General features: G+C 48.0%; 1 protein-coding gene across 1 annotated transcript; it reads right to left on the reverse strand.

Annotated features, from left to right (window-relative positions):
- Positions 1-5,560: 5,560 nt before the first annotated feature.
- Positions 5,561-9,422, reverse strand: Vax1 (ventral anterior homeobox 1). The gene is made up of 3 exons (XM_026389212.1): positions 9,182-9,422; positions 7,911-8,098; positions 5,561-6,145 (listed from the first exon to the last, which is right to left on the reverse strand). The coding sequence occupies exons 1-3, from the start codon at positions 9,420-9,422 to the stop codon at positions 5,561-5,563; spliced, it is 1,014 nt and encodes a 337-aa protein (XP_026244997.1).
- Positions 9,423-50,477: the final 41,055 nt, after the last annotated feature.

The raw sequence follows: 50,477 nt of genomic DNA on the forward strand, positions 1-50,477 counted from the left end.
TCGTGACAATTCTATGCAGAAGGAGCCATGCTCATTTTCATTTGACATACATAGGAGTAGGCTTAGAGCAGCCAGATAAGTCATTTATTTCAGACTATACTCAGTGGATTTGGGATTTGAGCCCAGGTTACTGTGACTCCAGAGCCCCCAACTAGTAATCCTAGATAAAATTGCTTTTCCTCTATGCACCAAACCAGCATCCTTAGCCTCGTGAGATACAGAGGAATGTGTATATGTGTGTATAAATGCATATGTTGTTGTTATATACATACTTACCTACCTAGAAAACTTTTTGTATGAAAAAGTTCATGTGAAGTTTTGTATGAGACTTTTACATGAAAAATTATATATATATATATATATATATATATATATTACATATATACGATGTGATTTATTTCTAAGAATTGACACAGCACTACCACATAGAGCACAATATTTATTTTCTGTTTGGGGGTGGGAGAGGTTAAGCTAATATGCATCTAAATGAGAAATACATTTCATATTGAATATAAATCAGAGATTACCCAAATGATTTTCTGCTTCTATTCCCACTCCATGTCAGTTTCCAACCTAGAGAGGGGTGCGTCTGAGTGCCTTTCAGCAAACCTGTAGACTCACCCCCTTTCCAAACCACCAGCTCTGGAGGGAAGCAGCCTACCCAGCAAAGTGGTCAAAGTTAGATTTATAAAAGACCCCTGAAACCTGAGAAACCACCAAAGTTGATCCCTCTTTCCTCTCCTGCTCCATCAAGATGAAAAATATTCCAGTTTAAAAAAAAAAAAAAAACTCCCAAATGTAAGAATTTCCCAATGTAAAAAGTGGTGTTAAATTACAATAGTATGATGTGGTCCAAGAAACTCAAACCATGTCAGAAAAGTGAATTAATTTGTTCAACAAGCATTTGTTGTACTGCTACCAAATGCCAGGCCCTGGGCTAGAGGCTGGAGGCTGCAGGCTGCTGTTTGGGGACTTGTCATTTATACACTGGTTCTCAATTGTTAGTGCAATGACAATCACTTTGAAACTTGTTTAAAATGCACATTTCTGAGTTCAATCCAGAGCTTGTGATTCCTCAAGTGGAGTTGAAGCTTAGGAATCTGCCTTTTAACCTGTTTTCAGATGATTCTGAAGCAGTTGGTCTTCAGGTTAAATCTTCAGAAAGCTTCTAGCAATTTTTAACCTCTGATCAGCTATTTAAGTTAAGTTACTTAAATTCAATATATCAGGGGATTGGAAGAGACATGATTTTTAAACTTTTGGAAAGGTTTTCTATGGAACAACAGCCTACCAGTAAGATGCCACCTCTTTCAAAACCGGAAAAAGACACTGTGTCATCATGTAGAAGAAGCTTAAAGGAATTCATTGAACAAGTGTGTATGTGTGTGAAGATTCATCAGCTTGTATGCTTATGTTTCATGTACTTTATCACAGGGAGCTTACAGCAAGGATGTTGTACCTCAACTTTTTTAAAAAAGGTTTTTGTTTGTTTGTTTATTTTAAAGGAAGTATAAGATCAAAGAGGTTAAGAGGTTTAAAGAAGCTGTTCCTGAGGGGAGTGAAGAAGCAAGGTGGGAGACTGGCCGGGAGAAATTCACATGCCTTGATAAAGGCACCAGGTGAAACTCAGCAGCTGTCACAGAAGAAAGAGACTGGGAAATGGGAGTTAGCAGATATGGATGCAGATAAGTTAAAGGTGGGATGAATGAGACAGCATGGACAGGGAGGGAAGGAAGGAGGAGGGAGGGAGGGACAGACGGAGGGAGGGAATAGGGGAAGAGAAGGAGAGAGGGAGAAAGAATCCAAAAGAGGAAGAACCTGGAGCTATAGAGAGCTCATGATCTTGTGCCTGGGAATTGCCATGTGATTTTGAGCAAACCATTTGCTCCAATCCTGTATGTGAATTTTCAAAATGGGGTTGGACTTCCAAAAGCCACCATTAGGAATAAAAGAATGGTCTACGTGAAATGCGATTTGTAAACCACAGACAGCTGCTAAATGTTATTTAATAGGAATACATTCTGACCCAAGGTTAGGACAACTGCAAGCATGGATATGAGCAAGTGCCCCAGCTTAGCTCCTCAAGTGATTCCCACATCTTTCCCACCTGATCACCAACACACAGGGGTTAGTGAGAGGATTTCCTTCCTTCTCTGCTCTGAAACAACTTGGATGTTGCTTTGTGTGAGCCTGAGTAGAGATTCCTTTTAGCTCCACCCCCCCCCACCTCCCAGGCAGAGCCTTTGGAAGCCTTTGCCTCTTCCTTGCCCTGTGAGTGTCCAGTTAGAGGCCAGCGACCTCACCAAGGCAGCTTTCTGGGCGCCTTTAGGGGAGGAGGCAAAACAAGTCAGGTACTAAAATTAAATGAATTGTCTACAAATGTTTTTTAATTAAAATTGTGATTATTTTTCTGAACATAAGAGGCTCTTTAAGAACAATTGCTCTTTCTGAATGGCAGATGAAGAGCTCAGCAGTTCTGCCCAAAGCCAGCTAGGGAAGGGAGGTGTGCACAGAGAGGTGACAGGTGATGGGCACTCCCCTTTTAGGGATAAGAAAGACAAGGCGAAATGGGAGAGGTGGAAAGACAGATCTGCTTAGAAAGGTCTCAGACCCAGGCTCCTAAGAGAGAAGGCTGAGCTGGTTGGGGACCCAAAGCTTGATTTTGTTTTTCTTTTGTTCCATAAAATTATACCATCTTCTCCCTCCTTTCTCACCACTGGGGGACCCCAGTCACCAACCTTGAAAATGCAGCCAGAGCCACCCACTGCCTTGGCCTTGTGGCAACCAGGGGAGGAGAAGGAAGAATCCAAAAGGGTGTGTGTGTGTGTGTGTGTGTGTGTGTGTGAGAGAGAGAGAGAGGGAGAGAGAGAGAGAGAGAGAGAGAGAGAGAGAGAGCACTCAGAGACACTGGAGAGAAGCAAGGAGGAGGGGGGGAGACAGACCACTAGAGAGGAAGGAAAGGAGTCTACAGGAGAGGAGTAGAAAGAGTAGAAATGAGAAGCATCTTCAAGAGAGAAAAGAGGAAAGAGAGGAAGATCCAAGAGCAGCAAACAAAAGTGAACACTCCGGAAATGGCTGCTCTGAATTCAGCAAAATTGCCAGCTCAAAGCCAAAACCCAAACCAGCAGCATCCCAGTCCCATTAAAGGATTTCACTGGCCACACTGTGCCACAACCTCCTTTTGGATGCTCCAAAGTGGGGGTGCTGGCAGATGCACCCAGATGTGCAGATGCCACAAGCTAGGTCCAGAGCTGGGTTGCTGTATTGGGTTCCTGGCGCTGCACCGGGGCGGTCCACACTAGCTTCCCCAGATTTCTGTCTACATCCAGCATCAGCGCTTATGTCCTAGGACCAAATGGAGGGAGAGGTCTTCTTGCAGGAATTAATATCTATTTCAGTATCCTTATTTCTCAAAGTTTCTCTTTGATGGCAGACAGTCTTTTTCTAAGTCAGAAGAAAAGAACATTTAGCCTGTTCCCCCCATAACTGCACAAAAGTCCAAATGCACATGCAATTGGAAAACTCTAGAAACTGACAGTGTTAGGAGGCAGGAACTTTTGATTGCCCCAAGACAAGTTCCTAAATAAACCAAGAAACTTGTGGGGGATTGAGGGGATAGAATCCAAGGGACCCACGCCATAGAAACAAATAGAAGCCAAGAGCAAGACGATCAAATAAGTGGACCAGGGCCTCGTAGTCAGGCGTCTCTGACTCCCTGGGAACCCAAATGCTCCCCAGACCTCATGCCAGGAGTTCAGGGTACCAGTCGCAGGGCCCCTGTTCTGCAGGGGCTGCCACCCTAGGCCTTTGGAGTCCCTACACAGAGACTCATAATTTGCTGGGTCTTCTTTTTCATCTTCTTTCTTTTTTTTTTTTTGTTTTTATCCTTCAAATATAAGACAAAAAATACACCTTATTTATCGTCATAGATATATATATTTCACTCTCACCACATAAATACAAAACATCCAAATATCCAAAACATTCAGAACAAAGTTAGTAGCCAGGATTCAGTGACACCTACCCGCGTTTGAAACGTTCATTATTTTCTCCACTATTTGCCTAAGGGGGGGGGGAAAGAAAAGGAAGAAAGAAAGAAAGAAAGAAAGAAAAAGGGTGGTGGTGGTGGGGAGCTTCCGACGTAAATAATTTACAATAAAGTTACTATTTTTAAAATGTTTTGCGTTCGCTTCGGATCGATGAATACATTCTAGACACTGCGGCAACTCGCGGTCTGGGTCTGTGATTTTGGTTAAAATGCGGGTGGCTGTGACTGTGGGGACTGTCGCTGCTGCGAGGGGTGAGGCCGAGCCAGCGCCTGGCGGTCGCGGTGCTGACTTGGGACCACTGAAGCCCTGGGGTTAGGGTGCGGGAGGGGATGCCTTTCCTCTCGGCCACGCCAGGGAGCCTTCTGGACAAGGAGACAAGCGACAGAGGCCAGACCGCCCGGCGATCCTGGCTGCGTCCCTACCTCCTCTTCTGCAAAATCTGCTCTGAGATCCAGGCGTTTCCTGGATTGAAAGGTTTTGTGAACCCGAGAATCTGGGAGAGGAGGCAAACCCAGCAATTCTGCCCTGAGCCACGCGTCTGGGGGACGGTGGGGCGAAGCGCTGGCGACCCGGCTACTGCTCTCTCCCAGAGGAGCGGGAAGCTATCGGCCACCGCCCCGAACAGCCTGGGAGAAAAGATTCGAAATTTTCTTTCATTAAGCGGCGTTTACTTTTCTTTTGCTTCCCCCGCCCCAAAATTTTTGTTTAAAATCACAACACTGGGAACTTTAATTTTGCATTGCCCCATGGCGCATTTCCTGTCCTGAATTTCCTTACCCCTTCCAAACGCCATTATTATCAGTATTTAAAAACTGGTTCCACTTCATCTGGTTTTACGTAGTAATTACTCTTTATTGCTGATTAGATTAAATTTGTTACCACCATGCCTACCATGATGCTCTATTTATTGTTTCCTGGGGTTAAGGGAGACCGTGATTGGAGTTTTCCTAAAGGGGAGAAAACTCAGCGGGATGTGTCTCGCCAGGAAGCTGAGTGTGCACCGACTATCCAAAGAGGTCTGCAAAGTGGGGCCCAGGACTTCCAAAAGCCCTAATTTCTCTGGCAAGAGGAAGGAGTTGTCCTCCTTTTTGGTCTTAAGAAACCTGCAAGCTTCTTCATTTGCGTGCAGAATTCCTCTTTCAAATATTCATAGGAATAATTCGCTCGGAGGCCCGATCTAGACCAGGTGTCCTGTGCCATGGACTGAAAACCAGTCTCTTCCCTCCAGGGCGGGGCATTGGTTGGCTAATTCGGGCATTTCCCCCAATTCTTTGGATCACTCCTGGATTCAGAAAGAAGTTTGAGGGGCGGGAACAGGAAGGAAAGGTAGAGGGGGAAAATAGCCTAAGTGAGATGAAATTGGTCGCAGAGCCCGTGGGATAGATGAGCTGTCAGAGGCCTGGTGGGAGCCAGGAGGCCTGCGCAGGAGCCCTGGGCGCCTAACGCGCTAGAGTCCATAAATAATCACCACAATAGATACTATAAATATAAATACAGGGAAACACTTAAAATCAGTCCAGCGCTTTTTTCTCGGCCCCTTCTTTATTGTTGGTCCGGGAGTAAGGCTCGAAGGCCGAGGAGCTCAGATATCGGGCGGAGAGTTCTTGCAAATTTCCGGCTAGCGAACCAGCCATTGTCAATGGGGCGGAGGACAGGCGGCTGGCGACGGAGCCTAGCAGCGAGGGCACCGGCAGACTGAAGAGGCCGTGGCCGGCGGCCGGCGCTCCCGCGTGCAGTCCCCCGGGCCCGGCGGGCCCCGGCCCGGGAGCGCCGCCCACAGCCGGGGGGTGCTGAGATGTGGCGCTCGCGGGGCCCGGGGCGGCGGCGGCGGCGGCGGCGGCGGCGGCGGCCGAGCTGGCCGCGGCGCCCGCGCCCAGGGCGGGTAAGCTAGGCCCGCGCAGCGCAGATCCGAGAGCGCCCGTGGCACACGGTGGCAGCAGCGCGGGGAGACCAGGCGGCGACAGCAGGCGGCCCTGCTCCAGCAGCCGCAGTACGCTGCACGTGGCCGCGGTCTCCGATACCACCGAGCGCAGCTCCGAGTCCTTGCCCTGGTCCTTCTTCTGCTTGGTGCGCCGGTTCTGGAACCAGACCTTCACCTGCGCGCGGGGACGCAGAGAGGGTGGGAGAGAGGAGTAAGGAAGACGAGCGTCAAAGGGAGCGGGTTCCTGGGGCGCGAGGGCTCCTGGGGCCCTCCCCCTGCCCCAGCCCTAGCCACAGCCCCACCCCGAAGCCCCAGAGGTCCGGGCACCCGAGCTGCGGGGGAAGCTGGCGCCACCACGAGGGGGACAGAGCTCTACTGGGCTGCGCTTCCGGGTCACGGAAGCAGGCCCGGGCCGGGGCCGTTTTAAAAAACCAAAGTGATAAAAATGTTCACAACCAGAAGGGATTTCACTGGGCTGCCGCCCTACCCCCAGCAGGATTGGGGGCTCACAGACAAGTGAATCAGCTCAGCCTGAGAGCCCGAATTTCAGGTAAATGCTGTGAGGCCTTAGGCATGCAGTGCTAGTGGGAAGCAAGGAGGATGGGGAGGAGTGTTTTGGGCCTTCCTGGACCAGGCCCCTGGCCCAAGGCTCAAATTTAGCTCCAGAACTGCTACTCTTGTTGAAGGCTGTGAAGCCTGCTTTTGGGTTAAGAACTGACCAAGAACTAACAGCAAGCAGGAAAGGGGGCTCTAGGAGAAATAATTTGGGCGAAGAAGTATTTCACAGGCCAAACTTTCTCCACTTCCTATCACTGCCAGCTAAGTTGGAAGGTCTGCATGTTACTTTTAATCTATCATTCCTGTTGCTCTCCATCATGAACTTTGGAATCATGGGAAGAAGACCAGAGACTGAGATAGACTACTACCCTACTCCAACCTCCCAGCTCACTTCCTCTTCTTCTGCCCTTCTTCTGGCCTAGTGATTACCTAGAATAGAATGTGGCAGCTATATGGAAAGGCTACCCTGTCTAGATTAATAAGTTATCATGCCAATTAAACCTCTAAAAGAACATCCCATCTATTCTATCCTCAGTCCTCAAGAGTTCCTCCAAAACTCCAGGCCTAAAATGCTCCCACCTACTTCAGAGGTGAGCACAGGGAAAGGACTTGTCATCAGAAAGAAGACTGCCTTAGTAGGTCAAACTGGTAACATGGCCTGGTCAGCCCCAAAACGGCCTTTGAAGGACAAAGCTCTCAACTCTACAGTGACTCTAGGCCCAGAATTCACAAGGCCAGCGTCAGGGACAACATATGGATTCAATGTAAAGAAGACCTAAAGACAGTCAGCAGTGCTAGCTCCCTGGACTGACCCTAGATCTATCTGCTACCCTTCCCATACCTCACCCCACTGGCACAGCAGGCAGAGCCTCCTAGCAGTTCAGAGAGGTTTTCATCACTGTGTCCAGAACAAACACAGGACCAGGGCAGACATATTTGCACAGGCAGGTCTCTGGGAGTTGCACACAATTTCTGCAAAATGGGTTTGAGAGTTGTGTAAAGCCCCTGACACAAAGTGGTCAGTGACTGGAAATCGGGCCAATAATGGAGTGCCCAAATAGGCAAAAAGTCCATCTTTATAGAGTAGAAGTAAGAAACAAATTCTTAACACTGGGATCCGGGAACCAATAAGAATTCCTAAAGGACAAGATTTGGTGCTGCCTGGGCCAGTCTAAGGTATGCAAGATTTGGGGATGCAGAGGGAAAAGGCGACTTGTAGAAGGAGAGGAAGCCTCTGCCCTTTCTCCTCCATTGGCCCATCTCCTCCACTTCCCCTGGGAGGTTCTGTCCAAAGTCAAATTGGGTAGTGGGAAAGAACAAGCTGGGAGGTGGATGGGGAGGGAGCCTGCTGCAGAACAGTGCGCAGCCTGGCTGCCTAGTACCTGGGTTTCAGAGAGGTTGAGCTGCCGGGCGAGCTCTGTCCTCTCGCGGCCCACCACATACTGGCAGCGCTGGAACTCCATCTCCAGCCGGTAGAGCTGCTCCGCCGTGAAGGACGTGCGTGTCCTCTTGGGCCGGTCCAGGTCCAAGCCTTTCGGCAGGATGATCTCTCGGATGGACCCCTTGGCATCTGGGGAAGGGGAGATGTCAGGCATCAAGAACCCTCCCCTCTCCTTCCGCCTTCTTAGCCCGAGCTGGCTAGAGGACACAGTACCCAGTAGTCTGCAGGGGGGTGAGGGTGCGGCCACAGCCGGGAATCAAAGGCACCGTGTGTTTATGCGGGGCAAAGGAGCTAACTCCACACCACTGACAAGAGGAGGGACCAGACTTCGTCTATGTAGAGCCCTCCAGACAAGGGAGGGGAAAAAAATCAATTCCAAATAGACTGATGTTCCTTCTGGCCTAGGGGACCTCGGCTGCGCGACCCGGGTTCCCTGTAGCCTGAGGGTGCCTTCACTGACCAGCCCGGGTCCTGCGGGCATCAGGCTGTGGAGCAGCCTGCGCTCCAGAGCTCCAGAGGTCCCCACCCCCACCCGGGTCTCTGGCCCTCCCGAGTTCGGGCGGCGGAAGGAGGAGGGAGGGAATCCCGGCCCGCGGGGCCTGGCTATCTGCTGGCGGGGGCGGCGCCGGCCCGAGGCCGGGCTTCGCCGCCGCCACTGCCGGGGCTGAGCGCACGCTGCGCCCCAAGTGAGGCCGAACCAAGCCCTAAGTCGACAACCGCAGCCCTGCAACCCAGCTCGGCCGATTTTCCTGGCAGCGGCGGCCAGGCCCGGAGCGCAGCGCCTAGGCCCTCGGCCCAGCGCGCCAACTGGCCGGCCGAAGCCCGCGCTCCCTGGGGTGTGCTCAGCCTGCCAGGGCGCAGGAGCCTGCAGGCCAGCTCTCTGCAGGTCCTCCAGCTCTTAGGGCGCGCTCACATCCTCCCGGAGTTCCCAGGTCGGAGGCCGCAGCCTGGTGGCCGGCCTCGTCCGCTCAGCCCCTCGGCTCTCTCGGCAACCTGGCCGGCGGGGCCCTTCCGAGTCCCCTGGAGAGAGCGCTGGTGAGCCCCAAGCTCAAGTCCCAAGCGGCCGGCCGCACCCTGGCAGGGAGGGCCAGCAACTTTCTACGAAGTCCCAGCCAGCAACCCCTCCCCGCCGGCCGTGGTCGGTGGCGGCGCGCTGCTCGGGGCCTGGAGTCGCCCCCAAAGAACGCGCCCAGCAGTCCTGCCCATCCCTACCTCGGACCAGGATCCGGCGGCAGTAATCCGGGTCCGCTGCGGAATTGGATTTACTTTTGTTACAATCTTCCGCAGCGCCCGACGCGGAAAAGGCGCCCTGCGGCTCCTTGAGAAAGGCGGCCGGGAGGTTCCCCTCGGCGCCCTTGATCTCGCGGCTCTCCTTATGCGTGTTCTTCGAGACCCGGGCGGCCTCGGTGTCCGAGTGGCACCGGACGTCCATTTTGTCTGGTTTCCCGAACATAGGCAAAACACACAGAGAGAGGGGAAAAAAAAGAATGATAAAAAAAAAAAAACGAAGAAAGAAAGAAAAAAAGGAGAAAGGGAAAAAAAAAGCGGAAGGGGACAAAACCCCTACAACGCAGCCTCTAAGCTCAGCCTGGAGAGAGGCAAGCGGCAAGAATGAATGTCCCCGCGGGGCGGCTTCGGCGGCCGCCGGCGGGTCAGCGGCGACGGAAGAGTGGCGCGCTCCCAGAGAGGCGGCGGGTCTGGTCCAGGATCCCGGTGCAGCCGCGGCGAGGCCGCTTCGTCAGCGCCCGCGTCTTCTGAGCACGTCCAATGTCCCCAGCCTGGCGATCAGGTAGCGAACAGCGCAACTCCGAAATGCTGCGGCTCCCGCCTGTTACTGAGACGGCGAGTTGTAGTTGTCCGACACCCGGGGGGACGCACACTCGCTGTTGCAATTGATTACGGGTAATTTCGCAGCCCCCACGTTTCGGTTACCTCATGAATACACTAAATTGTTTGGATAATATATCAGATCGTAATGGATGGTTTCTGTCCTTGTCCCCAATCAAGTAGGGGTTTAGCCAGTGAATAAACGGAAATGATTGGTCTTGCTTTCAGGAAACACACAATCAAAGACCTACACTTCCAGAAAAACTTTTGACAAGATTCATCCTGAATTGTTAGTACCATTAGCAGGCATTATTAACTTTCCCTTTGCCTTTGACCCTCCTGTTCACATACTGGCTAGAGGGGGTTTCTCCACACTCGCCAGATAGCGCTGAATGAGGGTGGAGGGGGGAGGGAAAATACCCCTCACACACCCTGCAGCAGCAGAAGAAAGCAGTTGCCTCTGGGTGGGGAGAGCGGGGGAGGAGAGAAAGTTTTCCCCAAAAAGTATCTCCCCCACACTCAAAAAAAGCCAAGCTGTCTCCCCAAGCAACTCCTTAACACACCTCGACGCTGACAGCCATCTTAAACTGCCACCTCTCTTCATTTAGTTCCAGTTGGATTTTTTCATGCCTGCACCTCCAGCAGCCCTGAGACAGCCCATTCAAAGGGCAGCTTTGTGCTCAGAGAGTCCAGCAGGAGAGAGAGGGGGAGAGGGAGAGAGAGCAGGGAAAATCTCAACTGTGAGATCTGCTTCAAAAAAAAAAAAAAAAAAAAAAAAAAAGTTTTCCCCTAGCTATTTCATTGTCTCTGCTACAATATCTTTGAGAAAAGCAACAGCCAGTAATCCAATAAGAGCATTGATTAGGCTACAATGATTCAATTCAAGCGCATGGCCTTGTGCAAGGAGCATGCTCCAGCCCTTCTCGTCACCTTGCCGGGGCAGAAGCCCTCTCCACGCCGCTCTCCCCATTCATTCCTTTATGGGAAATGCGGAGCAAAAGGAGTGAAAGATGGCAATTATCTAATTGGACTATTAACAAACAGTCCTCTGAGTGCGGCGGTCTGGCGTGGCTCCTGGGCGGGGGAAGGGCCGTGTTCCCTGCCCTCATTCACAAAGAGTGCAGGGGCCGCGGAGGAAAGGGGGCTTTTAAAAGGGGGTGGGGGGAGAGGAGAGGTGGGAGGTTTGGCTGAGAATTTTTCCACACAATTCCAAGAATGGGGCGGAGGCGGGCGGGGGAGGGGCGGGGGCTGGGGGCGGGGGTCGCGGCGAGCGGGTGGGAGGCAGCGAGGGAGCGGGGAGGGCTGGCCGTGTGTGTGGCGGGCCCCGAGGGGCTCCGGCGCTCACCGCCCGCCCCACCGTCCGGCCACCGTCTCCCCTCCCTCCGCCGCCACCGCTCAGGACCCCATCAAACCCCGGGCCGGGAGGGGTCGGCCAGAGCGGGGTTTGCGCCCCCCTCCCCCAGCCCGCAGTCCCTTAGGAGAACCGCGCTCAGCCCGGTTCTGGAGGGCGTCTGTGGCCCTGCAGGCAGACCTGGGGCTTTTACTTCATATTACTGGGGGCAGCGGGAGGAGTATCCGGAGCTGGTCTCCACTGGGCGGCGGGTTTCCTAGGTCTCCAGGGATTGATGACCCGTCGGTCTGCTTCGCCGCCAGCGCTGCGCTCCAGGCCCGACGCCTGCCCCGCGGCCCGAGGGAAAGTGCCTTTGGTGGCTGGCTCTCCCCCGGCAGGCCAGTGGGAGCCGAGAGGAAGGGTCATCGCGGCAGCCGCGTTCCGAAGACGGGTTTTGACAAATGCAGCCAACTTTCCGGTTCCTTCCTGTAACGCTCGAACCCCCGGGTTGGCGCCTGGAGGCCCCCAGGGCTTCACTCCCCAGAGGACTGAGCAGTTGCCAAGTGCGGCCGCGGGGTTTGGGCTCCCATTATCGCGTCTCCAGTGAGGGTACTGGATGCTCGGATGGGGGTCCTGGTTCCCTGCAGCTCCTGAAGGCGGGGCTGGGAATCCGGAATCCCCGCCCGCGGGCCCTTCCCTGCCACTGGGTCTGGGTGGGAGTGCAAGTGGGACCCACCAGACGCCAGGAGGATGCAGGAGGATGTAGGATTCCCCTCCCCCACTTAGGAGCCCTGCGGACTGCGTAGGACCCAGCTACAGCCTGGATCAAAATGGGCCACCTCCGGGTGGCTCCGGGTCCCTAGCTGGACGGCTCTGCGGCCTCCTGGTTTCCCTTCCTGGGAGGCCTCTGCTGCCTGAAAATCCCACGAGGACACCTGTGGCGCCCGTTTTTTTTTTTTTTTTAAATAAAAATAGCCCAACTTGCCACTTCTTTTAGGTCTGTGGGGAGGAGGCAACTGGGGAGCTAACAGTGACCTACAGAAAGGACTCCGCGCTACTCAAGCATGGTGGGCAGTGGTGACCGAACTGTGGCCAGACCCCAAACCCAAGTTTCAGGTTGGGTTTTGGAAATCCCTGCCCTCCTTGTAAGGGACAATAGTGGCATACTTTGTTATAAGTTGGAATTCCTTATTGAGCACTCACTTGGGGTGCATAGTCCCTTCCTCCCCGGGAAATAGCACATCCCAGTTTTTTTTTTTTTTATTGGTTGTTCAAAACCTTACAAAGCTCTTGACATATCATATTTCAAACATTAGTTTCAAGTGAGTTATGAACTCCCATTTTTACCCCAAATACAAAAACTACATATCCCAGTTTTATAGATAAAAAAAATGGACACTCAGAGATCAATAAGTTATCCAAATCACAGGGTTAGTAAGTGCAAAATTTGAATTCTGCTTTGTCTGATCTCAAAACTACTCATGCTCTTCTTTGCCAGCTCCTCAGGGCTTTTTATTTTTAAAATTTTTATTTATTTAGTTTTAAGTCCAAGCCTGTCCCCTGCTTTGAGTTTTCCAAATTTCCAGCTGTTCATGGTTTGTACCAAAGATGCACAGAGCAATGACTTTAATGTTAATGCCAGGAATTATGAGTATTAGACTGCAAATTTCATCGGTTGTGACCAGACAACGTGAAATAGAAGTGGAAACATGAAATTCTTGTTTCTGATAATGCTGTTTACTTTTAGCCACATTCTTAGGAGTCTATCACCCTTCTGCATCAAGCTGATATGGAATGAGTAAAATTCAGTTTCCTGGATCTCCTACTTGCTGGTTAAATGCCTGAGAGCAGCATTAAAGAATTTGCTTTACTAACTGGTTCCTGAGGTGATTTTCCTGTAAGTTAAAGTTGGAGAACTGTACCTTTTAAAGTTGGGGGACAAGGGCACCCTCCATACATGTTGGAAATGCAAATGCTTATTGGGGAAGGGGAAAAAATGGGAACCTCTAGAAAAACATCCAGTTTGATTAAGCAGAATTTACCAAGAGTCTGGAGATGTTAGGACCGGGGTCAGGACTCAGGGAGACCCCTAAAGCATACAGGCTTCCCTCTACATCTTCTAGGAAAACCCTGTCAACTAATAGAAGACATGGTTCCAGGTTGGCAGCACAGCAGTACTGGTCAGCAGTACCACTGCACTGCCAAACTGTGCCGCCAACCTGTTCCCCTTTAGGTTCCAAGCCCATGAAGTAACCAAACTAAATAAGAACTGCTCATGCCATAACCTGGTTTCACCTTTTGTTATGCATAGTACTTTTTATTCTCTCTTTCAATTGTCCCTTTTTTTCTTTCTTTCCTCCTCTCTTTTGTGTGTGTGTGTATGTGTGTGTTCACATGCACGTGCTTGTGTGTGTGTGTGTGTGTGTGTGTGTGTGTGTGTGACTGGATTAAAATTCTGTGGGCATCCATCCAGAAAAACCATGACAGGTTTCTGAGAGGACACAGTGGAGGACGGAAGCCCTGGGATGGAAATTTCAGAAAAGCAGCTGCTGCTCCCAGAAAAACTAAAGCTGTGTGTCCACTGGCAAAGAAAGGAGGGAACTCAGTCAATTATTTGGATAATCTGAGGGTCTGTACCGCACAGTGCACATGAGCACACAGGGCTGCTCCAGGTGAAAGTATTTTATTCTCTTGATGAAATTGCCTCCCTCCCCAGTGCCCTTCCTACCCCCACATCACTGACTGCAGGTGCAGACAGACCCAGAATAGAACTGTAGAGCTGGAAGGATTTTCAGAGATCATCTATTCCATAACCTTCATCTGACTTGACAGATGAGGAAAATGAGACTGGAAAGACAAAGCAACTTGTTAAGGATTAGACAACTAGTTAGTGGGGGGCTCTGTGCTACACTCCTGATCTCCTGACTTAAAGCTACACTCCAGCCTCCATCCAGCTTCCAAGAGCCCAAACAGGAGGAATTTGCTCTTTGAGATTGGGCAAAATGATGCCCATATCAATGAATTAAATTACAGCCTGAGCCTTGGTCTGCTTTGTACATTTCCTGCCTCTGCCCACTTGCTTCCTGTCATGGCCCCAGAAGGCAGGATTCAAGATGGTACAGAGTGCTTTCCTTTTCCATCTTTCCTTTTTTATCTCTGAAAGAAGTAGGAGGTGAAACATGCTAGCAGAAAATTCAAGATCCTCAGACTGAGAGTGGTTTGGGGACAGCATACTTAATGTCTGAGACATCATTTGAAAAAGAACTGCATCAGAGGAGATGATACAACCAGAAATTAAGTCTCTCTAACAGTGACTCAGGGTACCTGATGTTGAAAAGCAGGAGTGCCTGGCATCAATACAGGCGTTTATCTTCCATCAAAGATGCCAATGGTGGTGAATTATCTAATTGTTATTCTTTCTAATTTGCAGAAAATAGTTGGGGTACTGGAGAAGTTATTGAAATAACCAATGTTGAATACCCAAATTAAAAACATAGCCTCACATCCAAATAGTTCTTCCCCATTTTAGCTAAAGAGATTAATAGCTAGTGTAATAGAGATATAAATTCTGAATGATTCTAAGCAATCCCATTGGACTCCATTTATCAACTTTGCCATTTGTACCAAGAAGCTAAGTTCTATCAATTATGTATGTATCAATTTGCATATGAAGCATCATACCATTTTAAAGGGCCTTCAAGTGATACAACTCGCTAATTCTATAGGCTTACTTATTCAAGAAGCTAAACAAATGTGGGTTCTTGAGTCAGCCACACTGCCCGATTTATACATTCGTATCCCAGCTCAGTTACTTGCTAGGTTCACACCTCTAGCCTCAGTGACCTATCTGCAAAATAGGCTTAACTCTAGTATCTATGAGGCTGCCATGCCAACGTAAGTAAAGTGCTTAGAACAGTGCCTGGCACATAGTGAACACTGTCAATAAATATTGCTATGAATGTTTTTATCTGGATATTTCCCAAGGGGCCAGTCCTGTATAGCTAGGACCAGAGATACCAACAAGGAACCAAGAGCCAGGTAGGATACTGACTGGTCCAAGTTGTAGGAGGCAAGGCTTACTGGCTTCCTGCTGATTCAATATTGTATAACAGTAATAAGAAACCTAGTAATGATTAAGTATTGATTGCTATTATTCATTTAACTCTAATAACAATTCTTGGAGAAAAAGAACAGTTATGTATGCCTACTGTTTGGGATTAAGAATGGCTAATAATTCTTTTCCATTTCTCAAGAACTACAAGCCATTTACCCCTTTGTTGAATTTGGAAGAGGGTAAATAGCTTGTAGTTCTTCATGGGAGGAATGGAAAAGTTTTGTAACACGCTTTGATCAATGAAATGAGTTGGAAGTGACCTCATGCTAATTCTGGGTCTAGGCTTAAAGAGGTCAGGGAGATTCTGTTCTTCATAGAGTCCAGCTTTTCTGCTGTAAGGTAGGCAGCCTAGACTACTAAAGGAAAAGAGTCTACATGGAAAATTGAAGGGCTGTGCCTAATGATACCAACTTCCAGCCATGCAAGTGAGGCCATCTTGATGTTCCAGCCCTAGCTTAACTTTTCTCTCCATGGCCTTAAGAGGGCTCCCAACAATAGCAGGTCAATCTAGGATGAACCATCCATGCTGAGCCCTGTCCAAACTGCAGAACTTAAAAAAAAAAAAAATGTGGTGGTTGTTGTTTCAAGCCACTAAGGTTTGGATAGGTTTGTTATGTAGCAATAGGTAACTGAAAGCCATACTATGGATGAGAAATTAGGCTCAGAAATGCTAAGCATTGTCACATGGTGTCCCAGCTAGGAAACAGTCAGTACTGCATGGATGTAAACCCAAGACCATCTGGTGCTAAAATCCATGAGCATAAGCAATGAATTCTCTAGCACCCACTACAGATTACCAAATACCAAAGAATAATTTGTAAATTTATTTTGGTTCTTTCCCTATTTTAGATATTACTCAGCACAGGATGAACTAATAAAAGATTTAAAATGCCAGTCTTACGATTTAAGAGAAAAAAAAGTGTTAGAGCTAGACATGAAGCAAAGGTGGTCTTGTCAAGACCTTTCTCTTCCTGAAAATCAAAAGGGGGCATCTCACTGTGAAATGGGTACATAGCTCTGGATCTTTCTTTCTTTCCTGAAAAAACTAAAATGCAAATGAACATGTTTTTCTCTCACTTTTAAGAAATTGGAGATACGTTAACACTTAGGCTGGTGAATGGAAAATGACAACAGGTGGTTATTTAGCTCTTTGAAATTCTCCAAGTGAAATTTTCTGGGAGAAGGAGAAGAAAGGGTGATTTTATTACAACATTTTCTGGGTCACAAAGAACTTTGTGGTTTTCCTGGAAAGCTGGCTTACAAGTGTGTATCTTTCTAACAGGAGTACATTTGTGTTTCAAAGTGTCTTTAAACCCATCATTTTCTAAAATTTCTCCCTGCCCCAAAAGCTGCTGGAACCATTTATTTTCAAGCAGCTAGGGACACCTACTCGGTGTGCATGTCTCTAAGAACTCCCTGCATCAAACCGTGAGGTGCTTTTATTCAAGGTGCAGGATTGCGTGTCCAAAAGTCACTTTTTCTACACAAGTCACCTCATCTAGAAGAGAACCACAATGCCAAAGGAAAAAGATGGGGCCCCTGAGTGGTAAAAGTCTGTGTATCACAATCTGTAAACTTCTACTCGGGTGGTCCCCTCACATGGGATCTTCTCAGTCCCTCATTCAAAGTCTGCTTATGCTTATTTTTTTTAACCTAGTGCTAATGAGTTTAATTCTCCTACTTCCTAGCTGGCAGGAGATGAGAGGCAGCAAGTGGGAAGGGAAAGAATGGGTTGAAGCAGGAACACTGAAGACAGTGGAAATGTCTACCAACAGCAGGTCTAGAGAGGAATAGAAAACAAACCAAGTAACTCCAAAAGCATTGCTCTCTAGGGTCACTTTGGATGCAAGTAATGACAACCTCAAGAGCTCTTGAGGGCATGAGCGCATTAGAATGCAGCGTGATGACTGATATGCAGGAAGATGACCCTCAAGATTAAATTACGTTTCATTTGAGAAGGCACATAAAACACTGGAGACATATTTTAATATAAAACAAACACAGAGAACATTACAATTGTCTCATACCTTATTCCTCTATAGTAAGGGAGAAGTCACCATGACCATGAAAGGCAAAACTGCACTATGTGGAAGGCAGTGCAGGCAACTTCCTTCGCAACTTAAAGCGGGCCAAGGTGAGGTGTGTCACCAGGAATATAGAACTGAACATGAGTGTGTTTTTATCCCCAGAGATTTTATGGGAGCTCCCTAGCAACAAAGGCAAAGGGATGGCGAAAGCAGAGAGATGAAATGATTCATTCCAGGGTGCTCAGCAACACTATTAGCTCAGACAAGAGCCCAGAAAAAGACAATGCCTGGTGCATGATGGGTACTCACAAATATTTGCATAGGGAAAAAAGAAAGTTGGAAGACTTTCAGCTGTAAGAGAGGTGGAGACCTGTGGTCACAGGACTGCCACAGGCAGATGTAAGTGGCCCTGGAACCCAAAGGGATCCAAAAGGAGGCAGAAATACTCTCAGTGGAATGAAGCAATGATTGGAGCTGGCCCACACATGCAATGAGATAGGAGGATGGCATTTGTGGACTAGAAATGCTTTAATACAGTGTGTTGAGTAACTCCTAACCCTACCCCTTGGTACTTCTGTGGCACTTTCCCTCTTCAAAAGGGCTTTACAAACATTAACTAATTATATCAGCATGACTTCTCCAAGGGAAAATTGAGCCTCTTTAATCTGTTTGAATTCTCTGGAAAAGCTAATAAAATTAAGGTATAATGTTCATGAAGAGGAGTACATAGAACCATAAACAGCTTTTGTGAGAGATTAAATATTGAAGTGTGGCAGTAGCATTTGATGTCCTCAGAAGCTGTTGATGGAGACGTTGTGCCTCCGTTACAACATGGATCATTGCACACTGAGTTGCAATCACCATGGAGATTCTCTCTGGGGACAGCCTGGATATCTGTGGCAGGCTGGGGTCCCCTGTCCTGAAGGTTTCTTCTGGGTAAGGTTTGTCTGAGTTCTGGGAAGATGGAAGCAGGAACGAGGAGGAAGCTGCCTCACGAGCAAACCAAATTCTCTCCACCATCTTTACAAGGGGCCTTCTAAAGAGTCGTTGGGAGCAGATGCCCCACACCAGTGCTCTGCAGTAACCAGAGGTCAAATACGATGTACAAAGCACATTCAGCCCCATTCAGGTGATTGGTTGCTGCTGCCCGACATATGATGTTTGAAAATATCAAACATAGTTTTGAGACCTTTACAGTGCCTTCTCCCATTGCATTATTTTTAAAAATATTTATTTATTTTTTTAGTTGTAGATGGATTTATTCATTCATTCATTCATTCATTCATTTTTATGTGGTGCTGAGGATCGAACCCAGGGCCTCGCATGTGCTCTACTGCTGAGCCACCACCCCAGCCCCCCCCCCAATGGATTCTTATTCTGGACAAGTTACTTCACTTGTTTTTACATTTCACCATATTTTTCTAGAAGTAAAAAGGAGAAGTTGCTACTCTAGTTTAGAAAACAGGAGGTGATCAGTTGAAGAATACACAGAGTGGCGAGTTTGTATAAGAATTCCTGAGATACTGTGTTCTGCTGGTTCTGATCTTGACTTTAGCCACAAAGCAGGCCACCGTCCTGGCCACTCATCCATTCTTCCTTCCTTTCTTCCATGCCTTGGACTCCCAGTAGCTCAGAGGAATGCTGCTTCTCAGGAGCTTGTGTTTGGGGCTGAAGCAAAGACAATTTACGGTATAGCTGAAAATGGAAGCCCTTGGAAAAGAGGAAGAGAATAGAACCAGCGATTGGGAGATAACACTATTGCTTCAACCGAATCACAAAAAGGCTGAGACCCAACCCCACATGGCCTTCACTTTCCTTCTTGCTGAAGCGGGTCAGGGTGACCCCCAGAAGCCTCTGAGCTCCCATGTGCTCACATTCCATGAGCACACATTCTGAGCCTAAGGAGTTTGGAGATTACTTGCTTTGTGGTAGAAACATCAGGCTGTCTGAACTGTACGACTGCTGCGGGGTATTTAGGCAAGTCTGGCCTGAAGGTGGGAAGGGAGACATCCCATGTGCTGTGACCACAAACATCTTCCCCTCAGTCACCCACAATGTCTGTCACCAGTGCTATGACAAGGCACCAAGTCCCCTGTAAAGATACACGTAAGTCACAGGGAAGAGCAACGTTGAACATCTGTCGTACGACAGTGTGGATTAATTTAAGCAGAGGCTTACTTAAAACTTGAGCCAAATCTAGCCTAGGGTTTCGGATTTGGATTTGTCCACATTGAACTTTGTTAATTCAATTTCCAATAGTTTAATGAGGAGATTTCACCTGAAAACTCCAATGTCCAGTTTCTCTGGAAGAATTAGGTGACCTGTTTGCACAGGGCTGTTTTGTCTTTTTTTTTTTTTTCCCTTCACATCAGCAATCAGCTGGAGGTGAGAAGTGAGTGGAACCACTGGAGGGAGGGGCTGTGTCCCCTGAGTCCCCACAAGGCTGGCCCTCAGGCTCTGCTGTCACTGGGTCCTCGATGTGGCAGTATGAAAGGGAGTGGAACCTCAGAGGCAGGTCCTAGTGGAAGATAATTAGGTCTCTGGGGTCGAGTGTTTGACTTCTTCCACGTCTGAGTTGTTATAAAAGAGCAAGACAGGCCCCTTCCTGCCCTCTGGCTTCCTGTCTGACCAGGTGATCTCTTTCAGACGCACTTCTACCATCCGAAGTGAGGCCCTCACCAGAACTGAGTAGATGTTGGTGCCATGCTCTTGAGTCTCAGAACTGGGAGCTAAATAAGCTACTTTTCTTTATGAAGTAGCCAGACTCATGCTTTCTGTTACAGCAACAGAAAACAGATGAATACAGGCCTGGAGGCCTCGGATCTAAGAGAACACTGTGAAGAACAGTCATTCTGGATTATGTCTGTCAAGCCGGCAAGCACACGAAGCTGGGGGTGTGAGCTCCTTTGCCTGAGGAGCTAACAAAGCGAGAGCCCCAGCATCAGGCTTGGGTCTGCTTGTCATAACTGAGAAGCATGTCACCAAACTGCACACTGGGTTTGTGCCATCCATGGGGTCACTAAGGAAAGGGGCCTGGATCCAAGGGAGGCCCATCCGTTCTTCCTCTCTAGAAGGAGGATCCAGCCCTGTGGCCGGAGAGTGTAAGAGGACAAATGACCGACTGTGGTGGAAGCCATGGCAACAACCACATCCCCCTGGGATATTACGAGCTGCCAAGACCTTTCATGTTGATCCTCCCACAACTTGTGCCACTTTACAGTTGGGGAAGCTGAGGTTCCCGTATCCCAGATGACCGAGCTGTAGGAAGCAGAAACACTGAGGAGGCCAGCCCATGTCTTCTGTCCCAGGGTCCTCTCCTGCCCCCAGAGAGTTTGTGGCAGCTCCTGTGGGCTGGAGTTTATCATGCCTGCATGGGGGGCAGTCCATGGGTGCACAGGAGACTTCTTCAGCTCCAGAAAGAGAGGGAAAAAAAAAAAAAGGTAAAGGCCATAACTGACCTGGACAGTCAGACCCAAGCCTGCTTCAGGCTGGAAGGGAGAATTAAAAGCACCAATACCGATCAGTGACTCTAGCCTAGCCTTTTAGTTAAAATTCTCTCTAAAGGGCAAATCTTTGCATGGCAAAAGTTAGGGAAAGAAACAGAAAAAATGGAGCCAGGTCTGTAGGGCACAGCCGCTGGAAAATGAAGTGAGCATCTCCTCACCATCTTTGCGACTGGGAAAAACAAGAGGAGCACAAAGGTCTAGATATGGTTTGGTTGTTCCCCCAATGTCCCCAGGGTGGTGATAAAGGGAGGTGATGGGACTTTTAAGAGATGGGGCCTAGTGGGACATCCTTAACCTGCTGGGAGTGCTGCCCTCCAAAGGGTTTAAGGTAGACCCCAAGAGGTCTCAAGAGAAGGTTGTGTAAAAGCCCCGCCCCTGTCGTTGCCCTGGCTTCTTGTTTGAGATCTGATCCTGCCGCACGTCCTCTGCCTTCTGCTATGGGGCCCTCACCAGAGCTGCACTATGTTGTTTGGACTTTCCCCTTCCAAAACTGAGCTAAATAAACCTCTTCTCTTTTTAAAGTTAGTTCCTTCAGGCATTTTGTTGTGGTAATGAAAAACTGACAAATACAGATGCAGAGTGCCCTGACAGGCAGAGAAGCGACATGGTGCCAAGAAGGGAGAGGAGTGACAGTTAACACTGGACAGACAGAGTTAGCCTGTTGACAAAGCCAAGACGGCTAGTTAAGGGCATGGAATCACTGCCAATGCAAAACATGTTCAGAACTTTGTTCTTTTTTTTTTTCTCTCCTGTGCTTCCCGACACTGATGTTTTATACAAGTAAGAACGAGAGGCAGACACGCTGCTCAAGCCAGTCTTCCTTGATGCCTGCCCCCGAACACATCACATAGCTGCCTCTCCTCTGAACCTGCCTCCCCAGAACATCGCCTCCTCCTCCTCTGCCCACTAGTTTAGGACGTCTCCAACCTCCTTCCCAGGAGATGTTTTCTCCCAGATGTCCAGTTCAGGAGAGCATCACCAATAATGCTGCATGACTGTCCTTCACTAAACTTGACGGAGCCTGCTCTCCTAGTACTAGTACAAATAGCTAAGGCTACTATTGTATTCTGGGGCCTGGCACGTATCAGCTTAATCTTTGACCATGCCATGATGAGGAAAGGACTTTTTTTTTTTCCTCTCCTTTAGCTCCATTTTATGGATGAGGAAACTCGGGCACAACAGAAGCTGGGACTCATCAAGCTGGTCAGCTGGTTAGTGATGGCACATGTCTTAATCCGCTAGCACTGCCGCAGCGAAACACCACCGGCTTGCACCTTAAACAACAGGGATTTATTTCCTCACTGAATGGAGGCTGGAAGTTCAAGATCAAGGTGCCATCAGGCTGGTCTCTGGTGAAGACTCTCTTCTTGGCTTTAGATGGACACCTTCTGGCTGTGTTCTCACGTGGCTTCTCCTCTGCTCATATGGATAGAGAAAGGCTTCTGGGGGCTCTCCCTTTTCTTATAAGGATCCCCATCGCATGGCATCAGGATCCCCCTTGATGACTGCATGCAACCTCCATTACATTACTGCATACTCTCTTTCCAAACACAATCACCTTGGGGGCTAGGGTTTCAACACATGAATTTGGAGGAAGGACCCAATTCAGTCCTTAAGAATGTGACATAATTTTTTCATTTGTTCATTTACTGAATGTCTACTAATTGCTGGACACTCCTAAGTGGATAAAGACACAGCAGTGAAGAAGGTAAATACAAGGCACACACTTGTCAATCAAGTAGACCAACTCAGCCAAAGGCAGTGCTGTGAAGAGATATGAATTGAAGACATGACTGTCACTCTTTTGGCCAAGCATCTACTAAACCAGAGAAAGAGCTTTCCAGGCAGAGGAAAGACAAGTGCCAAGGTCCTGAGGCAGTCCTCAGAAATGGAGGGAGGCTGGTCTGGCTGAGGCAAGGGAGCAGGGGGAGAGGTGTTGGGAAAGGAGAAAGGGCACGAGGTTGTAGAGGGCTTTGTGGGTAGTGGGGGGAGTTGTGCATTTACTCTAAGAGCAATGGGCAGCCACATGAGGGTTCATGATCTAATTTATGCTTTTCAAAGACTTTCTTTAGTAGCATGAAGAATGAGTCATGGGGAGGTAAAAGTGTAATCAGGGTCCTCGGCAAGAAGACTCTTCATTTATTTACCAACAGATATTTACTGAGCACCTACCTGCCAGATGATGTGCTGGTACCTGCTTTCAGGGAGCACAGAGCCTCTGGTTTATAGGAGGAACCCCTGAGACATGGTGGCACAGCTCAGGACACTTCCAATCTCACATTAAAAGATCAGCAGTTTGCTAGGAGTGGTGGCTAGTGGCATAGGCACAGCTATGATCTCTGTGATTTGAGAGGCTGAGGCAGGAGGATCACAAGTTGGAGCCTTGTCTTGGCCACTTAGCAAGACCCTGTCTCATAAAAAGGAGGGACTGGGATGTAACTTGGTGGTAGAGCACCCCTGGGTTCAATCTCCAGGATGGATAGATGGTTGGATGGTTGGATGGATGGATGGATAAATAGACAGACAGACAGATAGATCAAAACATCCCTGAAGGCTGAACTTTGTGGTTCAGGCTGAAATTGGGGAAAGAGTTCAGAAGAAAGGAAGGACTGGCTAGAGGGGGAGCCGTGGCATGGAGAGTGGCTTCATTGAAGATGTGGGGCTTCACCTGGGCTTGGAGAGTCTTGGGTATCTTCCATCTGAGGCGGGAGGAAAGGCTCAAAGGTGGAATGGAAACAAGGGCCACACTGTCAGGCCTCCTTTGTACATTGGATCACTGGGCCCCTAGTCAGCAGAGCAAGACTCTTTCCTGGCAGGGCCCCAGGCTCTGCAGGGGACATGCAGATGACTCAGTGTCAGCCCCTAGCATCCAGGGATTCCCATCCAGCAAGGAGGTGATGTTCTCACACCACAAAGAGGGAGACATTTCATTAGAGATTCAGAGAAAATACCAAGGGACATGAGAGGAGTGTATGTGTCTCTCATGTGTAGCAACAGCTGCAGGAAGGTGCATGTCCCCCTTCCTGTGCATGTACACACGGGCACAGCGAACACTTGATACCCTGGGGGAGCTTTACATGAGTGCCTTGTGAAATATAAATGGGAGATGTTGTGGTTTCCATGTGAATAAATAGAACACTCACTCAGCTAAGACCCCACCTGGGGTCTGGACCGCAGCCCTGCCCAGCCCCACACTTGCCCTCCCACCAAGCTCAAGTGCACCCACACAGGGGCAAAGGCAGTGAGAGAAGGGGATGGACTAGGGACAGTGAAAAGATGACAGAGAAAATCCATGCGGAGGGGGACAGGAGACAATGGTGTGTTGATGGGAAATAAGAACAGTTTTCACGGAAATAAGAAAACAGCTTATTCTCAGACAAATATGAGTGTCCATGCTCCAGGAATGAAACTCAGGTTAACAGAGGCTCCCAAAGGACACGGTTCCCCAAGGACTCGTCCCTCTGCGAAAGAAGTTACATGGGCTTTTATAGTCACAAAAGAAAGAAGCCAGGGTCATCAAGTAGCAGACTCCAGAGAGGCCAGGAAGTCTACAAGATTCGGATTTTTTTTTTTCAACAAGAGGGGGACATTCCTACAGGATTCAGGTGCCCGCTCATTCCCAGCCTTAGGTCGGGAGAGGACAGATGTCTGTCAAACAGCACATATTTATCAAGCAGTCACAGAAATGCCGGTTCAGACACAGAGCCTGAAAAGAAACAAAAGATAGTCTGATACCTCTTTGGCTTCCTAATCTCCTCCATCTCCCCACAAGGTCTGGATGCTTCAATCTGCAAAATTCAAACAAGCTTAAAGTGCCCAAATGCAAATGCAGCCTCTGGAAAACTTTGATTCCCAAAAGAGATTACCACTAACCAAGGACGGTGGTGCATGCCTGCCATCCCAGACACGTGGGAGGCTGATGTAGGAGGACTGCAAGTTTGAGGCCAGCCTCAGCAACTCAAAGAGGTTCTAAGCAACTTAGTGAGACCTTGCCTCAAGATAAAATATATATATATATATATATATATATATATATATATATATATATATAAAGGGCTGTGGATGTGGCTCAGTGGGTAAGCACCCCTGGGTACAATTCCCAGTACCAAAAACAAACAAACAAACCCCTCCTTGGTTTAGCTAGTAAAAGGCTGTTTGATTCTAGGCAATCATTTTCTTCTTTCTTTAGATCTCAGTTTTCTTTCTTTCTTTTTGTACTGAAGATTAAATCACTTTACCACTGAGCTACATCCCCAACCCTTTTTTTTTTCTTATTTTTTGTTTTCTATTTTGAGACAAGTTCTCACTAATTTGCTAAGGCAGGCCTTGAACTTGTGATCCTCCTGCCTCTGCCTCCTGAGTTGCTGTAATTGCAGGTATGTGTCACTGCACCCAGCTTAGACCTCAGTTTTCTTATCAGTAAAATGTAATTATTTAGACTCAGTTACTCAAGTCACACATATATGCATATATTATCATATTTGCTGCATAATATACCAAAGACTATAAAATGAGATGATGAGCATTTGTATAACTGTCACTAAGCCCAAGATGCAGAGGAAACCTATATATATATTTTTATTTTATTTATTTTATTTTTTTATTGGTTGTTCAAAACATTATATAGCTCTTGACATATCATATTTCATACTTTAGATTCAAGTGGGTGGAAACCTATATTTTAACAACAGAAGGACCTTTGTGCACCTGCTCCCATGAACCCCTCTTCCCTCTATCCCTCAAAGAATCATACCACCATGCTCCTGAACCTACCATTTATCATCTTTAATACCCTTTCAAGTTTTATAACAATCCTGTTTTTCTCCTGCATTTTATGAATTAACAAGGTCTCCTATATATTTTTAAATTTTTTAGTTGTAGATGGACACGATATTTTTATTTTTTCATTTTTTTGTGGTGTTGAGGAGCGAACCCAGCGCCTCACATGTGCAAGGCCAGTGCCCTACCACTGAGCCACAACCCCAGCGCCATATATATACTTTATTTGTAGTTGACAAAAAAACTTCTACAGACCATCTCATCTGATTTCCACCAGGTTGTGGGGTGTTCAAGGGGTGCTGGCTACGGAGGGAGCCCCCAGCTTTACAGTTGACCCAAGTGAGGTCAGAGCGGGGTCTGCTGTCACACTTCTCTTCTTGACCCCATTTCCATCACATCTCATGCCTTGCTTTCTACCTCTAGGTATCCTCTTGTGCACATTTGTGCCCATAACTAGGTCATAAGTTCTTAAGAGCAAGGACCTTTCCTGTTGCCAGTGTGGTGAGGTTACCAGGCTTGGGCTTCAGTCCAAGAAATAGCAAAGAAGGGACGCAGCCCACGTGACGGGGAGGCTTCTATATTCTGGGCTATAAGGAAATAAAGAATGTAGGAACTGGATGGAAAAAGAGATTCCTCTTTTTCCATCAGGACAACTGATGCCCAGAGAGGAACCAGGAAAGAGCTTCATGGGGGCTGGGCTGTGGTTCAGAGGCAGAGCGCTTGCCTAGCATGTGTGAGGCACCGGGTCCATCCTCAGCACCACATATATATATATATATATATATATATATATATATATATATATATAAACAAAATAAAGTTCTATTGACAACCAAAACATTAAAAAATAAATAAATAAAAATACAAAAGAAAGAGCTTCATGGGTCAGAACTCAGGGCAGAACATACTGGGCACAGTTTCTCTCCTAGAAGCAAAGCCCCTGATGTTTGAAAACATACAATGAGAAAGTTTTTAGAATAATTAAAGAAATATAGGGGTTACTTAATTCATTTGTTAGCTTGTCTACAAATGTAACACACATCCAGTGATGATGATAGCATCATTTTATAGCTCAACCCATGTAGTTCTGTCAAAAGCACGACCCTTTCACTACTGTCTAACACTTCAGAATTAGTAAATTCAGGACTACGAAACTCTAGAGCAAGAGGACTAAAGACAGCCCATAACCATATATATATATATATATATTTCACAAAAACTAGAGGGTATCTCTTTGGTTCTTAGGCTTCTCTGAATCTCAGCCCAGCAGTGGGGAAATACAAACTTCTTACAAGCTGCCAATCAACTCACATGGTTGCGGTTTACTTGAGAAGTAGGTCTCTCCAATTTTAGGCATCTCTTGTGACACATGTCTCATATTCTTAAAGAAAAATAAAATATGATGTCCTCAACCCTTAGACTTACATGGAACAATTGAATGCTCCTGTTTATTCCTGCTTCTAAAAGCAAGATTTAGGGGATGGAGGTGTAGTTCCGTGGTGGTGTGCTTGTCTAGCAGGCATGAGGCCCTGGTTTCATCTCCAGCACCATTTAAAAAAAAAAAAAAGTCAGAAAGATATCTGGGAGTTCTGTAAAGAAAGAATCATCAGGACTGTGAAGACCATTGGGATTTGTAGATGGTATCATGAATATGTGATCCAAACATACCAACTGAAAAAAGTTCTCCTCAAACCTGACCCTAAGTCTTCTGGGAACTAAGAGTAAGATGTGTAATCGTAGCAGCCACTGAGTGAGATTCCAGTGAGAAGGACACACAGGGGACAACTATAAGGCTGGCATCTTGGATGGATGGTTCTGTTCTTTGTATGCAAAAATCACAATGATGGTCAATAATACCGAGTATTGAATGCTTTATGTGCACCTTGTCATTGAGGCTTTCTAACACATAATGGAGTCCTGTGACTTTTATTTCTCCTGTTCTTAGAGATCAGGCAACAGAAATTGAGGGCCAAGTCTCTTGCTCAGGAGAAAGCCTTGGGGAGCCAGGATTCAAACAAATTTGTTTGCTTCCTGACCCCCCCCAACTCCTTAACCCTGTGCCATCTTTTCCCTCCAGTGGCTCTCATGCGCTCCAATAGGACCTGAGCTCTAGCTGTCTCTCTGCCAGTCATGTGGGGGATAGGTTTGACCCATCAGGCTATGGGGCTGCTGGAGACAGGTCTATTCATCACCCTTTCAGAGCAAAGCCAGTCAGGGTAAGACCTTGGTCTTATTAGCATGGGATTCAATCTCCCCAGGTACCTAGTCATGGCCAATTATACTTTCATTATATGCAGCTGTTACATTTGGACTTCTCAAGTTACTTATAGCCAAACAAGAGTAATAAAGTGATAGCAACAACTGGAGCCAAGCTGACAACGGATTTGCCTCAAGTTCAAGGGCAAAACAAAGTTGTAAGTGTCCTACTGACTCCTCAGCCCCAGGACAAACAAGGCTTTCCACCACTAGTTCTATGAAACATTTTTCAGGTGAAAACATTTAGGGCTGGAGGCCCGTGTGGGTGCAAGTGAGGCAGGAGGGTCTGAGGGTTGATCATCTGTGGGTTTATTTTACTTTTTATGGATGATCTCAAGTATGATGCAATTGCTCCAAAGAGTCATTGCCCATCGACATTGGTCATGAATGCTAGAAATTTCATATCCCCCTGTGTCTATAGATCCTCCTCTCTAATGTACTTATGCATTTAAAAAGAAGCAGAAAGGAAACACCATGGGCTAATGGGAAATATCTGAGATCTTCTGGTTTCTAACCTTTTGAGGTCTGGTATTCAGCAATAAAATGTTACAAAACCCCTCTTAGGGCTTGCTATTCAATAACACAAAACAAACAAACAAAAACCAAGAGAACCATAAATAAATCCTATCCGACTGATTGAAATGATGGAGTTCCCACGCTTGAGCAGATCCTCTCCTCTCGGCCAAAGTGTGACTTCTCTTGATTGAGAATCGAGTTTCTGTGCTATTTCTCAGAGAATGAAATTACAAAACACAAGATAGCAGATTTAAAAAAAAAAATTTGTCACCAGGTATCCCTGCTGGATATCAAGTGACTGGGGCAGAAACTCAGTCGGAAACTCTGCTTAAGCAAGAGCAGAACAAATCCCTTTCGCCTGGGAGGCCAAACAGAGCATTGTTTTAGTTCTGTAGGAGATAATGACAATGGAATAGAACATTGTCCCCGGTAATGGTCCCCCGCTGGTAGGGAAATGCTGAGGCAAAAACAAACAAGGGGTTGAACCACTACCTTCTTTTTAAAGCAGAAACTGTGGATTCTGGAGCCCCTCGGAGCAGCTTCCATTCGGTTGTAAAAGTCTCGCATTTGGAGGTGCTCAGAACTGGGGTGTCGCTGGGTAGGGAGAGGGTAGGTAAGGTACCTGGGATAAATGAAATACTGGCTCTATAGTTTTTTGAACTATAGAGAGAGAACCTTAGGTGGTTTGAATTTCATCAACCACTGGACAAACAGGCTTTCCATAAAAGCATCCTCGCAGCCCACTTTGCTACTAGCTAGGATCCTCTTGCTGCCATATCGCGCCCTGGTCCCCTCTCTCCACTTGACAATTGATGATCAGACTGACATACTTTGTATCCATATAGTTCTGCATTTGTTGGAGAGAAAATCTTTATAATTTTTTTAAAGTACCAATTAAGGATGCCTAAAGAAAGAAACCAATAATCCATTTGACTCAAAAACTCAGTACCTCCCTATTTCCCCCCACCCTCTCTCTCTCTTTGCCTAGTAAACATAATATAAAACGCAGAGACTATCTAAAGTGTACCTCAAAACAAAATTTAAATCAGATACAAAGTAAGAAATGATTTAAAATTTAAAAATCTGGGAAAAATAACAAATACCCTTTCATTTTTGAAACAAAAATACATGAAAATCAGGGCCAAAGTCGTCCTTCAGCCAACTGAAGTTTTTGTAGAACACCCAGTTTAAACTCTACCACACAGATGGAAAATAGTCCAAATGCAAGCTGGCATTATTCTTTCATTCCATGAACTTCCACAGTCTCCATTAAACCCGCATAGCATTCAAAAGTTGAGGTCCAATTCATCTTTGCTGTTAATGAGACATTTTTACAAGTACGCCCCTCCCTTGGGAAAATTTTTTTGAATTGAGTAAAACAAACGAGAAGGTGGATATTAAACACACACACACACACACACACACACACCAAAAAAACAAAAAACAGCTCCTGCTTGGACTAATAATTGACTTGCTTAGAATTCTCTGAGCAAACATTTTATTTCCTGAAAATGGCAAATGGCCCTTTCCCCTCCCATTCCAAATTCTCTTCCCTTGGGGCTGACAGAGACGTGGAAATAGTAATTTGTTCTTCTCAAATTCCTTTCAAATATTTCGATAATAATTACTTCATCTCAGGTATCCCTCCAAGTTTTCCACATCCTCTAAGGTCAGATCTCTCTCTAAAAAAGGACACAGAACAGCTTGTTTGTAATGGGAACTGAGCATCTGGGGTTAGACATAGAACTTTTTGATAGTTCATATGTGTTTTATGGTGGACCAATGGATATAGGCCTGAATACCCACTGGAAGGTGGCAATTTATATTTTATTATAGTAATTAATTGAGCTTTCTAATTTAAAAACATTCATTTGAAAAAAAATATCCAAAGGTGAGACAAAAGCAATGTTTTTGCCCTCAATTACCTGTATGTGATTATCTCCTTTTTCTCCCTCACTTTTCTGGGTTGGCTAGGACTCCCTGAGAAAAAACTGTTTCCAGTAGGTGATGTTACTTTTGGAGGTGTGTTGGGAATTTGCTCAGTAAATGAACAAACATTTTATTATTCTTAAGTGGTCGTGAGAATAAATGAGGAGAATAATAGGCTGAGCTGGTACACGGATAAAGTTAAAGGGGACAACTTAAAAAAAAAGATGTAGACGCAGAAAAAAATCTTTGATTCAAAAATCTATTTGCTAAAGAACAAAATCAAAGTATATGAATTTGGATTAGGCAGACTCAGTTCAGTTTCTTACAAAAAAAAAAAAAATATGGCAAGAAACCAAAGCAAATTGTTCTTTGGTGACCATTCAGGTACTCAGAGCTGACCAAACGAAACGAGAACTGGAAAAAGGATGATAATTTGTAATAAATAGGAAAGCGTATAGATACTTTGGATAATTCCAAACATAATGCCTCCTCTTCCTCAGTATCAGAGTGCTTCTGCAGACACAAGGGACTATTTTGAATGCTGTCTTCAGTCTCCATGAATCCGGTCAGGAGTTTTTGTATTTCTTCTCAGCATGCCCAAAATATTTGCTGGGATCCCACACCCCAAATCCTGACCACCCAGATAGGCATGGGATGACTAAGCCTGTATCATTTCAGGATTTGCCATGGGCAGAGATCTGCAGGAATGCAAATGTTTCTGCCTGAAAATGTTGGAATCCACAAGAGTAAGAGCTGGGCATACAGGGAAATGTCTGAATCAAAGACTGGCAGGAAAATGGATGGTTGGGTTCCAACTCCTCCTCTTCCTCCTCCTCCTTTCCCCTTTTATTTTATTTTTAAAATAACGAATCCCAGAAACATTATATTTAATGTGAAATTTCTTCAAGAAAAAGTTCCTAGGAAAGTTTCAGGAAAGTCTATCTGGTAAGGGCAGCAGAAGTATACAGCTTCAGAGCCTTTTTTTTTTTTTTGAAGAAACAAATTTCAATCACTTTAATACACACTTTAAAGGCAATTTATGATAACTGTAGCCCTCCGATGACTCAGGTTATACTGAACTTTCCAAGTTGAAACATTCAGCCATTGTATTCAGGGAAAGTCCTCTCAACAATTTTGAAAAATATTAAAAATATGGAAGCAATTGTAAAATCACTTTCACCTGTGCAATATCCTTTTTCATGAATGTGTCCAATTACATAGCTAGGGTTACAGATTTTCACAAACACAGTTTCATTTTTGATAGTTATGTGGCTGTAATTCCAGGCTGCTATTTCACTCTATTGAAAGGCATGGGGTTATCTTTGCCCTCTCTTCCTGTTGCTTAAACCATCCAAGAAAACATCAAGAAACTAAATTAGAAGGGAAAACAAGAGGCAGAGATTGTAGTCACCAGACTGACATCCATCACATGAGAAGAATGAAGTTTATAATAGTTGGGGTTACCTCCCTGCTCCATGTCTTCCACCTGGGCAATGGGCTAACGTCCCTGGGCTGGGGGTGTCTGAGGAGAATGAAGTCCTCAACCGCTGAAGAGGTGCTAAGAAAACTGCCAGCTGTCTCCTGACAGAGTTTTTGAAAGCTTTCGGGTCTCTACCGGGAAGCCGATCCAAATGCACCCCTTGTCAATTTGCCTCCTAGAAGCGACTGGAGACGCACACGGGTTTGAGTGGTGCTGACATTTTTGGTTTATTGGCTTTATGGGAGTTGTTGGGGGGCTCTATCGGCGACAAGTAGAATAGTGGGGGCGGGGGACAAGTGGAGAGGAAAGAGGTCGGCCAAGGAGCTGGGGGTGGGGGAGAGAAGCAGAAGGGTGGAAACCCCCAGGAGAGAGAGGAACGACTAAGGCACAGGACTGAGCCAGGCGTGGGACCGCGAGCAGGGAGAGGCAGGGTAGGGCCGGAGCTGCGTCCGGCGGGGCAGGGACTGCGCGGTCCTGGGTCCCTTGGCTCGACCTGGGAACTCGGCCGCTGCCTCTGTCCCCGTCTGGGTTCCCTTCGGGGACTCTGATCTCCACCGGCTTCCCTCTGCGGGCGATCCCGGAGACCCGCGCCCCGGGGACTGAGCCTCGGCAGTCGCAGTCGGGAACCTCGCCAGGCAGGTTGGGGTGCGCGCGTTTCCCTGGAGGTGGCGTCTGCAGAAGGAGAGGAGACAGCGCCACCCGGAGCCTCCCTGGGCACTGCGGCCCAGGCTGGGCCGCGCCGGGCAGGAGCAGGAGCGCGGGGGCTAGTCGGGCTCTGCTTTCTGCTCCTGGCGGGTGGCCCTCGGACCCCGCGTCCTTCCTTTGTGCGCGGGAGACCACCCCCTCCTACCCCTAGTCGCTCGCCCTCGCGGTCCCCGGGCGGACCCGCACGGAGGGCTCCAGAGCACAGTGGGGAGCTGGTGGCTCGAGTGCCTCGAGGCGTGCGTCTCCCCGCGCGCCGACGGGTCCTTCTGGCAGCTGATGTCCCCGCTGGCCGCGGACCTCACCTCGGCCTCTGGCCCAGCCTGGGGCCTGGAGGCGCGGACCCGTCAGCGGCCGTACCCGCGCCGCGCTCAGAAGCGCCTTCTCGCTCGGTCCTCCCCGGCAGAGCCCTAAACTCGTGCAACCCGCTCAGGAGGGGCGGGAAGGCAAAACCACCAAGGAGAATCTCGGTGGCCCTCCAAGCCCGGGGTGTCGCCTCCATTAGCACCTGGCGGGGCTGGGTGTCAGGCTGGGCCACTCGACGGGATCCCACCTCTTAAAATTCCTCCTTCGCTCTGCCCCTCCCTTAAGAGAAAAAGGCCGCTCCTGCACTCAAAGGTAACCCTCGGGTGACCCCGGGAGCGGGGCTCTAGGGCCTTGGTGGGGACCCGGCTGGGAGTTAGAGGTTTCCGTTGCATCAGGGAAAAGGCGGAGGCGGGGATCGGCCTAAACCTAGTTGATTTTAAAGGGAAAAAGTCTCATATTGTCCAGTTTGTCATTTTGTTTCTATTTTAAAGAATTAATAACTATTTTCCAGGGGCACAGAAAAGATGAACGGCAACCCATGACGGTGGTTAGTCTTGCCTCATTTGCGTCGTTTCTTCCGCAGTTGTCCCAACAGTATCCACCTAAAATATTTTCTTGTGTATACCACTCGTAATAAAATGGAATATGTCTATTTGGACGGTTCTGTGTCAAAGAGGGCAGCAGCGCCAAGCTTTGCAAATGATTAATGAGAGGACATTTCCTACAATAAGGTAGAGTCAATGCAGTGCCCGCTTGCCCATTGATTTTCATCTCTGTGTGGTCACCTTGTTGTTCACTTTCTCCCAAGATTATGACAATAATAGCCATAATAATAACAACCAGGACACAAACAGCTCTTGAGAAATCATTTGTAAATACCTCTTCTGGGAGGTGAGAAACACACACACACACACACACACACACACACACACACACCCCTGTGGACCTACGTTTTATTTCTGACTGAGGAGCTCAGAATTGTTTTTTTTTTTCTTTAAAAAATGATCTATTTACAGACTTGCTAATGTGTGGGGAGAAATCTTGTTTATCAGCCCAATAGTTGTGACAGGGTTAGAAAACCAGTTTAAACTGTTAATCGGCCACAAAAAAGGTCTCCAGATTGACGTCTTTCACTTACCTTTGAAAGGCTATAAAAGCGACACTGTACATTGGGATGAAATTAGACAGCGACAAAATCATTACCTTGACTTCCCACAATAAAGACAACCTTAAAGAGGGGCTATTGATGGTTTCAAATTACATAACGGTGGTTTATAAGTTCTTCCTCGGCGCTCACAGAAAGCAATTTTGAAGTGTGAATTCTCCAAAGAACAGTTAGCAGCGTTCACACACCAACAAGCAATGCCGTTTTATTTTGTTTATTGCAAAGCGCCTACCAGAAAAACAAAAACAAAAAGCCCAGCAAAGGAGGCCGAACCCCAAGAGAATCAATCATGTCTGGTTTCTATTTCCTCAAGCTCCCTGGGCTCACTCCTGGCCCTGGAGCCAGAGGGCTCGGCATCTTGCTCCTGGGCGGGACAGGGTGTGGAAGCCTCTCGGATGGGGAAGCCCCTCGGATGGGGAAGCCTCGTGCGCGTCACCGGTCCAGTCTGCCCATTGCTTCTCAGGATCTGAAGCTGGACACAGACTTCTCTAGGCTAGACAGAAAGGCGCCTCCCAAACCACACGGACTCCAGGGCTGGGGTGGGCCTGCGATGTGTCCTGGAGCGAAAGGCCGTCACCCAACTCCACCTGTCCTTCTGGGATGGATCCCATTTGGCCGAGAAGGAGCCTCCGCCTTCTGTAAGACCTTTTCTAGGACAGACTTCTACATGCATCCGGAAAACGATCGCAAGACGGGGCCCACCTCGCGCACTTTCTCTTGCTCTCAAAGGCGGTATTTGCATTTTCGGGGACTTCAGCCCAGGTGGAAAAGGTCTCGTCCTTCCTGTAACTCTACCCGTGCGCTCGCGGCCTGCAAAAACCGGAGCCGGGACCCCGCCCGCTTCCCGGCTGACGCTTTTCTAGGGCCAAGTCAGTGGTGGGAAATCAACTAGTGGCCTCTGCCTTTATCAGGTGAGGACAGCCAGGACGTCCGCACTGAACGCTGCGCGCGCAGGGAGAGGACCGTGACCCTTTAGCAAGTAGTAGGGCAACCCCGCCGTGGGGTCAGTAGCTCCCGGGAGGAACTTTGCTGCGTATTTGAGAGACCCAGGGGAGCTGGAACGACCGGCCCTGGGCGGCCGGCAGGAGCTGGGTCGCATTCTCTGCGCAGTACTGCCCCCTGGTAGCCGGCCTGGGAACTGCCCCGCTCGGCGGCAGATCTGTCTACGCCGCTGTCGGGGTCAATCCTTCTCTCCTTTCCTGGCCACATCCCTGACAGCTAGGGGTCTCGTGAAGGCCTCGTGAAGGCCTCGTGAAGGCCCCCACGCCGTGCTGCCTCCCCGCTTCTTAAGGCTTCTCCTCCCCCAAAGAGGACCAGCCTCCAGCGTGGTTTGCAGCGCTTCACTTCTTGACTTTGGTGGATGTTTACCAGCAAAGGGGTCGGAGATGTGGCGGCTGCGGGGAGATCTCCGACTGCACACCAGGGGAACGGAGGAGGCTTGTGTACAGAGGAGACCATTTGGAGCTGGGAATGTTCATTCTTTAGTGAACACCAGCTCTCAGTCATCTTGCGTGGTCACTTGGTCCCTTTCCAGAGAGGAAGAATGGAAGCCGGTAAAGGGCCGGATCCTTCTGGTGCCCAGGGGTGGAGAGGTGCTCGAGGTCCCTGAAGACCCGCCCAAGGGCACCTGAGACATGGGGTAAACTTGGCTGGAGCCCTGAGCGCCTTAGTACAATCTGGTGGGGTGCTAAGGTCAACCTCCTTTCCACCCGTTAGGTCTGTCTGGCACTGAAGGTACCTGCAGGAAGAGTTTTTCACCCTGCTTTGGCCGTTAGATGCTGTCCTGGTCAGAGGGGCCAGGGCCTCAATACATGTCCAGCCCTTCCCAGCCCAACCGGATGGCTTGTCCCAGGTTTGGGGGCTAAGCTTGATAGAGAGGTAGGTGTTCAGACCATCCTGGGAAGGGGAGGATCCTCCGATCAGTAGACAGATCCCGTTGGGTTTCCAGCTTGGCCACCTGGCTTTGTGACTTTGAGTTACTTTGCCCTTCTGTACACCAGTTTCCTTTGCTTTTTCCGGGATGTGAGAATTGAGATAATGTCCTTAACGTGCTGTCAGGTGCTCAGTCAAGGCCACGCTTGATGGTTGTCCTTGGCTGCTGAAAATTCCCCCAGGAATCATGCTATAGGGTGTGCACCTGCAGTACCACCCAGGAGTGTCTCAGCCGCCAGTCTTCAGGAGGGGCATGCACAGCAGTGTCATCAGCTCTGAAGTGCCAGAGGCCCAGACTCTGGAAGGGGGAGTCTCTCCCGCAAGGGTCCAGACTTACGCTATGTGGAGGGCTTCACACACTGTCTCTGCTCCGCCTGGGCTTGCATCTCGACAGGACTGTCAGAGAACACGGGGTCTGCCAGCTGCCACCTGCCCAACCTCTGCCAAGCACGCAAGCACAAGGCTCCTCGCCATGCACTCACCATCCCATTTCATCCCACTTATCCCGAGAGAAGCCACTGTTCATGTGTTTAAATTTCCATTTTACAAAGCAGGAAGCAGGTTTGGGGAAGTTAAACAACTTCCCCATGATCACACAGCTGCTAAATGGCAGAGCGTGGACTCAGGGGCCCACCTCTGAGCTGTGTAACATTAGAAAGCACAAGTTTTTGTTCTTCGGTTTCAATCTACTTTCTTTGCTTTGCCCCGCGCTGTCACTAGCAGAAGCTGAAAACGGGCTCCCCGGGATCCCCCAGCTGTGGCATTCATTCCCGTTCAACCAGCTGGTTCCAGGGGTGTCTGGAGACCCACTTGTTGAGGCTCCTTCTTTGACTCACCCAAGCACCACGCTTGCCCTAGGAAATCCCCAAAGGAACCCCCCGTGCCCCAGGCGAGGCCCTGCGGCCACTGAGAAACCCACTGAAGAAGTTGCGGTGGAGCCATGCCTGCGGGGTCCCAGGGAGGCGACAGGAGGCGACAAGGGTCGCCTCTGGACCCCACGGTCCCCAGGCCTCCCCATTCGCCTACCTACACCGAAGCTCCAGTGACCCGGGCACCGAGATTAGAATAAGTGGACTTGGCCTTGTGGCCTCTTAGCCGGCTGCTCCCTGGGCTCTTCAGCCAATACTTAGTGAACACCTTCTGAGAGTCAGGCCCTGCCCCCAGCCCTTACCCCGTCACAGTCAATGCCCAAGTCAACCTCTCTGTCCTCACCCGCGACTCTCCATGGCGGAGCAGAGTGCCCACCACTGATCTGAGAGTGCTTTCCGGTGGGGCAGGGAACTCTCCAGGCCTAGTCGGTGGCATCCCGCGCACCCTCCGCCGCACCCTCCACCTGCTCCCAGACTCGCGGGGGCTGACGGGGCTCGGCGCCCCCTGGCGGCAGGACGCCGAGGGCACACCCCGACCTCGGGCTCACGGCTCCGCCCGCGCGCGCCCCCGCCTCTCGCGCGCTCCCGGCTCTCCCAGCCGCGGCCAGCTTGTCCCCAGAGACTGTTTAAGGGTGGTTCGGGGCTTTTCCTGGCGGGCCAGGCGCGAGGCTACCCGGAGTCCTGCCACGTCTAGCAGCAGGCTGATTAGAGACCCGTGACAAGCTGGACAGCTGGGCAGCTCGGGCAAGCACCAAGGTTATGACACGGGGGGACAAACACACAAAGCCCCGCCCCCCACACAAACCCCACCTACGTTCGAGGTGAAGAACCCGATGCCCCTGGGTGTTCAGAGATTGCCCCACCCCCACTACAAATGCACCCCCCAGCCCATCTGCACCCTCACGCGGGGTCTTAGGAACGCCACCGTGCCGCCACCCTCCCCCGGGCTGTCACCCGTGTGTCCCTAATGCCCGTGTCTGCGTGCTAGGCAGGTTCCCCCCAAGCCCCGCTGCGATGGAGAGAGAGGCTCCTCTGAACCAGAAATGAGAAAAATGATTCTGCGATCATTTCCCAACCCGCAGGCGACGGGGAAGGGGAAGGCGGCCTCGCACAGGTGCCCAGTTCTGGCCGCGCCACCTCGCAGGGGCGATCCTCTCCGCGGTCCTTGGGCCATGGCATTTCCACGCCCTTCTCTCCTCTCAGTTTTACAGGTCAGAGCCCGGGAGGACCCAGAGAAGTTAATTCACCAGCTACAGTTTGTCAATGGGGTTGGGATGGGGATTTTGCTTGGGAGTCTAGTGAGATCTTAACTGGAAGATTGTTCTGAGCCTATGTTCTGATCACACTTGGGAGTCTTGGGGTTTGGTGCAGAGGCTCAACGCTGGTAGGATTTTCTTTTCTTTTCTTTTTTTTTTTTAAGGGCTTCTTGGTTATCCTTGGGTTTCATCTCTAGGGTCAGAACCACATGGATTTTGATTTTTTTTTCACTTACCTGAAGGATTTTGGCAAGTTACTTACCCTCTCTCTGAGCCATGTGAGGTACTGGTACCTCTCATGGTTGGTATAACAAATAATCTGGACAAAGAATTTTTTGGAGGGAGGTACTGGGGCTGAATCCAGGAACACTCAACTCTGAAGCCACATCCCCAGCCCCATTTAAACATAGACCAGGGAATGATATCTTGATTATTGATCTTAAAGCCAGAATTCAGTGAGATTTTAACTGAGGAGGGTTTTTATTTATTTATTTATTTTTTAGTTCTCGGGGGACACAACATCTTTGTTGGTATGTGGTGCTGAGGATCGAACCCGGGCCGCACGCATGCCAGGCGAGCGCGCTACCGCTTGAGCCACATCCCCAGCCCAACTGAGGAGGGTTTGAAAGTTGAATTTGAGGCTGGAGTTGGGGACATTATTACAAGACTAACTTTTTGTGTGTATATTGAGAATCGAACCCAGGGCCCAAGGCTACAGCCCCAGCCTGGGGTCAGTGCTTAATCTAGAGAAGAAGGATGAACTTCCAAATGAGCTTAGGTGTGGTGGAAGCCTGTACCAGCAAGAATAACAAAGGGCTCTGGTTAGGACCCCAGGGGTTGTCCAGGGTCCTCCCAGGTCTAGCCTTCTGCAGGGCCAGTGCCTCTGCTGGTTGGTGAGCCCTTCACTCAGCCACCAGCAAGGCCTGGGGCACTCATGCCTCATCCTTCCCTTAATTAATCCTTCCCTTTCTGAAAGGGTCAAATTCCCCCATCCCGTGCTCTCAGAGGACCACACACCTTCTCTTGACAAGACTTAGCCTTGTTAAAACTTCACATTGATTTGCCTGATTATCAGCTTATCTCATCTTGGGCTGTCCGCCACATGAGGGTGGAGGTCAGGGCTGTTTTCTCATCCTGTATCCTCAGCCCACAATGGAGAACTGTTGAATGACTTTTTAAAAAAATTGGTAGCTGGATTTAGAAACCCGTTTAACCCTAGCCCTCACCCTAATTATCAGTCAGAGTAGACTATTCACAAAACACTATTTCAATATATTGTAAGGGAAGTTAGCCTCCAAATGCACGACCAGGCAACCTGTTCTAGAGGTGACAGAATAGAAAGGCTTGCAGAGCAAGCTTGGATGCTTGAGTCCACAGAGAAGTGAATACATTTAAAATAGTGAGAAGCAAGAGAAAAGAGATGGCATGAGTTGAGGCATAGGTGGAAGCAGGTGCAGAGATCTATCACGAATCTTGGGTTATGCTTTATGCCATGTTCATATTTCTCTCTCTCTCTCTCTCTCTCTCTCTCTCTCTCTCTCTCTCTCTCTCTCTCTCTCCACCCCCTGTCATTAACTTTCCCCCTTAATACTGTCATTACGAGGACCATAAGTAGGGTAAGTGAAGGGACCAAACGTGGCCAGGCAATGACACACACTTCACTGTTGGAAAGCTATAGGGAGGAGTTCCCCTGGCCACAGCAGGAGCACATCCATTCGCCTGCTAAACAGCTATGTGTTTATCTGTGTTTCTTGGGCAGAACACAATTGGGACCATAATGGTGTCACCAATGGGTGTCTGATTTAGGGGAAACAGCTGTCAGTCCCGAGGTAGCATGGCTGGACCTTGCAGCTGGTCCTTTACCTCCAACCGCACATTGCACTCTGGTTGGTTCTATCACATATGCCATTTACTCTAGTCACCTCTACACCTCTAACACGTCACACAGGCTGCTGACTTACCATCTGTGAGTTCTGCCTAAGTCTCCTGAGGGATTTGTTAATCCTCACTCTATAAGAAACTCCTACGAATTTTACTTGTGATTGCTGACTTGCTTGCCATCATTACATCACACCACGGAGGGACTGAATGCATCTTCTTTTGTTTTTTCTTACCTTCTGTAGCATGATTCACCCTTTGCAAATACCACGGCACACACGTGTTACACAGAACACTTGTTACATGCCTACTGTGTGCTGAGCATCACAATGAACCCCATGTGACTCCTCTGCAGCCTTTTGTCCAGTGGAAAGATGTGGTCAAATAACCCCCTGGAGTCCTGTGAAAGGACCCACCGTACAAGTGCTAGGGAGGCAGGGAGAGCTGTTGTGCCCAGATCAGTGTGGGCAGGGAGGGCTTCTCTGAGGAAGTGGCCTTTGAGCTGGGTTCTGAAAGAAGCACACTAAAGTCCAGGAGTTTGAAAAATTCCTAAAAAAAAACCCAACCCAGGTGAAGTGGAATCCTGCCCCCTACCTATTCCAGTTTTGAGTCATATTTAGCTCCATCCAACAGGCTGGGACCACTCACCTGTGCTAGCCCTCCAAATGCACAAATGTTATGTTTTACACAACAATGAGAAGGAAACACACCTATTGGCAAAAGACGCTGCAGAACAGCATTTAGGCTTATAAATGGTTCTAACGGAGATCAACAGCCTATAATTAGAATTTAACAATCCAAGAGAGGAGTAATATGCACCCCGCGGGACAGATTGGAGTCTTTTTCTTTAGTTCGGCAGGTTTGGTGGGTAGATTGGCTCCCACTTGCCTTCTATAATCACTGTCCCACTGAGGTAAACATGTCACAAACAAGAACAATGAGATCACCAATAATATAACACTAATACTATAAACAAAAGAAACGCCACCTTTGGCTCTGGTGGAATGAAAAACACAATGTGGACCAACTAACGGAGCTATTTGAAAAACAAATTACTCACAGCCAATCTCCATAGCTCTCCAAATGCAATTTCCCGGGAACCTCGGTACAAGTCGGGATTCTTCCTGGAGCACGCTTGCCTTTGCTGGTTCCGATGGTGCCGACGGATGGGAGGCACGGGGCAAAGTAGGAAGTGCCCTCTTCAAGCCACCTCGACACCTTTCCCCCTGATTCCTCCTTATTTTCTTGCAAACCAAGACATTTCTAGGGCCATGGGTTACTGTAGGTGGGTGTGTGCATGCAGATCCCACCAAAGCCATTTTCCTCATACGGCAGGCTTTCCCAGATGAAGCCCTCTGGTCACAGCCCACTCTTCCCTGGGGAGGCTGTAGTTTTAAAATTTTTCTTGGAGAATGGGTAATTGGATAACAGATGTCAGAGCTACAGTGGCATTTTAGAATGATTTGGTCCATCCCCTTCACTTTGTGGATGAGGAACAGGCTCCCAGGTGCAGGCAGAACTGAGACAGCTCACTGCCTCGGGGAAGCCTAGCGCGTCCTTACACAAAGGCAGAAAGAAGGCAGATCGGGGTCCAGACCAGAGCTGGATGCCTGGCTGTTTCCTCCTGGGCATTGTAACTGGCCCTCATTCCATAAATCGACTTGCCTGACCAAAGGATGAGCAACCAGAATCCTCAATCAGCTTCCATGTTGCTAGACCAGAGAGATGGGGACAAAGAGCAAGCCCAATGCCAAGAAATGGGATGATATCTTGTCACAGTCTGACTCGCATTCGTGGGAGAACAGATGCTATGCTGGATAAGACCTTCCAGCCAACTCAAACTGGGTCATGAGGAAAAAAAGGTGTTCCTAGATCACAGACTGATATCAAGCACAGCGGTATCCAGAGACCAATGATGTCATCATCCAACCACTGTCTGTCTCTCAGAATCCTCATAGTGACAAAATTGCTGCCAGATGCTCCAGGCTTGCATCATCGCAGGTTTTAAGTGCTGAAAGAGAGTGCCTATCTCTGTACAATCACAGCAGGCACCCGGAAGCTTCTGACTGGGTTGTGTGATTATGCCTCCACCAGTCAATGTGACCAAGGACAGTGACACTCTGAACCTCCAAGTCTGAGTCATGCACTGCTGAGACGGCATCACAAGCATCCTGAAAGTGAGTGAGAGGGCCTCTCTGGGGAAAGACTAAGGGGAAAAGCAGGCCAAGTGCTGAGTGGCAAATACAAGGGCATCTGTCAGAGTGACACAGGACATTCCTGGGGCATCAGCCTTCCAGAGGCAGAATCGAGCCATACTGTCCCTGAGTCCCGGTGGCTCTTCTGAGATCCCCAGATCTCAGCCTCCCTCCCACACTGGATCAGCAGGAAGCACCTCTGCTTTGGGTCATCTCCTTGGAGGCCTTAGCGAACAAAGTCATTATCATCTTGGGGACTGTCCCTTAAGCAGCCTGGAACTCTCTCTGCTTGCAGTTTGTCAGAGACTTGGGGATGCTGGCCTGCCTCAGTTTCCTCACCTGTGCAATGGGAATAAACTAACAAATTATAAAACACCCGACAGGGGACAGGAGGGTAGCTAGGGGAAGCTGGGAGGGGAAGGTCAGTGGCCAGTGGCATGGAGGCCCTGGGCCATTTCAGACGAGGTACCAGCTGGTGTGTGGTTGAGAACCACAGGTGAAGGGCCTGGTCATCCCTGAACAGGACCCTGTGTGTGCACCACCTCCGATGAGGAGTCCAAGGTTTTGACCTGAACAAGAAGCAAGGGAGGGGCTGGGGATGTGGCTCAAGTGGTAGTGCGCTCGCCTGGCTCGGCCCGGGTTCAATGCTCAGCACCACATACAAAGAAAGATGTTGTGTCTGCCGAAAACTGAAAAATAAATATTGAAATATTCTCTCTCTCTCTCTCTCTCTCTCTCTCTCTCTCTCTCTCTCTCTCTCTTTCTCTCTTTCTTAAAAAAAAAAAAAAAAGAAGCAAGGGAGCCAAACTCCCTGTGAACCCAGAAACCCGGAGGCCATCGTCCACCCACCTCAGAGAGTCATGATTCACAAGAGGCCTGGGACAGTGGCAGTTTCTTGTTGGTCCTGATGTCAGCTTGGTGAGTCGAAGTGCCCCCCGGGGAGTACCTGACGGTGCAGACCAGGGAAACGGAGGTGCCCCCCAGAGCCTTGGGGGCAGTGATCTCTCAGCCCTCCAGGGGAGCCAGGGGACACTGTCCTCTGAAGCCAGACCTCACCAGCCATGGCTGCCACCTGCACTCTCATGCTCCTCTGCTGCATGGTTCTCCTGATGCCCGTCTCCGCCATCCTGTGTGCAGGCGGGGGCACCTGGTCATGTCGGCAAGTCCACTTCCCTGGCTTCCTCCAACTCTGGAGCCCACTAGAGCAACCCGTGCTGAACCCCAAAACCTGCAGTCAGGGCCAGTCCCTCGGTTTCCCCCACTAGGTCAGGCCTTTGTGCTGCGTGAAAACCAAAGGCCACGGGCTCAAGGGAACACCTTTTGTTGCCAGTTGTCTCTAAACACCTAGAAAAGGAAATAGCTGCAGGAACAAAGTAATCCTTAGAAGGGGGGGGAAAATTAAAAAGTGGTTGTGACATTCTTGCAGGATAACAAGAAAGAAAACCTTCTGAAGTCCAGCCGTTCTTCAGCACAAGTCACCTAAGGTGGAACCTGTCACACTTCTGGCTGTGTCTCCTGCTGGGAGAATCTCCTCACCTCGTCCTGGCAGCAGACACCCCAGGGCCTGCATCCCCTTCCCAAACCCAGACGAGGGTCTGCAGGGAAAAGGGACACATGGAATCTAGTGGCCAGAGGTCATTTCTTCTTGGATGACAAAGAGTCTGTCGCATTTGTGTTGCTACCTTTCCATGGGGCAGCTTGGGGAAGAGGGAGGCTGAGGGGCAAAGCTGAACTCCCTCATGCTGGGAGGGGACAGAGCCTGGGCTCTCTTCAGGTGCAAGGGCAGTTCAAGGCTGGAGGAGAGGGAGACTGAAGCACAGAAAGTCAGGACTCTGCTTTGGGGACCATCTGAGTGACTACTCACATCTGGAACCAGGGAGGACAGCTGTTCTGTAAGTCTGCAGCTCCAGCATCATCCCACCACGTGCTTCACGAATTGGGGGTGCAGGTGAAATGCTGGGCTTTTTAGGCTGAGTTTTGGACCAGCTGGAACAGAGAGCACCCTGGTCCCTTCCTTTATAAACCCACGGGGAGCAAAATCCAGGTTTATTCCTGGAGTTCCCTCTGGTGGTGGTTTCCCAAAATGATCCAGCTCTGGTTTTTCTAGAAGTTTAGGTCACGGAGGCTTCCTGGGCTTTCAGCAGGAAACAGGAGGAAAGATCTTCTCTTCTTTTGGTGGTGGGGCAAAGAGTCAGCTGCCTGCTCTACAAAGTGACTTCCTGTTCAGGTTATTATTATTATCATTTTTGTGGGGGTACTGGGGATTGAACTCAGGGGCACTCAACCACTGAACCACATCCCCAGCCTTATTTTGTATTTTATTTAGAGACAGGGTCTCACTGAGTTGCTTAACAACTCAGTTTTGCTAAGGCTGGCTTTGAACTTGCCATCCTCCTGCCTTAGCCTTCTGAGCTACTGGGATTACAGGCATATGCCACCGCGCCCAGCTATTATTATTATTATTATTATTATTATTATTATTATTTGCGATATTGAGGATTGAACTCAGGAGCATTCCACCTCTGAGCTACATTCCCAGCCCTTTCCAACCTGGTTCTCACTCTCACCCAGGTTGGCCTTGAACTTGTGATTCTCCAACCTCAGCCTCTGGAGGAGTGAGGATTAAAGGAGTGAGCCATCACCTCTGGCTTGCCTGGTCATATTCCAAGGAATATGGATGTCCAGCCCTGCTAATGTGCCCACGTGTTGTGGGGAGGCACTGGTTTGTGCAGATGACCTGAAGTCTGTGCTGTGCGTCTTTGGCACTTGCACGGCGGCTGCCCTTTCCTAGACTGGCCTCAGGCCTGCGACAGACGGGCAGTTCCTTTTGGGCTGGGCTGTTTCTTAGCCTGCTTTGCAGGAATCCCCCTCCCTACTTCTCTCCAGCCTCTGGCTGGGGCTTGCTGACTGGAGGACTTCCTGAAGGGGCTCTAGACCTGAGGCAGGTCACAGGTCAAGGGCAGCACGCCTAAAGGCCGATGCAGGCTTACCCCTGGACTGCATCAGCCGCTTCGCCTGCCCTGCTGTGTGTGTCCTCACAGGTCCTGGCAGATGGCCGCAGCTCTGAGAGCTCCTCTGCCCAGAGTGGACACTTGTGCTCTGTGACTGCTCTCGGGCCACCAGCTCTGATTCAGAGATTCAGACTTAGAAGAGCTAATGCTTTTGGCCTGGGAGAAGATGGCCAAGGATGGGTGCTGAGAGCCATTGCCAAGTAGGAATGACGCATCGAAATTTTCTTGTCAGCCTACCCCATGTTGCTTAGAGGAAGGACTAGTGGAAATGGACTTGCCTTGGATTTGCAGTGACATTGCATGTATGCTTGAGTAAGGTGACCCTGCTCAAGGACCAGGGTGGATCCAGGTTTAGGGTGGATCAGGTTTTAGGGAGTATTCCGCTCCTTGGGTTTAGGGCGGTTCCAGGTTTAAGGTGTACCCTGCGGGAATAGGGCATATCCTGCTGATTAGAGCCTGGTGGAGTACGTGGATTTGGCCCAGAACGTGATTTCCCCAGAACGTGTTTGTAGAGGGCCGGTGTGAGTTCGGGAATAAAGAGTTGCTATTTGAATCTACAAGGTGTGTGGTGGCTCGTGATTTTGTGCCCAGCCAGACTGCGGCGGCAGATGGGGGATGTTGGCGGCAGCGGTGAAGGGAGGTGAGCTGTGGGCACAACAGCCTGACGTGCTGTGTGGACACATGGGCACAACCTCTCTGAATGCACCAGAAAAGCTCCAGGGGGCAGGAGGCTGTGACTCCAAGAGCACCACAGAGGCCACTGGACCTGAATTCCAGGCCTGGCTCTGTGGCTCTGGGCCAGTGACTGACCTCTCGGAACCAATATCTAAATCTGTAAAATAACCTGGCTGGACCTGATGCTTTCTGAAGATCCTTTTCCAGATCCAGTATTCTCCTTAACACACAGACTCTCACACACACACACACACACACACACACACACACACACACACACACACGCGTATTTAAATGGCTGATGGTTTAAGTGCTGCTTTTCAATGATACTCAGAATCTGCACCTGGAGATTTCCTTACTAATTTGTTGCTCTACCGGGAGGCCATTTTCTGGACACCACCGCCCCCTTGTGGCAGCTAGTGTAGATGGTTGATGATAAATTTACTTTAAGGCCAAGGTTTATCAACAGGGATTTAGGAGGAAGTTGGATGATGTCTCCAAAGCCTTACCCTTCCTGGGAAGGAACACGTGCCTGCAACTAGATCAGTTGACTTAGCTTCTTTCCCTCTTAATGCCTTGCTCCTACTCTCAAGAGTTATTTAAAGGCAATCTTAATCTTAAAATGGGTTTACAGATGGATTACCTAAATCCACTTGCAAATTAACTCACAGATTACAATTGGCAAGCTCCTGAGATCCAGTGTCTCCTATTTCAGAGTGGATTAATTAAATCCTGAGCATATTAAACATCCCATTTGAACAGAATCTTCTCTTTTTATGGAGTTAAACTTTACATGACTTAAAATCAACTGTTTTTATGTGAACAATTCAGCAGCATTTAGTACATTCACAATGTCATGTAAACCGTTACTTCTATATAGTTCCAAAATATTTTCATCTTCTTCAAAGAAAGCTCTGTACCCAGTATGCAGTCACAATTTTTCCCCAGTCCTTGGCAACCACTGATTTTGCCTTCTGCCTCAATGGATTTACTTATTCTGGATATTAATTAAAAATGGAACCATAACAATATTTCTTATTTTGTGCCGGGCTTGTTGAATTTCACATAAGGTTTTTAAGGTTCCTACAATTTGTAGCATGTATCAGTACTTCATTCCTTTCTTGGCTGAATAATATTCCACTGTTTAGTCAGCTTAATGCCTGAGGCACTTAACTTTTAAAGAGGAAAAAGTTTCTTAAGCTCATAGTTCTGGCGGTTCCAGCCCAAGGCTGGGTGGTCCCACAACTTTAGGCCTCTGGGGAGGGTGCAGGATGTCCATTGTGGGGAATGTATAACAGAGCCAGCTGCTCAGGTCCTCACCAGGAAGTAGAAAGTGAGCATCTAGGGTCCCACAATCCCCTTGATCCAAAGACTTCTCCTAAGGTCCCACCTCTTAAAAATTCATGGCACCTCCTGGGAACCAAGCCTTTAACACACGGACTTTTGGGGAGCATTTGTCCAAACCACAGCGTATCCACTGTATGTACATAGCAATATTGCTTATCCACTCAGCCCTTGATGGATGTTGGGGTTGTTTCTACCCATTGGCTGTTGTGAATAAATGCTGCTATGAACATTCTTGGGCAAGTATTTATTTGAGTCCTTGTTTTAATTTCCTTTTAGCTCTAGGTTTTACTTTTCATGGAAGCATCTTTCAAAGGAAGCATCATCAGGAAGAAAAGACAACATCCTCCGCCATCTAACAACTCATGTCACTTCCTTGGTCATTCTCTGATCTGGCACAGGTTTGGGGGCTTGTGTCAACTTTGCTTCAGGCAGAAGAGTTCTGGTGGGCTCCTCGTGTCTGGGGCCAACAGCCCCCAGAGAATGCTCTTCATATGGTGCCTAGCAAGCCGGGGAGGCCAAACCAATATGCAAACACATGGAAAACCTGTTCTGGTATCATATCTGCTACCATTTCATTGGCTAAAGAAAGTCACATGACCAAGCCCAATTTTAAGAGAAAGGAGATGTTAATCTTTTTTTTTTTACATTTTTTATTGGTGCATGATAGTTATATTACATTATATTGGTGCATTACACTTTTTTATTGGTACATAATGATGGGATTTGTTGTTATGTATCCATACACACACAATATAACAATATAACATATGTGGAAGCTAGAGAGGAGATAAGAAGAGAAAGGGAAGGGGGATCTCATGAAAATCAAAGGGAGATCATAGAGGAAAGGGACCAAGGGATGAGAGGTGAGGACATGGTGTGGGGGGGAGTGCTGGGAGTCCTGGGAAGGACATTGGCCAAATTATATTGTTATATATTCCACATACCTTTACCCCTTTTGAGTTTGACCTATTTTGCTTAGCGTGATGGTCTCTAGTTATATCCCTTTTCCTGCAAATGATATAATTTCATTTTTCTTTATGGCTGAATAAAACTCCATTGTGTATATAGACCCCATTTTTTTTTTAATCGATTCATCCATTGTTGGACACCCAGGCTGGTTCCATAGTTTGGTTCTTGTGAACTGTGCTTCTGTGAACATGGGTATGCATGTACTACTGTAGTAACATGACTTTAATTCTTCAGGATAAATACCAAGCAGTGGTATAGCTGGGTTCTATGATGGTCCCATGCCTAGTCTTTTAAGGAGTCTCCACACTGATTTCCGTAGGGGTCGTACTAATTTACAATCCCACCGACAGTGTGAAAGTGCTCCTTTTCCTCCATGTCCTCTCCAGGAGTTATTATTATTTGTATTCTTGGTGGCTATCATTCTGACTGTGTGAGATGAAATCTCAGTATAGTTTTGACTTGCATTTCCCTGATTGCTAATGATGTTGAACATTTTTTTCTTTTTTTTTAAATTTTTAATATTTATTTTTTAGTTTTCGGCGGACACAACATCTTTGTTGGTATGTGGTGCTGAGGATCAAACCCGGGCCGCACGCATGCCAGGCGAGCGCGCTACCGCTTGAGCCACATCCCCAGCCCCATGGACATTTTTTTCATACATTTGTCAACTATTTCTATTTCTTCTTCTGAGAAGTGTCTATTTAATTTGTCCATTTATCAGTTGGGTTTTTAAAATTTTCTGGTGTAAAGCTTTTGAGTTCTTCATATGCTCTGGATATGAATCCTCTGTTAGAGGAGTAGCTAGCAAAGATTCTCTCCCGTTCTGTAGGTTCTATTTTCACATTTCTAATTGTTTTCTTTGTTGTGCAGAAGCTTTTTAATTTGATGCCATCTCATTTAATTTGATGCATTATTTCCTGAGACCAAGGGTCCTGTTGAGAGTTGTTGCCTAGGTTTATATGCTGGAGTGTTGGTCCTATAATTTCTTCTAGGAGTTGCATAGTTTCTAATTCCTAGGTCTTTGATCCATTTTGAGTTCATTTTTGTATAGAATGAGAGACAAAGGCCCAATTTCATTCTTCTACATATGGATGACTTTTTCCCTAGCACTATTGGTTTAAAAGGCTGTCTTTTTTTCCAATATATGGTTTTGGCGTCTTTGTCAAAGACCAGATGACTTTATCTGGGTGGTTTTGTCTCTGTGTCTTTTATTGTGTATCGTGGTCTGTGTGTCTGTTTTTACGCTGTTTTTCCTACTATAGCCAACTATGGACTGCAGTTACATGCAGTTTTTGTTACTATTAGTGGTGGAGGCGCTCCGCCTCCCGCTGTCTTGAGAAGGTCACAGTGAAGATAAGTGCTGGCAAAGCCGAGCTGGTGGGAAACCGAGACCATGAGACCCTTTTTTATGTACTTGGGACTTTTTATTTTCATGCCCACATTCCTGACAGGAAGCATGAGTATGTTAAACCGAATTAAATTTCAGATGGCTAGAACATAACAGGTAGTTCATGCCTTGAAGGCTATTCTGCTACTTCTCAGCATATTGAGGACAAAATAGAAGCCTGTTCTAGTATCTCAGCATATTGAGGTCAAAACTGATAATGAACTACAGTCATTCTCCGAAAGGTCATGAGAACTTTAGGCACCACATTGATTATATCAACTAAGAACCCAAGCCCATATCTCTGGCCTCTTGGAAAGCCTAATTATTATGTTTATTGCACAAAGCCCACCATATGTAGTTTTGTTTGATTAAGGGAAAGTTAAGTTATACACTTAGGAAAGTTAAGGCAAATAAAGATGCATTCCCCCCTTTTCTATAAATACTCTTTTACCTCACAGAGGGACTTATGATGAGCATAGTTAATATTGGCGGTAAGTGGACCGATGCTCAGAACTTGCCTTTCAGTGAGAGAGATTACAAAGATATAAGAACTAGTGTACCTTGACTAAGAAACAAACTCTTTGAGAAAGCAGCTCAACCAGTTTTATGAGAATAAATATAGGAATTAATTAAAGTAGCTTTATAAGACACATTTTCAGAATAATGTTAAAAATATTATTTTATTTAGATTCTTAAGTTTAGAATTCTTAAGTTTTTAGCTGCATGGGTCCTTAAGATGCTTTAAGAATAATTTATAGACTTTAGGATATTTTAAGTAGAAGATTTAAGGGGACTTCTTTAGATGGGAATCTTAGATTAGAAATAAAGCCCAGGTGTACTTTAAACTTAAAGGTTAATGATAGGTTGGGAGACTTAGAGTCTGGTTACGTAGTTTGGCATCTGTTAATAAGAAAATAGTACATCTTGGGAAAATCTGAAAAATGCAAATTAGTGACACATTTTATTGATGATTTTGTTCCCATAATGATTGATAAGAAAATGTCACATCCTGGAAAAATGTAAATCGATGACACATTTTTCTATACCTGTAA

Source organism: Urocitellus parryii, chromosome 5, assembly GCF_045843805.1.
Source record: "Urocitellus parryii isolate mUroPar1 chromosome 5, mUroPar1.hap1, whole genome shotgun sequence".
In the NCBI taxonomy this organism is placed as follows: domain Eukaryota; kingdom Metazoa; phylum Chordata; class Mammalia; order Rodentia; family Sciuridae; genus Urocitellus; species Urocitellus parryii.

Bases quoted from the DNA above. Each gene is read 5' to 3' on its own strand.
- Vax1 (XM_026389212.1), bottom strand. From the start codon at position 9,422: ATGTTCGGGAAACCAGACAAAATGGACGTCCGGTGCCACTCGGACACC. The intron at 8,099-9,181 runs GTAGGGATGGGC...CCCCTTCCCCAG, and splicing joins CCGCCGGATCCTGGTCCGAG to ATGCCAAGGGGTCCATCCGA. The intron at 6,146-7,910 runs GTACTAGGCAGC...CCCCGCGCGCAG, and splicing joins TCAACCTCTCTGAAACCCAG to GTGAAGGTCTGGTTCCAGAA.